The 72,089-nt window shown below is 35.3% G+C and overlaps 3 protein-coding genes and 1 non-coding gene across 4 annotated transcripts; 2 read left to right on the top strand and 2 right to left on the bottom strand.

The window, feature by feature from the left end:
- Nucleotides 1–4,037: 4,037 nt before the first annotated feature.
- On the top strand, nucleotides 4,038–6,511 carry LOC107951937 (mediator of RNA polymerase II transcription subunit 23-like). The gene is made up of 5 exons (XM_041079417.1): nucleotides 4,038–4,184; nucleotides 4,336–4,419; nucleotides 5,060–5,154; nucleotides 5,762–5,999; nucleotides 6,083–6,511. Exons 1-4 carry the CDS (start codon nucleotides 4,074–4,076, stop codon nucleotides 5,784–5,786), a joined length of 315 nt encoding a protein of 104 aa, XP_040935351.1. The 5' UTR covers nucleotides 4,038–4,073; the 3' UTR covers nucleotides 5,787–5,999; nucleotides 6,083–6,511.
- Nucleotides 6,512–7,336: 825 nt separating this feature from the next.
- Nucleotides 7,337–13,288, top strand: LOC107951935 (RWD domain-containing protein 1). Its single transcript, XM_016887121.2, has 11 exons — nucleotides 7,337–7,508; nucleotides 8,231–8,296; nucleotides 8,395–8,462; nucleotides 8,712–8,745; nucleotides 8,941–9,010; nucleotides 9,502–9,559; nucleotides 9,999–10,127; nucleotides 11,033–11,124; nucleotides 12,003–12,087; nucleotides 12,666–12,744; nucleotides 12,892–13,288. Exons 1-11 carry the CDS (start codon nucleotides 7,502–7,504, stop codon nucleotides 12,969–12,971), a joined length of 768 nt encoding a protein of 255 aa, XP_016742610.1. The 5' UTR covers nucleotides 7,337–7,501; the 3' UTR covers nucleotides 12,972–13,288.
- A 26,949-nt stretch (nucleotides 13,289–40,237) lies between these two features.
- On the bottom strand, nucleotides 40,238–41,919 carry LOC107951934 (uncharacterized). Its single transcript, XM_016887120.2, has 3 exons — nucleotides 41,781–41,919; nucleotides 41,063–41,385; nucleotides 40,238–40,646 (listed from the first exon to the last, which is right to left on the bottom strand). Exons 2-3 carry the CDS (start codon nucleotides 41,374–41,376, stop codon nucleotides 40,460–40,462), a joined length of 501 nt encoding a protein of 166 aa, XP_016742609.2. The 5' UTR covers nucleotides 41,377–41,385; nucleotides 41,781–41,919; the 3' UTR covers nucleotides 40,238–40,459.
- Nucleotides 41,920–47,307: 5,388 nt separating this feature from the next.
- On the bottom strand, nucleotides 47,308–47,414 carry LOC121217352 (small nucleolar RNA R71). Its single transcript, XR_005913442.1, has one exon. It is a non-coding gene; the product is annotated as a small nucleolar RNA R71 (small nucleolar RNA).
- Nucleotides 47,415–72,089: the final 24,675 nt, after the last annotated feature.

Genomic DNA, 72,089 nt, shown 5'->3' with positions numbered 1-72,089 from the left:
CGACACGAGTGAACTGTATGCACTCAGTGTGTCACTTGTATAAAAACCTATGGTTTTAGGTAACGGAGTTCGACAGACAAGACCAAGGTATTGCTGGGGGAGTGTACCGTATACACATGAGAAATAGGCCTTGCGACTGTGGTAGATTTGTCACATTTTGTTTTCCATGTGCTTATATGATTGTAGTAATCTACACTTTGATCTCATGAGCTTTGTGGAGGAAGTGTACAAACTAGAAAACTTGTACAACTTGTAGAGACACATATTCCCACCAGTCTAAAATGAACATATGTGGTCACCTGTATTGAATGCTCTATTTAAGTTGTTACCCAATAGAAGATTGTGACGTAAAACTAAAAGTTGACTAATGCTGACTCGAATACGCGACAACATGGATATTCAGGATAGGTCAAACCAACCAAGGTTATGCAGGTGGTGTAGGAATTCGGGCCATATAATGTCGTCATGTCCACATCGAAAGGATGATACAAAGTAGAAAACAAATATCAATTTCATTATAATATGTAAACAAGTGATTTTATTAAATGATAATAAATATCAGTTTTTCATTTTGTGAAAAGATAACAAATTACAACTTTAATTTTGTAAAATGATAACAAATATCAACTAGCATTTTGTTAAATGATAACAATATTCCTTTAAAAACATAATAATAAAAATAATCGATTTAATATAAATGTTTGATACAAGGATAAAATTAATCAGTGTAGATGCCAGTCAGAATCTGTGCCACATCAGGGTGGTTGACAGTTACGCGCTGGATTCCTTATTGGTTTAGTTTTTGGGCGGGGTTATGGTCTCAGTAGCTCCTCTTCTTCGCCTTCGGTCGATTTTGATCTTTACATTCTTAGTTGCCATCATTAATTCTCAGGTTTAGAAGTAGGTGGTTGGGAAGATGACCCAGCTTGGTAGAACAAAGATCTTGGAGGTGTTTGCGTCACAAATGGTGAATGAGCATAACTATATTGAGTTTCATACACCGATAGAATAACCATTGGACTCTCCATCGGTGCCTGAAACATAGACGGCTTATAAGTCGTCGTTAGAAAAGTAGATGGCATGGGCATGTAATACATCGGGGATGGATGTCTAAGAGTCTAACCTAACATAGGACTAGATGCAAAAAAAATGTGGTGTAACATATGGTACTTATGTGTGGGTGTTGATGATGGACCCGCCTAGCCAGCCCTTGGATTTAAAGGAGGTCATCGTGGCCTACTCGTATAGGGATGTTGACGCCTTGCCTCTTCCCCGTACAAATATGGCTTGTCATGGATCCTAATCCATGGCATATACTGTGGATCGCATGCTAGCTGTAGAACGATAATAAGTTTGTAAGTAGGTAAAAAATTATGCCGATTATTCCACATATTGATATGTTGGGAGTGGAATATCGGCCAATCTCATCCAGCCACCGCAAGTCGATAGGATGCAGATTATTAAGGTCTTGAGGTGACACGGAAATCAATTATCGAAATCTAAACTGCTGTAACACTCTATCGGTCTCTTGCATCTTAATGGTAGCATACATTACCAATGGGACCTTTACGTGCCATACGTTGGGATTCACAAATAATTCCTCGAGGATGACTTCTCGAATTGGCGAATTCTCATATAGTGTCCATTCAAACTATATTAACGTGATAAAAATTAGTTATATTTATACTACTAAATACGAAATCGCCTACGTTAAGATTTTATAGTTAAAATTTTAAATAAATACATACCTCCACTTTCGATCGTTAGTCTAATAGAAGCCGCATATCTTGAAGCTCAGTAGGTAATCTCACGTGACTTGACGTATGGTTCTACTTATTTAAATAACTTCTTAGCATAATAATTTTAATTTAAATAAATTTTATCATAGCAATATCTACTGAATTTTACCTTGTTACGAATGGGAATATATACAGGTAGTTTGCTCGAGGACGTAAAAATGGAAACCAGTACAACACCCATAATTGTAGTAGTAAAAGGTAACCATCAATTTTGATTTTTCTTACTTGCGTTGCCTTACACATCTCTCGGTACAATGTGGCAAACACGGTGGACCCTCAATTAAGTTCGCCCGCTCTTCTAAAATCGACGAGTTTCAGCAGTCACCTTAGATGGACGAGATTTCGTGACTTATCCGGCTTCAAGATGCACTCGATGATCTAAAGGATGTACGTCTGAGCGTATCACTCTTTCGACTTCAATCGAATCCTCATCCAACCCCGCAAAATTTTTTTGTATCCAAGCGATTTTGATTTGACCTCCATAAATCGTCTCTAGAGCCAAACCCAAAAGATCACCACATACGGCTATCCAATCAGAAGACTGAACAAACCTAGCGACTATCGATCCATCCATCAGTAACCCTAACTGTAAATGTACGTCATCCAGAGTAATAGTACACTCGTCGCATGGAAGATAAAATGTGCGCATCTCTGGTCTCCACTTCTCTACCAACGTGCTTACGAGTTTCGGGTCCAACTTACACCCCTAGCCTACAAGGACCATGTGCCAAAAACCGGCTTCCCTCAAGTATGGTTCTATCAACGGGGATGGAGGAACAGATAGATTACGAATATGGCATTGTAAAATTCGATCTTTCGCCTATTTACATAAAAATATACAAAATATTAAGTTAAATTATAACAATGAAATAAAAAAATTGAACAAAATTGAAATTTATTAAAATTTATTTTTACCATTTGTAATTGATTGGCGAAAATGTGCTTGTCATCAAGACGGATTAAAAAAATATAGAACACGAATTAATTTTTAAAAAAAAATATTTTTAGAAAATATTAATAAAAAATCTAATAAAAATAGAATTTAGATAGAAATAGAATTTTAGTAAAAAATTTAAGAGAGAATTTGAGAGATTTTTGAGAGAATATTGTGAGCAATTAGTAGGGGGTTTTATAGTTTTTTTTTCCGTGGAGGGTGCAACGGCTACTTAAAATAGATGTTGAAAATGTAGTCGTTGGGGGGGGAAGGTGTTGTGCGGGACGCATTTTTCGTTAACGCTTCCAGCTAGAAGCATTTTACTGGTGACATGCAGAAAGAGCTTCCAGCTGGAAGTGTTTTACTGGTGACACGCAAAAAGCGCTTCCAACTGGATGCATTTTTTGGGTTTCTCCTGAAAATGCTTCCAATTGGAAGGTTTTATCTAAATCGGCTCATTTCCGTTAAAGTTAAAAAATTCGGTTTATTTCCTTAATTTTAAAAATAACATTTATTGGTATTTTAGTCTAAAATAAAAGTATAAATATGATATATAATTAACCATTGCTAAATATTTAATAATTGGTTAAGGAAAATAATAGAGTGTAAAAATTAGTTAAGCAGCTAAGGTAGAATACTCTTTCTTTACTTGGGTAAAACATTAGCAGCATGTTTGGTTGGGTGTATTGGATTAGCCAATACACCCCTAATCCGTGGGCCCCACTAATCCCCACTTAATCCCGTGTTTGGTTTGATGTATTGCCTATTACAGGCCTATTACAACACGGATGTATTCCTCATTTTCTCTGCTTCAACAACGATTAGCCAATCCGTTTCAAAAGTAAGGATTAGCTAATCGTTTCTGTTTTACCCTCCCCAGCCAAATCTACTGCTCCACCCCACCCTCTCCCTCCCAACATCAACAGCAGTTTTCTTCGAACCAAATCTCCACCGTCTCGCGTTTGGGAAGCGAGAAAGTGCGAGAAAAATGAGCAGACCGGGGAAGAAAGTCGTCGATGTCGCGTTCAAAGCATCAAAGAACATTGATTGGGAAGGGATGGCTAAGCTTTTGGTCTCCGATGAGGCTCGCAAAGAGTTCGCTACTCTTCGTCGCACTTTTGATGAAGTTAACTCTACTTTACAAACCAAATTCAGCCAGGTCTTTTTCTTCTCTCTAATCCCTAGCTCCTTTTTTATTCTCTCTATAAATCAATTGGGATGTTTTGGGTTGTCTCCTACACGATGGCGCAGCCAGCTTGTGAAACTGTCATGAATTGGTTATCTTCTGGTGGAGTACAGAGTTGTTACCTGAAGCAAATGTACAGCCCAATGAGAGATTCATGGTGATGCGGGAAGTTAGTCCATTGCCTATTTCACTGTTATCTGGCTTTTCAATGAATCTTTATTTGAAGTTGGTCTTTCAAATGGAAGAATCTTTATTTGCTGGGCAGGTATTATCCTGAATAGAGTAATGTAATCTAATTTATAAATTGATCACTATTTTCTTGTAGGCTTAATTAATTTTTATTTGGTCTTTGACAATTGGATCACTACTGATTTTCAAACTATTTCTAATGCTTGGTATTGATTCGTTTGACGCAGGTTGTTCCTAGTATTGCTATGGTTGAAACATACACCAGATTGTTGCTCATTGCACCTCATTCGTTATTTTGTTCGCACTTCAGTGTAACTTGCTTCCCTTCTAATGTTATTATTTCTTATCTTTTAGAAGATTTCTTAGTAAAGGATTAGTGTCATGCAGTTTTCGAGATTTGTGGTATAAATTTTGTCCATTGGAAAGTTATTCCATCTCATTTTTAATGGAAGTCTTAAGAAGTAATTGCCACTTTCAATATACTTGTAACCTCATTCTTGCTACTGGCTGAAAGTAAGTCAATCATCCTACTAATTTGGAAAAACAAATTTTGACTTATAATGACTTTATCTGTCAATATAATATTTGTTTTTCAGATTTCCTGACATCTGTTCAAGATCATGCTACTTTTCATCCAAACCAACTAACTGACTAAATGTAACAATTCACCCTTTATTAAATCATTTAATTTAGAAAATTGCACTTTGGAAATTTCTTTCCAAACCCATTGTAACCATCCATTGGCAACTTATATAAGAGCCAATGATGATTTATGATCAATAGATGACTCCATGTAGTGGGAGAAGGCTTAGTTGTTGTCTGACTGCTGATTTTTTCAATTTAGACCAAAGCTAAAGTCTGATTTCCTTATTCTCTCTTTATGGATTTACAAAAATATATTGTCACTTGCTAATAGAATAATAGGATTTCTTTAAAATGCCTTCTTTGCAGCATTTGGCACAGAGGAATGCTTCTTTATTGAGCAAGCCTGCGGTGACACTTCTGGTGCTTGAAATTGTCAACTATCGTCTGCTTCCACCGTACAGGTGATCTTCTGCATGGTTCATTCAGCCAAGATACTCCTCTCCCTTCTGCTGGTCATAGCATGTGATAGTATTTAGAATGGAATTTGCAGTTTCAGATTGAGCTTTCTGATTCCTGAGGATTTCTGTGCCCTTTGCTTTATATTGCTATTGCTTTATATTTCTCTGATCATTTTCCAGCTCCAGATCTCCTTGATCTTTCCTAGATCAGTTCCATGCCCCATACTTCACTGAAAGTTCAATGGAAATCAATTGCCAATGAGGACATTGTTTAAATTGGCTGCTATTTTGTTTGCAAATACAATTCTTATTTATGTGCAATTCACTTGTTGAATGCTATTAGCATTTAACAATTTCAGATTAATGCCGTAGATGTTTCATTTCAATAATGCTATTATGTGATCAGATTCTTCTGGACACCAAAACTTGAGATACTCCTATACTTATGTTCAAAGTAGAATGAAGAAAATATAGACATCTAGCTACTCAATTCTCACTTGTCTGCAATTTCTAGCAGTCGAAGTAATCATATTTATCATGCTTGTTATAAGGTTTGGATGGAGTTTTGAGGGATTCACCGTTACAAATGTTATATACTCTTCCATTGCAGGTGTAGAGATCCCCAAGTTTGTTGACACCGTCACTCCTCAATACAAACCAAAATTTGATGAATTGGTGAGAATCAACAGGATAATTGACTCTCTTTTACCCTGTCTCCAAGTTTTTTCCTCGAATGATGTGCTATTTATTTGTGGTTATAGCTTGTAGAATTGAAATAGGCAGAGGAGAAATCCTTGAAAGAGTCTGAGCGATTGGAGAAAGAAATTGCCGAGGTTCAAGAACTTAAGGTAATAAATAAAACAATGCCGGAATGTGTGTTGTTGTATTCCAAATCACAATTGCTGAATTTTTTATCTTTTTTTATGAACAGCAAAAGATCAGCACCATGACCGCAGACGAGTACTTTGAGAAACATCCAGAGCTTAAAAAGAAATTCGATGATGAGATCCGGAATGACTACTGGGGCTATTGACATCTTTGTGAATTTAATGGCCAAGCTTTTGGTCTCGACTAGAATTTCTGAACCGTTTCTGTTGTTTTAACCCCTTTTTCTCTTGTGCGGTGATCTGGGTTGGAAAGATTAGGCTGTAATGATAAGAAAATAATTGTGTGAGAAAAATTTATCCAATCATTTGAGAAACAAGGTGGATCTTGTAAGACATGCATTCTATTTAGCAGGCATCCGCAGTCATACTTTTATGGCAAAATTTTTACTGTCTGCCCTCTTCATTCCATTCTGTTTTATGTTTATTATTTGAATATTATCTAGATACAATTGAATTTGGACACCTATTTATCTTGATCCATTCTATATGTATTTTTTAATAAGTGGTTATTTATATTATTAGTATTTTGAAATTTTAAATTTTATAGATTAATATAAAAAAAGGTTTTTACATCAAGAATGAATTTATTGATTCAAGTGCATCTAGACAATCATTTATCCAAATTCATCGGGACGTGCTTTTTAGTTCTTTTTAATATTAATTATTTTAAATTGTATAAATTCATATAAGAAAATTTATTATCAAGAATTTTATGAAATTATATATTATTATTAAATTATATGTAATAATAATTATTTTAAATTATACAAATTCATGTAAGATAATTTATTAGTTATAATTATTTTAAATTTTATTAAATCATATATTTTAATTAAAATATATTTAATATTAATTATTTTAAATTATCTTTTATGGTATCATATATTATGATTTGAGTAAATTCATATAAGAATATTAATTATTAAGAATTTTATTAAATTATATATTTTAATTATAATATATTTAATAATAATTATGTTTAAATATGATTAAAATATTTATTATTGATAATAATAATCTTATTAAAATTTAAATAACAATAACAATAATCATTTACCAAAACAAATTTATGCTAAGGGTATTCTAGTCATTTTAGTTTTTTCCACTATGCTATTACACCTCTATTCCATTCAACCAAACACAAGATTACTATTACGCCTCTATTCCATTACATTCAACCAAACAGTTGATTTGCTATTACACCTCTAATCCAATACACTTCTAATCCAATACACCTCTAATCCAATACAGCGAACCAAACGCACCCTAAAATTGGAGTAAAATAGAGAGTAAAGTATAACGTGAAACGGTGCGTTTCCAGGTGAATATTTCTATTAGGTTTTTATGGAGCTGAAGTGTCCATGGAAACTGTGAGCTTCGATCTTCATCTCTGAGAGGAAAAGCATAATCAAATCCAAAAATACACAAAAACATAAAAGGAGTATTTTCTCAAATTCATAACCATGACTGGTAATTCTTTTTTCTTTTTAATTCATTATTATTTAAACTTTACTTTTTCTAATCTAATTCTTGCATTGAATTGCTTATCAAATTTGTTTAGGCCGCCTTCCAACTATCTACAATGGAGCAAACTTTTTCCTTTTCCTTTTCTATACATCTTAATAATCATTTGGGTTTTTTTAGGGTTTTCTTCTAGCAATTTGCTTTTGTTTCTTTAAAGAGTAATATAAAGCAATAAGCTTTTTTTAGATAATCAAAGATACCCAGAAGCTGCAAATGCAATGAAAATTTTTGGGGTTGAAATGCAATGTTCTTTTCTTTTTTTAAATCCTTCCGGAGCTTTTGAGATCTGGTTTTTGTAAATTAACATGAAATTTATCTCATAATAACCGAGTTTTTAAAATCAAAGCAAGTATTAGTGAAGCAAAAGTTGTAAAAGTACTGACTTTGAGAGAAACTCAGGCACAGATTGGTGGCTCAACCCCATAAATCGTCCATCAACCTTAAGTTGTAAGAGAACTAACAAATATAGGTACCCTATTCATAAAAGATACAACTTTACTTTCTTCCCTAGCATCTATCTAAGGGAATGAAATATGATCAACCTGACATTTACTAATATTGGTTACACTTTATTTAATCAATTGATGGAGGGATTTGATGCTGTTTTGAGATTGGTTCATGGTGTGCTTCCTTCAACATGAATTGACTTATCTGAGTTATGTTTACAGATCACTTGCAGGAGCAGGAGATGGAAATTGAAGCCCTGGAAGCAATACTTATGGATGAATTCAAAGGTTCAACGTCTTGCCCTTCTTTCTTGGGCTTGTCTTTTTTCTATCTGCAAGAATTTCCTGTCCCTCCTGACCTGTTATGATTGTTGTTCTCATATCAGAAATTCATTCTGGTGAAAGTGGGCTAAACACTTCGAATAGGTGCTTCCAAATAACATTATCTCCTCAGGTGTGTTTTATCCCATAAATAACGTTATCTGCATTTCTGTAATATTCTAGTTTCTCATGGTGATCTTACAATGCCATGGCCTAGTAGCGGTAGAGTTGTTTGCTGAGTAATAATGCCCATCTAAATGATTTAGTATGTTTGGCTTTTGTTTAAAGCTACTGTTTAAACAGCATTAGCTATTCTTAGTGACTCTTATGCCTTGGAAACTAATTTTCCTTTCATCTAATTACCTCGTTTTGTATTTAACAGGATGATGATACAGATCAATCAACCACCCTACCAGGTTATTCTTTTAATTCATCTAACATATTGTAGCATACTATATTTATGTTCAGCCACACTTTCAGGCAGACACAGATAAATTTATAACATCAAATTTGACTCAATTTGTTTTATTTGGGAATTCTTTTTGCTGCCCTTTGTTCAGGATTTTCCTTTTCCTTGTGAATGTAAGCTGTTATCCTAACTTCTTTTGCAGTTCTGCTGGCTTTGATTTTCTCGCATACTGAAGAATATCCAGATGAGCCTCCACTTCTGAATGTAAAAAGGTCAGTATCTCCTTTCCGTGCAACAAGCCAATATGCATGGCACTGTCTAATAAAGATATTTGTGACAGTCCCCTGCTTTCTCAAATGATCTGAGAAGCAAAATTTTCCCCCGTTTGAATCTAATTTAACCATCTTGATTGGAAGAAAGGAATAGCTTTTAGTCTAATGGGCTCTGCCTTAAAAACATGAAGTTATTATGAATTTTGGCCACTAGATTGAGAATTTTCCATCCTCCCCCTGTTTCATTTTCCCAACCTAGCATTAGCAAATCTTAATCCTTGTTGTGATCCCATTGTTGTTTTTAACATTTATCTTTCAAGCATTTTAGATACTGTCGTTTTGTTTAAATTTCTTGCTGATTTCTCTATCAATTCAGAGGAGCTTATCTCTTGTGTTTGGGGTCTTGTTTAGAAGATTTTTGCCCGTCATGATGTCATTCTTCCTTATGAGCTGTTGTAAATAACCTGCTTTTTGTCATTTCCTTTTTCCAGTATACGAGGAATACAAGTTAGTGACCTGAAAGTTTTGAAAGAAAAACTTGAACAAGAGGTAACCTTTCAGGGAGTTATGTTTTGTAGTATTACTGGAATTTATAATTTACTATTTAAGCATATATAAAGCAATCAGGAATTGTTCTTCCAAAAGTTCAGTTTTTGTTCTTAATAGAGTTAACATCATATCTTTCCCCAGCTCATCACTCTCTGGAAAATGTAAATCTCCTGATTGGAAGTGTTAAATTGCACAGAGAATCTCAAATCTTCCACACTTACCTTTAGCTAATTGAACTTTGCCTCACATCCATCTTCAGCGAGCAGTGGCATCTGTTTATCTGTTTAATAAATTAATCTGCCTTTGTAGTGGAAGGTTGCAGTAAAAAGTGTTATTTTTAGTTGGCATGCTAAATAGCATCTTTTCCTTATATCTAAAGTTGTTATACAGCTAATTTTCCCAGCTCATGCAGATTCTCACTTGATTTTGTGCTTTTCAGGCGTCTGAAAATCTTGGAATGGCTATGATTTACACTTTGGTTACATCAGCCAAGGAATGGCTATCTGAAAGATATGGTCAAGATGTTGATGCTGACAATGTTGAAGAAGAAGAATCAACAAAAGATGAGGTGTGGCCATTGACTATGTAGTTTTAATTTCCTCTATTCTTGTGGTCAGTTGTTTTCTAGATTCAAGAGTAAATATAACTTCTGTTTTTGAGTGATCTTTTAGCAAATTCTGTTGGTACTCATATACAGTTTCCACCTGCCATGCAATGTTTGCATTTAATGTGCATGGATACATTAGTCTTTAGAAGAACTACTTGCATGCCTTAATATAAAACAACTTAAGCCTACAGAGAGTGAATTTATTTTTGGCCTAAGGTGCTGCAATGCCGCTATAGTTGCTACGCTGTTGTCTGATGATGCCTACTTGGGAGGAAAGATAGATTTCAAATTTATGCTTCAAATGTATAAATGTGATACGTTGCCCAAGAAAAACTTGTCATTAATGGATATCATATCTGAGCATTAACTTGAAGCATGAAAGAAATGGAGTTATTGTTATTTTAAATGCTTTGTATTAGAAAAAGAAAAGGTGTGAAGCTCCTGGTTTGCTATGTCCATAATATCAGTGTCAAATTAATCTCAATCAACATCAGCTAGAATGTTGGCCAAATTGGACTGTGAATTTAGGATCAGTTTCTGCTGTCAGGATTGTGAATTTAGGAAAGAAAGTGCTAAGATTCCAAAGATATACTATGCTGGTTTGCGATACAGCCAGACTTTTGGACAGGTCATATTTACAGAACAAAAGCATTGATGATTTCCTAGTAGACAGTTTTGGGGACTTAGTTTGTTCCATTTTAGAAATATTCATTTTGTTAATGCTAATTGACATTTGGTAAGTCTTCTGAACAGAGGAAATTTGTGCTAATAATGATTACAAATCAGAATGCTGAGCACTATGTTTACTTAATACCAGGTATTAGTCTTTACATAATAAAAATTATCTTACCTTTTCCACCCTGCAGGTGATTATTCCACATGGAGAACCTGTTACAGTTGATACATTTTTAGCTTGGAGAGAAAGATTTGAAGCAGAGTTGGCACTAGAGCGAGCCAAGTAAGTTTGTTGGGTGAATGCGTTTTGTACATATCATATATGGATATGCACACAGAGATTACTTCTGAGGTTTTTGTTAGTTATCAATTCTGCAAGTTTGGTAGTGTTAATCATGCTTAAGCACCTTATGTTTGTTATCATTATTGTATAAAGTTCATCTTTGCTATTGAAGTGATTGGCCCAGTATAGGATGTAGAGTCACGTTATATGGGTTCATTATACCTTGTCTTGGAAGTCTGGAATTAAATGGCAGCTATCTATGCTTGCTAGTACATGCAGTTGATGTTCCTGTTAAGGGTTCCATGCAATCAGGAAAAAAAACTGAATTGCAGTTTCTCCTCCTACGCTTTGAAACACAATTCACATCATGGAGATATTCCTTGAAAAAGGAACAACAAAAACAAAATCCTGGACAGTTTTACCTTCCAAGCGAACTTTGCTTTACTGGTATTTAAGCACAATGAGCACCTACATGAGAGAGATGACTTGGTCTATGAAAATATTCCTAGAACTTAAATTGCTTAAACATTGGTATGAATGGCAGACAAGAGTACATGGTCAACATGCTTATATAGAAAATTTGCCTAGTTTTCCCTTATATGGGTTATGTCTCGTAGCCACTTTCACTTGAAGTGTTGGATATGCATGCATGAAAAAAAAGTCAAAACAACAAAGCTTGGGATGGCAGAAACAGTCCCATTCTAGCTTTCCCTTGTCTAGTTCAGTGCATGGAAAGCTTTTGTAGTTTGTTCTGGTTGATCTACTCTTCATAATGATGTTTTATGTGTGGAATAAGAAAATCTATGCATCCATGCTATGAAAATTAGAAGGCATACATTAACCTGTGACAAATAAACTCTCCGTGCATCAATTTTCAGGCTAATGCCCGAATCTGCTCTTACGGCACCTAAAGAAAAGAAGCTGTCAGGCAGGCAGTGGTTTGAAAGTGGAAGAGCTACTGCGGTAACTTACTTATACTTCCTGATTTTTCCTCTCCATGACATTGTGGATTTACTATATCTATATCATTGCCAATTTCTTACCATGGGTTTAGTTGGATTTTAGAAAAAAGACCCTCATTGTTTCCTTTAAATTGGCTAATAATCTCAAATGATTAGGTTGCTTTTGGGATGGCCTATTTCCAATTGTGTTATCTATTGCTTAATGATTCTTTTCTAACATGTATTTCAACGATTTTGAGAATAGAATATATAATTGTGAAACCATTATTATTTCTAGGAATAAGTTATTTCTTCCCCTTTTGTTGAATATGATACTTAAATGATCCCAAAAAATCTGAAACTCAGTAAATTTGTGTTAGTGTTGAAAAAAAAGAACAGAAAATGCATATGTAAGATATTCTATTTAACGTTATTCAGCCAAGAGGTTCAATTGGATTAATTGACTCCTTCCCATGTTGAAAGCAATCACGATTCAGTGAAGAATGAATGCTTTTTGTGATACGATACATGATATGGTTAGAATATGCCTATTTAATCATGAAAGTGCGATCTTTAACATAGTCACTCTATCTTCTGCAGAAAGGTGCAGCTCGTGTTAATGAAGAATCAGATGAGGAAGACGAGGAAGATATTGATTTTGATGATGATGATTTCGAAGGTGAGTGCTCTTTGTCACACAAGCCCATAACTGGTGTTTGATCGTGCCAAGAATATTTGTTAAATGCTTTCGTAATTACAATATGGTTAAAGGTAAAACTGAAGCAAAATGGATGAAAGAAATGATTTAATCACTGTCTTATTGCAGATGATGAAGAAGATATGCTTGAGCACTATCTTGCTGAGAAGTCCGATTCGTCCACGCACTCTTCAAAGAGAGCTGCCTAAAAGAACGTCTTGTGGTCTGAGAATTAAACATCTATTATCATCGATGCACTCTGAACGTCTTGCGGTTTGAGAATTAAAGATCTTTTATCAACTCCTATTGATAAGTGGGAACTGTAGTTTCATTAGAAACTTCCTCTCATTTTAATTTTGAAGTATAGTAGCCAGGGATGCGTTGATTGAAGGAAAGCAGTTTATGTTGTACCATTATATTTCTGTTTAAAGCAGCACTTACAATGTAAAAAGTCACCAATTTTGCATATTACTGCTTGAGCTAAAATCAAATTATGATAGCTCGAGCTTGAGCGTTGAATCCTGAATTTTGAGTCAAGTCTGAGCTTCTTATAACTTGAGCTCAGCTTTAGTCCTAAATACTTAATTGAGTCATCAGAGAACATTTACAGAGTATGGCAGTTCCATGCATGCAGAGAAGGGTGCTCAATATAGAAAAGAGGCATCAAAGAACTTAAATGATCATCATTAGAAAAGTTGAGAAGAATTCTGAAAATAGTAAGAGTTTGTCATATTAATTTCTAATGAGCTTACCATAAGTGCTACTCGATTATGAGTCTCTTTGTAAGTGATTTCATACTATATTCTTTTTAAAAGCTCAATAATTTACGTTATAATAAATTTAGTAACTTGTAAATCTTATAATATTGTACGAAATTCAGCAATTTTGTAAAAGTTTTAGCAATACGTAAAAAATTCGAATTTGTGGTGAATTTAGTAATTTATAAAGATGGTAAGAAATTCAGTAATTTTAAAAGGATTTTGTTGCAAGGAATTCAATAATTTATTGAAAACATTACAATGTTATAACGATTTGCAATAATTTTTGATAGCCTATGCTTTGGCCTAATAACAAGAAACTCACCTTTGCAAATTTGTCCCATAAAGCTCGATGGGAACAACGTGGTCATATTTGTATATGTTGTTTTTCAAAGCTAAAGGATTACAGGGGTATATTATTGGTGATTTAAGAAAGCCCGTATCTACAATCAATGGGATTCAGAAAATTCTCTCGTGATGGCTTGGCTCATCAATTCTATGAAACCACACATTTTCAAGACATACTCTTTAACAAAAATATGCAAAGCAACTGTTCTTACAAACTCACGAGTTGACAATGATGCTCAAATCTACAAAAACTGAAACACTAACCAGTTTCGCAATATTTTTCTCAATTGAGTGGTTTTTGGCAGTAATTAGATTATTATCAAGATTTGTACTAGAAATGTTGTCAAATTCTAGAAATTAGTTGAAAATGGGCGAATATATGATTTTTTGGCCTGGTTGACCAATTAATATGATCAAATTGGGGTTCAGGTTCTTAGAAACGCTCTACTCATACATGCAATAGAAATAAAGTGAAAGAAATGCTATGCTTTACATAGCATCAGTTGAAAAGGCAAGTTTGAGTTCCAGTGGATCAAAATAGCGGTCAACCACCAATTACCCAAATAAAGATTTTTTGCATTTTGACTATTGTGGGAAGCCATGACATACGAAGGGAACTTGTTGGAAGCTATACAGCCGACCCACTAGATAAAGGGGGAAAACAAGTGAATTCCACACGAGCTCAAGCAAATTTGTTTGAGAACAAGACTCATCCAAGGTAACACCCACTACCGAGTCTTTCTCTTCTATTATTGCTCGAATTGTGTTGAAGTCAGCTCCCATGTAGCAGCAAAGGTGGCCATGCAAGGAACGTGCTTCAACAGCAAAATTGGTGCAGCAAGCTGAAGCTATCCATTTAGTTTCCTTAATTGAATGTTTTGTATTTAGTTAGGATCAAACTTAGTTGGTAGCTGCATTTTGATGTAACTAAGTGATGAATGACAAGTTTAGGTAGCTGTTTATGTATTCAAACAAGTTTACCAAGTTACTAGGCAAATTAGTGGTGTTAGGTAAGTTATTAGGTGATAACTTGTTTGTTTTGCTGTTGTAATCTCTTATATGTATTGGCATTATGCCTTCTAAAATTATGTATGAAAAATATCAGCTCTTTTCATTCAAAATTACTCTCTCAATTTCTTTGTTTTCCATTTGCATGTGTTTCTGTTCTTGCTTCTGAGTTTGTTTCTCCAGCAAGGCTCGAGGCTTGCCATACAAGCAAGATTGAAAAGCAGTCTGCTGCTGCCTCTTGCACCAACAATTGGTATCAGAGCTCTTGTCTTAGTGGACCTGTTGCTTCAAACCAAGGAACCTGATGGCTTCTTCAGGATTTTCACCAACAGCCCCACCAGTCTTCAATGGAGAAGGCTTTCACATATGGCTGGTCAAGATGAAGACTTACCTACAGGCCTTCGATCTGTGGAAAGTTGTCAACACAGATACTGAGCCAGCACCACTGAGGGCTAATCCCACAGTAGCTCAGATTAGGCAACATGCTGATGAGAGGACCAAAAGGCACAAAGCCATGTCCTGCATCCAGAACTGTGTGTCAGATGTCATCTTCACCAGAATCATGGCCTGTGAGACTCCAAAACAGGCCTGGGATAAGCTTAAGGAGGAGTTTCAAGGCACTGAGAGAACAAGGCAACAGCAGCTGTTGAATTTGAGAAGGGATTTCGAGAACCTGAAAATGAAGGAAGAAGAAACAGTGAAACAGTATGCAGACAGAATCATGGCAGTGGTTAACAGTATAAGGCTCCTAGGTGAGCACTTTGATGAGGCAAGGATAGTGGAAAAAGTCCTCTCCACTTTGCCTGAGAGATATGAGGCCAAGATATCCTCTTTAGAGGACTCAAGAGATCTTGCTACCATCTCTTTGACTGAGCTAATCAACACCTTCTATGCTCAGGAACAAAGAAGAGCTAGCAGGACTGAAGACAACCAGGAAAGTGCATTCAATGTCAAGGCCAGAGAAGCCTCGAGCACCAATGCTCAAAGAGGCAAAAAGCCTTGGAAAAGCAGGCCTAAGCCTGATGCTGCAAGGAGCAATGACCAGCCCTGCAGATATTGCAAGAAGCTAGGCCATCCAGAAGACAGATGCTGGTTTAGGCCAGATGCAGTATGCCAACACTGCAAGAAGAAGGGCCATGTTGAAAGGGTCTGTAAAAACAGGAGTCAGCCAAGGCAGAATCAATTTCAGCAGTCAAAGGTTGAAGCTCGAGTAGCTGAGGACAGTAGTGACCAAGAAGAACAGGTCTTTGCTGTTTCCTGTTTAGTTGCTGAGAAGAAATGCTCAAAAGGCTGGTTGCTGGACAGTGGTTGCACTAACCACATGTCACCAGATGCCTTATTGTTTAAAACCTTGGACAGAAGTTATAAAACCAAGGTCAATGTTGGAAATGGTCAGTTTATAAGGGCTAAAGGAAGAGGAGAAGTGCTGATATGTACTCCCACAGGAAACAAGATCATTCCAAATGTGCTGTTGGTGCCAGAGATTGACAGAAACCTTCTCAGCATAGCTCAACTGCTCGAGAAAGGTTATTCTGTTGTGTTCAAGGATAAACAATGCCACATTACTGATCCAAGTGGATCAAGCCTTATGACAGTCACAATGACTGATAAATGCTTTGAGGTTCACTGGGCAAATGACTCAAACTCAGCATACACAACTTCTGTTGATGACTTCAAGCTTTGGCATCAAAGGCTTGGACATGCCAACTTCAGATCAATGGCTCGATTGGCCAAAGAGGGCTTGGCAGAGAACTTCACCAGCTCAGTGGAGTATGATGATGTGTGTGAAGTTTGCCAGATGGGGAAACAGGCAAGACTGCCATTTCCTACAAATTCAGCTTGGAGAGCTACTGAAAGACTGCAGCTGGTGTACTCTGATGTATGTGGCCCGATGAGGACTGAATCACTCAGCAAAAACAGGTATTTCATCCTCTTTATTGATGATCTTACAAGGTTTTGCTGGATTTTCTTCTTAAAACACAAGTCTGAGGTAGCTCAAGTGTTTGTGAAGTTTAAAAATGCTGTAGAAACAGAAACAGGTTGCAAGCTGAAATCGATAAGGACAGACAATGGCACTGAGTACACTTCAGCTCAGTTTCAAACCGTTTGCAATGATGCTGGTATCAAACATCAACTTACAAATGTCTACACACCTCAGCAGAATGGGGTAGCTGAAAGAAAGAACAGAAGTCTGATGGATATGGCCAGATGTCTCCTGTTTGAAAAGAAACTGCCCAAGACCATATGGGCTGAGGCAGTAAACACTGCTGTTTACCTTTAGAACAGGCTTCCTACCAAAGCTCTTGCATCCGAGACACCTTTCGAGGCTTGGTTCAGTTTCAAGCCTTCCTTGGCACATCTGAAGGTGTTTGGTTGCCTGTGTTATGCACAAATACCAGCAGCAAAGAGAGACAAGCTCTCTAAAAGGGCTCAACCAGGTGTTCTAGTAGGCTACAGCTCAGTCAAAAAGGGCTACAGGGTTCTGGATCCCTTGACAAACAAAGTCCAGGTGAGCAGAGATGTCATCTTTGATGAAAAAGCCTGCTGGAATTGGGAGAAAAATGAGCCAGAAGCAATTTCAGAAGACCTAGTGCCTAATCAAGCTGAACTTGAGCAGCTAGGACCTGAAATGGATGTTGATGATGTGCCTGTGAGAGGCACAAGGCCCCTAGAAGATATTTATGAAAGGGCACAGGTTGCAATAGCAGAACCTAGCAGTTTTGAAGAGGCTGAGGCAGATGAAGGTTGGAAACAAGCTATGGTTGATGAAATCAACATGATTGTAAAGAATCAGACATGGGAGTTGGTTGAAAAGCCTGCCAACAGAAAGACTATCGGTGTAAAATGGGTCTATCGAGTGAAGCACAATGCGGATGGAAGTTTAAACAAGCTAAAGGCCAGGCTAGTTGTAAAGGGCTTCAGTCAAAGGTATGGTCTGGACTACATGGAAACATTTGCTCCAGTAGCCAGACTCGACACAATCAGATTGCTGATTGCAGTTGCTGCTCAGAACCAGTGGACAATCCACCAAATGGATGTCAAGTCTGCATTCCTCAATAGATTCCTAGAAGAGGAGATATACATCGAGCAACCCCCAGGTTTTATAATGCCTGGTAAGGAACATTTGGTGTATAGGCTAAGAAAGGCCTTGTATGGCCTAAAACAGGCCCCTCGAGCCTGGTATGCTCGAATTGACTCATACTTGGTCAGTTTGGGATTTGAAAGGAGTGCTAGTGAGCCAACACTCTATGTTAAGAGGAATGAAGCTGAAACACAGCTTATTGTGTCACTATATGTTGATGATCTTCTAGTGACTGGAGGAGACAAGTTTATGATGGCTGATTTCAAAGCAAGAATGAAGGAAATGTTTGAGATGACAGACCTGGGATTGATGACATATTTCCTAGGAATGGAAGTCAATCAAGTAGAAGGAGGAATCTTCTTGAAACAAAAGACATTTGCCTTGAAAGTGCTGGCTAAATTCTCAATGGAGAATTGTAAACCAGTGAGCACACCAATGGCTATTGGCATAAAGCTATCGAGCCTGGAGGAACATGAATCTGTCTGTGAAACAGATTACAGAAGCCTTGTTGGGTGTTTATTGTATTTGACAGCAACAAGACCTGACATTCTATTCGCTGTGAGCATGTTGTCACGATTCATGCATTGCTGTAATCAGCAGCATTATAAAGCAGGAAAAAGGGTTCTGAGGTACATCAAAGGTACCTTAAACCATGGAATACAGTTTAGAAGGGCTGAAGAGTTGAAACTGATTGGCTACATTGATAGCGATTGGGCTGGTTCAAAGGATGATATGAAGAGCACTTCTGGCTATGCTTTTACACTTGGCTCAGCTATGATTTGTTGGAGCTCAAGAAAACAAACAATGGTGGCTCAATCGACAGCAGAAGCAGAGTATGTAGCAGCTGCCAATGCTATTAATCAAGCTATATGGCTGAGAAAAATTTTGAGCGACTTGAATCTACAGCAGAATGAAGCAACTGTGATACATTGTGACAACAAGTCAGCAGTTGCTATTGCTAAAAATCCTGTCTTCCATGGTAGGACAAAACATTTCAACATCAAACTCCATGTGATAAGAGAAATGGAACAAGCTCGAGAGATCGAGCTAATCCATTGCAGTTCTGAAAATCAGATTGCTGATATCTTCACAAAGCCTCTTGGTGTATCAAGATTTCTAAGCCTAAAGAGGGAGCTAGGAGTCTGCTGCATAGAAGCTGAGGAGGAGTGTTGAAGTCAGCTCCCATGTAGCAGCAAAGGTGGCCATGCAAGGAACGTGCTTCAACAGCAAAATTGGTGCAGCAAGCTGAAGCTATCCATTTAGTTTCCTTAATTGAATGTTTTGTATTTAGTTAGGATCAAACTTAGTTGGTAGCTGCATTTTGATGTAACTAAGTGATGAATGACAAGTTTAGGTAGCTGTTTATGTATTCAAACAAGTTTACCAAGTTACTAGGCAAATTAGTGGTGTTAGGTAAGTTATTAGGTGATAACTTGTTTGTTTTGCTGTTGTAATCTCTTATATGTATTGGCATTATGCCTTCTAAAATTATGTATGAAAAATATCAGCTCTTTTCATTCAAAATTACTCTCTCAATTTCTTTGTTTTCCATTTGCATGTGTTTCTGTTCTTGCTTCTGAGTTTGTTTCTCCAGCAAGGCTCGAGGCTTGCCATACAAGCAAGATTGAAAAGCAGTCTGCTGCTGCCTCTTGCACCAACAAATTGAATCCTCCAATGAAACATCCAACTTTTTGAATTAAGTAATGCCTTTAATGCACATTGACACTGACTCCTGAATTACTGATTTTGGAGTGAATAGCTGCCACGATAAGAAACAAGTTATGAACAGATCAAAAGAATACAAACTGAAACAGAATGAAATATAAGAAAGATAAAGAAGAAATTCGGCCAGCCAAGAACAAAAGAAAACCCAGAGTTTAGAAGTGTTTTGGGATGTTCCTGATTATGAAGAAGCTGCCAAATTGAGATCTAAACAAGAGAAAGAAAGATATAGGCACATGACAGGATCCTCTAAAGGTCTACTTAATTAATCCCTATGTTAAACAAAGGATAGAGTGACAGTAGGTTATGGTTCTTTTTCCTCTTATGTATGGAATAGGTTTTGTTAATTGTGCAGCGAATATTAATCGATCATACGTACTCCACGTTTCTATGTTCCCTGTTAACCTTTTATTTGTTAGTGCCTTCACAGAAGTCTTAAATTGTAAAACTGAAATTTTTTTCCCAATCATTATGTTTTTCAAAACCTTGAAATAAGGAGGAAGATTGACAGCAATAGATTGTATGATGACTTATATATGTTGGAGGGGAGTAGTGGTTCTATTCCATATCACGCATGTTTGGGAGGAAATAAGGATATCAACCATGAAATTATACAATGGCATCTACAGTTAGGGCATCCATCTTTTTCTGTACATGAAAGATTATTTTGTGAGGCTCATCAGTATGCTAGACATATTAAAAAATCTAATCCTTTATGCAATAATAGAAGTAGTGGTCTATTTTTGAGTATTCATTCTGATGTTTAAGATCCTATTCGAACTACCTAATTATCCGATAATCGATGATTTGTTACTTTCATTGGTTGTTGCACTAGGATGACTTGGGTTTATTTGATGAATCAAAAAAGTGATTTGCTTTTGTGCTTTTACCCTTTCATAACATGGTTTCCACACAGTTTAATGTTAAGATAAAGATTTCGAGAATTAATAATGGCATAAAATAAGTAGCTTTAGATGTTTATCTTAGTTTAATTTAGAATTTTATCTTTATTTTGGAGATTTTTAATTATTTTTTAAGAGTTTATAAATATTTGACTTACTTCACCATTATAAAGAATAGATATTTTATTAGTTTAATAAATTTTACTATGTTACTTCTTTTTAAATTTTGAGCAATTTACTTTATTTATTTCATTTTCAAGGTTGAGAGATTTATCTTGTTATTTTATCATTATTCATGTTTTTAAGTACAAGCTAACTCTGAGTGTGGGAAGGGATTATTTTGTGACACTCCACATCTTATCCAAACAATAAATTTAAATGCCAAATGTTCCAATATGTTGTCAGAGTAACTCAAATAATTAACCATCAAAACATGCAAGTTTTAAAATTTATTTTTTATATAAATATTGAAGATAAATAAATTTAATTTTTGGACTTCAAAATCATGGTAATGTGGTAGTGTATATTGAGTCTACGATCATCACCTTGTAGCATCAATTTTAATTTTTGTAAATAACTCACTCATCAAATTAATAGAAATGAAAACCTTAAAAAAATGATAAAACAAAAAAAAAATTATTACAGCAGAAATTGTTTTTAGAAAAAGGTATTTATTGAAAATTTTTAATTGATGATATGTGCAGGGATGTTATTTATAGGAAGGGGGTGTTGATATGAGATATTGTATTTAATAATGTTAGGTTTCAAAAGTTTAAGTGGGGGAGGAATTGGTATTTCTAGAAATTTTTACAAAAATTTTCTAAATAATAAGGAAATGAAAAAAAGCGTAGACAATTCGATTTATAAAGGTTCGGCCCCAATTATCTACCTCTATTATTTTGGTATATCTCAACTAAGGATTTTCCAATTCACTATATTTGAATTATTACCTTTAAATGAAAAGTATAACTTTTACAATCATTTATCTTTTTTACAAGAATAAGATAGAACTTTCACCCAACTTTTTGGCTAAATTGAAACTTTATACCTTTTACAACGCTCAACTGGCTACCCTTCTAATCCCCTTTAGTATACTATTTACAAGAAAGAGAAGATTAACAAACCAACAATGAACCTCTATTTGGTGCGTATTTGCAAAATAAAACTCTAGAAATAAAAATATGAGAGTAAAAAATATATATTACAATAAGCTCTCAATGAAAAAAAAAAATAAAAAAAAATGAAAGATTTTCTCTTGAACTTTTTGCTTGAATGTTGTTCTTTTAAGTCTTGAAATGTTCTTGATGAGTCTTTATACTAAGAAACAAGTTTTGTAGACATTTATGGCCATTAGGGGATGTATTCAAACCGTTTGAAGAAATTTCGAGTCAGATATTTATATCAACATAAGTGGGCAAGTACTAATACTTCTCGTGAAGTATTGATACTTCTCCTTAAGTATCAATACCAATATGTAGGTTTTCACATTTTGGCTTAATGTCCCAGTTGTATCAATACAACTAGGCCACAATTAGACCAAAGTACTAATACTTCTTCTTGAACTTGTATGAAATGAGTTTAAATGTCTCAAAACAATTTTGCATTGAATCAAAAACATTTAGATAAGTTAAAAACACATTTAGAACATATTTTTGAATATTTTACAAGTATTTGAGATACTTTGTAAATGTTTGAATAAAATTTCAATCATATTTTCATTAAACGAATTTAAAAAAAATAATAAATACAAATTTATGTTAAATATTATTATATCAAAATCTATATTCGGAGGAATACATTACAACTCAACAATATAAAAGGTTTAATGGGGAAGTATCAAGAAAATTTGTTGCTATGACGACAAAATTGGTATATGAAACAATAGAAATTATATCTATTAAGAAAAACTTGTATGAGTTATATCTATTAAGCCATTTTCTGTTGGCTTTTCATTATGAGTACTTATCCATTCATTGTTAATAAATATTATATTAATAAATATATTTTTATTATATAATCATATAATTATTATTTAATTTTATAAATAAAAGAGTTATTAATTTAAAATAAAAAAAATTTAGAAACAATATATTTATTAATTAAAAATAAAAAACTTGAAACAACATTAAACAAAAATTACAAATGTGTTTAGAAAAGAAATTAAACTTGTGACTTAATGATAAAACCATTATTATATTTATTACTATAGTAATTCAATAATTCTACTAAATTAACATATTGCTTTTTTCTAAAAAGAAAAAACCTATTTCAATTATCAATAATTATGTTTATAAACATAATATCAATTTATTAAATATAATTTTAATATTAGATACAATAAACTCATATATGACAATTAGTAATGTAAATTTATTTTAGTGGTTATAAACCATTATTTCTAACCGTTATAAACTATTTTTTACAGTTACAAAAATATTAAATATATTTTTTTACCGTTATATGGAAATATTATCATTTTGCCTTTTCTAAATTATATTTTTCCCTTCCAAAATCCTATACAGTTACAAAAATATTAAATACTTTTCTGACCGTTATATGGAAATATTATCATTTTGCCCCTGCTAGCTTATGTTTTTCCCCTTCCAAAATCCTATAAATAGGAGGCATTTTTCCTTCATTTGACACACAACTGAAAAACAAAGCTTCTTCTACTCTCTCTCAACTCTCTTTCATTCTTTTTAAAACTTTAGAATTTTTCTTAAATTGCATTAGAGTAAATTCTGTTTAGGAATTTGGGTTTTAAGTGGGGCCTTTTGTGACCCTTCCAAAATTTCCTGGGAATTGATCTTAGTGTGATTTTTTCGATTAATTCTATTTTCAGATTATTTCAGAAGAACACTAATAATTGAGTTCTACCTTCCTTATTTAGGTGTAAGAATATCGAAGAACTATGTTAATCTTGGGGGACGACGTCCACTATACAATTACATCAATCAGTGCAAGTTCGTTTCTAAGGTAGTGATTCTTCCACGACATAGTAATACTTTATTTATTTAATCTTGGTTTATTTTTCAGTCAGTGTTAACGAGTTTGTTTTGTAGTAGTATATTTGCCAACAATTTAGAAACAAATTACTACTACTGTTAAACATGTCTGCCCCAATTAACAAATATATTCTTGATCTCTCCAAGCTTGAGCTTCTTGATGGACATAACTACCACCGTTGGTCCCAAAGGATGGTCATATTCTTCGAACAACTTGAAGTTGACTACATCCTCTTCAATCCACTTGTCACCGAAGAACTCGAAGATTCTGTCATTGTTCTTAGATACTCGGATGTCAATGCCACAAAGGTCAAATTTGAAAAGGACAACAAAATGGTCAGAGGTCACATGTTAAGTCACATAACTAACAACCTTTTTGACTTATTTGTAAAAAAACCAAGTCAGCTAAGTCCATCTAGGGTACATTGGAAAAGAAATATGGAGCCAATGATGCTGGGGTCAAGAAATATGTCGTTGAAGAGTAACTCAAATTTTAAATGACCAATGGTAAGCTAATTATGGATCAAGTACACATCTACGAGAAATTAGTCTCTAACATCCTAACTGAAGGGAAAAAGATGTGTGAAATTTTCCAAGCAAATGTTCTGATTGAAAATTTGCCAAAATCCTGGTTTGACTAGCATAATATTCTTAATCTTAAGAAGCGAGACATTTCTCTGGAAGAATTGATTAGCCATATGAAGATTGAGGAAGCCAGTCGTCTAAAAAATAAGGCCTTAATTACCTCAAGTCAATTTCCTTTAAAAGCTAACATTATAGAATCTAGTTTTGGTTTTTATCCCAAATTGAACAGATTTAAAAATGCTGGGAGTTCAAAGAAGATAGTAAAACACCAGAACAAACAGGCTGTCAACTTCAAGAAACTAGGAAAGAATAAAAAACCCAACAATCTTGTGAAATGCTACATGTGTGGCAGAGCTAGACACAAAACATATCAATGTTATCAACGTTCTGGCCGCTAGAATGAAAACAAGCAAATCTAGTTGAAAATCCAGATGATGTGATAGCTGCTGTGATTTTCAAAGTAAACCTAGTCGAGAATAATGCCAAGTGGATTGTAGACACAGGCACCTTCAAACATTTCTATGCTAACAAAAAAATGTTCATCGAGTTTGAAAGTGTAGCTAAAGGTGAACAAGTTTATATAGGTAACTCTAGCAACTCAGAAGTACTCTGTAAAGGAAAGATGTAACACTCTTAACCCATACCCGTCATCAAAATAGGGTTTTGGAGCATTACCAGAACATTCAGAATATTTTTCCATAAACCTATGTAAATTACTATTCATTTACCAAGATCAACCATAATGTCCTTTAATTGAGCCTTTAGGGCCCAATACGAGCATTAGAATCGAGTCAAGACTTAACCGGGACCTCTAAGAATTTTTCGCGAAATTACAAAATTTTTCCAAGGTACAGGGTTCACACGCCCGTGTGGTCCAAGGGACACGCCCATGTGACCTTGAGACATGCCCGTATTGGAGGCCGTGTTCAAATCTGTATAACTCTCTGACTTGCACAACGACCATGCCACACGCCCGTGTACTAGGCTGTGTGGTTAATTAATTTAATTCGAAATTAGTTGCAGGTTTCACACGGCCAAGACACACGCCCGTGTTCTAGGCCACACAGCTGAGACACACGCTCGTGTTCTAGGCCACACGACTGAGACACACACCCGTGTCTCTACTCGTGTGCCCAATTTCGAGTATTCTGTTTCTCAAAATTAAAGTGCAAGGGACACACGGCCTTACCACATGCCAATGTTACCAGGCCGTGTGTCATACACGGTCTAGACACACGCCCGTGTGGACAAAATGAAGCCAGTTCTAGCTTCATTGCTCACCCAAATTTTCATCCAAGACCTGCACTTGAAACACACATCCAAAACCAACCAATTAAAGCATTCAAATTGGGCAATCTCATCATTCAACAAAGTATATCACTACATGCATATGTGTTTATAAACTTACCTTGGAATAACTTAGGCATTAGCATCATTTGATCACATATACATAACATATCACACATGAATATAACATCATAACCTACTTAATCATGCCAAAATAAACCATTACTAGCCATTCCAACGGCTAGGTTACAAAACATCATTTTCAAGCCACTATTGTCCAAGTTGTCTTATACATGCCATTATACCAAAATGATTTCTACTAAATATACCCAAAATGCTAGTTGATAGTGTGATGATGCTCCATTGATCTTCCAACCTTCACGAGCTTCCGAGCACTATAAAAAAATAGAAAATAAACGGAGTAAGCATTACATGCTTAGTAAGTTCATATAACGGAAACTAAACTTACCAATCTTGTTTATTAAAATCTAGGCATACAATGTTATGTTTCCATCTATTTGGCTAAATTGTCTAATCACATACATTCAATCAAACATGTTAGTCACCAAAATCTTCATATCAATCAAGTAACATAAATGAGCTCATCAATCAATATTCTTTCAAGTCATTATCATATCGTCTCAAGATTTTCATGCCATGTCAAGAGTTATATGTCCATTAAACCATTGAATCCCGATAGACGCACAAGTAGTACACTTGAAGTGTACAATTAGATAATCTGTCAATTTCTTATTCAAGGGTACCCATTAGGGAACTTAACCAATAAACATCGAGCCACACATCGTATAACATGATTACCAGTCCAGGTTAAATCCCTTATATAACGTAAGCTCAGAGGAGCTCGATTAGGATTACCAGCCCAGGCTAAACCCTAATCATAACGTATACTCAAGAGATATTATATTGGGATTACCCGTTCGGGCTAAATCCTTTTTAAAACAAGGTCATTGAGATTACTCGTCCAAGCTAAATCTCGTCCGCAACAAATGCAGGACCTTATTTGTTCGGGAAAGCGCATACCATCATCGGAATTCAACATTCAATCGGGACTTAACCCCTTTATCACTATTTCAAGCATGTATTAAGATTTTCATTATAACATTCAAGTAATGTACATCAATATAAATCATATGCCATACAACACAACTTTCAATTAAACATATTTACATGCCAGATTAAGTTACATGAACTTACCTCGACACTTGTTCGCGTAAAAGTCTACTAATCTGAAATTTTCTCTTTTCCTCGATCTAACCTTGACTTAGTGTTTCCCAAATCTATATAAATGAATTTAACCATCAATTTCACACATTTCATATTTAAATGGACTCAATTTACGTCCTAGGAAAATTACCATTTTGCCCCTAACTTTTTCATAAATTTCAATTTTGTCCCTAGGCTCGGAAAATGAAACTTATGCAAATTACTCCCTATTCCAAGCCTAACCAAAGACCCATTACAAATTTTCCAGCACATGTATTCATAAAATTTTAGAATTTTCCATCAAATTTTACAACTTTTCATTTTAGGTCCTAAATCATGTTTTCATCAAAAATCACTTTGTAAAAGTTGTTTATCTATCAATAATCTTTCACTTTCTACAATAAATTTCTATTTTCCAACATATACATCCATGACCCATTTTCATACCTTGGTAACTTTTCAAATTAATCCCTCAAATAGAGAGATTAAGCTATCCCAGTTTCAAAAATACCAAAATTACGAAAAATGGGACAAGAGAACTTACCCAATTAGGCCTTGAAAGTTTCTTTTCTCTCTCCTAGGGTTGACATAAAATAAGATGATTTCTTTTATCATCTTTTTAATTAATTAAGTATTTTAGTATTTTCAATTTAGTCCTTGCCCTTTTTCTATAATTCTATGGATGAGTCGCCTAGAAAAAATCTACATACTTTTTTTAATGGTCTAATTATCATATAAGGGCCTCTAGTTTTAAATTCCATAGCTATTTGATCATTATAACTACTAGAATTCAACTTTCATATTTTATGCGATTTAGTCATTCTCGTAATTAAGCACTTAATCGATAAAATTTTTGTGTCAAAATTTTCACACGACATATCTACTATATTACGGAACATATAATAAAATAAAAAGAAATCATATTTTTGGGTTGGATTTGTGGTCCCGAAACTACTGTTCCGATTTCATTGAAAAATGGGTTGTTACAAAAGATTTTTCTTAAACTTACTTCTAGAAAAATGTTAGCATTAAATAATGTCCTTAATGTACTTGCCCTGTGTAGGAATTTAATTAGTGGTGGATTATTGAATAAGGCAGTCATTAAACTAGGTTTTGAATCCAATAAACTCGTACTTTCTCATAATGGATATTATGTTGGAAAACGTTATTTGAGTGGAGGGTTATTTTTTTATTGAGACTAATTTTTGGATATGTGGCATTCTAGATTAGGACATGTGAATGTTCATTCTCTGAAAAAACTCATAAAAATGAATCTACTTCCTAATCTAGATGATAGTAGCTTTAATAAATGTGAAATTTGTGTTGAGCATACTAGACATTCCTTAAAGGCTACTTCTAATAGGAAGACTGAATTTTAGAGTTAGTTCATATTGATCTAGCAGACTTTAAAAACACAAAAAGTAAAAATGGAAGACGCTACTATATCACCTTTGTAGATGATTACTTTAAATACACAAAGGTTTATCTATTAAGATCAAAAGATGAAGTTGATAAAACTTTTCTTCTTTATAAATCAGAGGTTGAGAATATGACACTAATTTTCTTAAAGGGGTTTGTGAGAAAGATGGAATTATATATGAGTTTTCTGCTCTTTATTTCCCATAACAAAATGACATAACTAAGAGGAAAAATAGAACTCTAAAAAATACATTACTTCTAAGTTCTGGTTTACCTGACAGTATGTGGGGGAGGCCATAATTTTTGTAAACCATATTCTTAATAGAATGCCTCATAAAAAGTTAGATTGTACCTCATATGAATTGTGGAAAGGTTATGCCCTTAATTTGCAATACTTGAAAGTGTGGGGTGCTTAGCAAAAGTAAGTTTGTCTGCTTTTAGATAGAACACTATTAGAGCTAAAATTATTGATGTTGTTTTTGTTGGTTATGTTCTAAACAATGCTGCATATAGATTTATGTCTTTGCATGATTCTTCCATACGTGAATCTAGATATACTATTTTCTTTGAAAATATTTTTCCTTTAAAGAAATTTGGCATAAATCTTGATACAAAATTAGATGAGCATGTTTCTTCTTCTAATACACATAATAGAAATATTCTTAATGATGATGTGGAACCTAGGAAAAGTAAAAGACAAAGGACTACCACTAGTTTCAGACCTGATTTCCTTACTTTCTTTGTAACTGAGGTTAATGTTTTAAACTTAATAAGTGATTCTATTGCTTATGCATTTTTGATAGGTGAGGATCCAAAAACCTATGATGAGGCCATAAATTGAATAGATGTTAGTTTTTGGAGAGATGCTATTAATGTTAGTTTTTGGAGAGATGCTATTAATAATGAGCTTGAACCTATTTTGTCTAATCACACTTAGGAATTAGTAGACTTTCCTAGAAGTTTTAGACCAATTAGTAATAAATGAGTCTTTAAAAAGTAGTTTAGAACAGATGGATTAATACAAAATTATAAGGCAAGTCTAGTGGTTAAAGGGTTTACTCATATATTTGGAATAGATTATTTTGATACGTACTCTCCTTTGACTAAGATCTCAACCATTCGTGTTTTGTTTGCCTTAGCTTCCATTCACAATTTATTGGTACATTAGATAGATGTGAAGATAGACAAGGGATTTACTTTAAACCAATCTCACTATATAGAGAAAGTGCTCAAAAAATTAAATAGATTTGATATAATCCCTGTGAGAACTCCTTATGATACTAGCATACAACTGTTAAAAAATAAATGAAATAGTATTTTTCAATTAGAATATGCTAAAATTATTGGAAGTCTTATGTTCTTGATGAACTACACCCGACCTAACATTGCTTATGCAGTCAGTAGACTAAGTAGATATACTTATAATCCTAGCCATGAGTATTGGAATGTTAGAAAGCGATTGCTTAAGTGTAACAGCTCACTTTCAGTGAAATCAAAGTAGTGGTTTCGGGACTACAAATTTGAGTTGGAAAGAAAATTTACTTTTATATTTTTTTATGGTTTACATTATGTTAGAAATGCCATATGAAAATTCTAATAAGAAAATTTTATCAATTAGGTACTTAATTATGGAAAGGACCAAATTGCATAAAATGCAAAAGTTGGATTCTAATAGCTAGAAGGATCAAATAGCTATGGAATTCAAAATTTGAGGTCATTTTAAGGTAATAGACCATTAAATAAAAGTTAATAGATATTTTTGATGATTCATCCATGGAAAAATTAAAAAAGGTTAAGGACTAAATTGGAAACTAAAATAATTAAAAGATGATAAATTAATAAATAAGAAATATCATCATATTATTATCATATTCATCCCCAAAATACATGGAAACCCTAGGGGAGAGAGAAGAAACTAATCAAGCTTAATTGGGTAAGTATTTTTGTCCCGTTTTTAGTAATTTTTATATTTTTGAGATCGGGATAACCTAATCTATCTATTTAGGGGATTAATTTGAAAAGTTATCAAAGTATAGAATTTTTTTCATGGATTAATATGTTGAAAATTTGAAATTTATGGTAGAAAATGAAAGGTTGTTGATAGATAAACAACTTTTACAAAGTGAATTTTGATAAAATTGTGTTTTAGGGACTAAATTGTAAAGTTGTGAAAATTGAAGAAAAATTCTAGATTTTATAGAATACATGTGCTGTAAATTTTATATTGAAATTTTGGTTAGGCTTGGAATAAGGAGTAAATTGCATGAATTTCATTTTCCGAGCCTAGGGACGAAATTGGAATTTATGAAAAGTTTAGGGGCGAAATGGTAATTTTGTCTAGGATGTAAATTGAGTTCAATAGAATATGTAATGTGTGAAATTGATGATTAAATTCATTTATATAGATCCAGATAACTCAAATTCAAAGCTAGATCGAGGAAAAGAGAAAGTTTCAGATTAGTAGATTTTCTTATACGAATTATTATCGAGGTAAGTTCTGTAACTTATTTATGTATATTAACATGTTTGAATTAAATGTTATATTTAATTTGAATGAAGTAAATGTTTATATAACTATGTAAATGTTATAAATATATGAATGATCACATGATAGAAAAGGTTATTAAAAATGTTGAATTTTGTTAGAATAATGAAAATTGATAGATACATGTAATTTCTCGTACATGAAATATGATTCTGTATATATTGCAGACGGGATTTAGCTCGGACGAGTAATCCTTATATAGCCTCTCGAGCATACTGATATATATAGTTCCTGTGAGCATCTTGATTGGTAGTGATTTTGCATTTGTTGCACATTACCGCAGCTCTTTGTGAGTGTCCCGGAATACGCTCGGTTGTGATCCTACATATAGTGCAGACACAAACGTAGATCTTCATGAGCGTCCTGTTAAGCTCGCTTGAACTTTCTGTTACATTATTCGAAGCTCCCTGATATTATCTCTTCGGAGATATCGATAAGCTCTATGAGCTTCCTGAGTAAAAACTTTTATGAGTTTCCTGACTAGCTCAGATAAGTGTCCTGTTACATGATTACATGACTCGTTTGCACATTCTGACATGTAGCTCAAGAGTATGCTCCATGTATAAGAATTGACGATTTATAGATATTTACACCTTGAGTGTACTATTTAAGTATCCATGGATATTTCAATAATTCAACAGATAACACTATTGACATGAGAAAATTATGAGATAAATATAAACATGCCCTGAAGGTTTTTGAGTTATTTGATGGAGAATTATGTGATGAGCTCAATTATGTTTAATTAACATTTACATATATTATATGACTAACTTGCTTGATTGAGTATATGTGTTTAGGTAAATTTTTCAAAATGATGAAAGCATGTAATTTGTATGCTTAGTGTTGTTAAATGTGGTTGGTAAGTTTCAATTCCTGTTAGACAAACTTACTAAGCATATAATGCTTACTAGGTTTTATTTTCTCTGTTTTATAGTGCTTGGAAGCTCGTTAAGGTTGGAGATCAGTTGGAGCATCATCACACTATCTACTAGCTTGTTTTGGTATAAATAGTAACCTCATTTTGGTATAATGGCATGTATAGGTAACTTGACCATTGTTGGCATATATGTGTGGTTTGTAAACTAGCCATTGGAATGGCTAGTAATGTTATGTTTTGGCATATTTATAAGTATATAATGTGACAAAAACCTATGTGTTAATTATACTAAATATGGTTGTTCAAGTTATGTTTAATATATATGTTAAACAAGGGTAAGTTTAACAGCCCCTTTTTAGTCAAATCGGAACAGTGATTTTGAGATCACAAATCTGAAGTCAAAATAATTATTTTATTATTACTTTAATGCTTACAGTATGATAGTATGTTTGTGGGAAATTTTCGTTAAGAAATTTTATCATTTGAATGCTTAATTTGATAAAAGGACTAAATCGCATAAAGTGCAAAAGTGATGTTCTAATAGCTAGAAGTATTAAATGACTATGAAATTAAATAGTGGAGGTCCTTATGTATTAATTAGCCCATTGCTAATGATAATGGACATTTATGGACTTAAAATGGGTGTTTTAAATGATTATATAATAAGGTTTATTTTGTAATTTGGTAATTAAGGTAAATTAAATAAAAACAACAAAATTTTATCATCTTTTAGTCATCTCTTTCACCAAAAATTTAAGGGAGAAGAAGCCATTGTTAGGGCTTTACATTCAGCCAAGCTTTCTAGCTCAATAGGTGAGTGAATTTTGTCCCGTTTTTAATGATTTTTATGTTTTTTAGATCGTTGTAGCTTAGTCTAGCTAGCCCAGGGACTATTTTGCAAAACTATTAAAGGTTTCAGGTTTTTCTATTGATGAATGCTAATGTATTTTGATGTTTAATGGTAGAAAATGCATGGTTGTTGTTTAATAAACAACATTTGTAAAATGATTTTTAGTAAAATGTCCAATTAGGGATAAATTTGTGAAATGTTGAAATTTGGTGGTTAAATTTTGAAATAAATGAAAAACAATGGCTGTTAGGGACTTAATTGAAATTCACTAGCATGAGTTGTGGTTGAATTGCATGAATTTGTGATTTATGAAATAAGGACTAAATTGTAAAATTGTTGAAATGTTAGGAGCAAACGTGTAAAATTGCCTTAATGTATAAATTGGACTAAATTGAATAAAGAGATTATTAAATAAGTTAATATTGATTACATTTAGATTAAGAAAGGTGAAATACAGACTTAGATTGAGGAAAGAATAAAGTTTTGGATTAATCGACTCGTTTCGTTATTTTTGCATCTGAGGTAAGTTCGTATGCAAATAAGTATTGTTATATTTGTGTTTTAAATGCTTTAATATTGCATAAATTGTGAATACGACATTTCAGACTTATTCGACGAAGATTCGACATTGGAAATCCAGTTGAAACTTAGAAATAGATTAGGATACGAATGACATGTCATTAGGGGTTATTATTGTTATGGCTGAGTTATCCAGCATATGTTGCAGATTCTCATAAGCTTGTGTGAGTAGCACCGTGTAGCTTCGTCATGACCGTCAGCTTGTGTGAGCAAACCCGTTGATAGCTCTAGTATGATCATTATATGTGATACGAGATTGAGATAGCTTCCGAGTATCCGATAGTATTCCGAATGGTTCAACGAGTATGTCAAAGATATGCATAAGTATGAGTTCGATACATGATGGTACAGGTATGTACATGAACCGAGCAATACATTGAAATAAGGAAAAATTATGAAAGTTACATCTAACTTGTGATTACAAATGGGGTAGGTGGGTGATTCATTATAAGCTATGTTATGTTATGTTTTAATTACTTAATTTGAGCATATATGTTGAGTTAATTTAAATGTTATACGAACTTACTAAGCTTTATAGCTTACTTTGTTTAATTTTCCGTGTTTTATAGTGAAACCAAAGCTAGCTTAGATTCGGGGATCGTCAGAGATTTCATCACACTGTCCTACTATCACCTTGGTATTTTTGAACTTAAGTATATTGAGTATATGACATGTATAGGAGTTTGGTCATTTTGATATATGGGTTGGTAATGACTTTGGTCATTTGAAATGTCCTGTAAATGCTAAATGTTTTTGGTTTTGTATATAGCCGTGATAGTTAGCTTAATTTGGTTGGTATAGTTGATCATGTATATATGTATATATGTGCATATTCCTTGTGTGATGTGTTGGATGATGGTTATATGATGCTTGTTGATAGTAGGTAATATGGATAGTAAATGGTTGAGATTTGAGTTTGTTATGTTTGTGAAATTAGGTAAAATAATGCATGTTTAAAAAATGACCATATTGATGATTTGATTAAGTGAAATTTGGCATGAAATTGGATGGCACAATGTGAGATTGTATATCTTGGATTAGTTGGTGTTGGAAATAGTATGAAATATGCTTGATTGAGGTTAATAAAATGCCTATTTTTATGCCATGAATTGTGCCATTTGGTTTAATGTAGGTATCTGTAAATTGGGTCGCAAAATAGATTGGTAAATAGCCTATTTTTGTCCACACGGGTAGAGACACGGGCGTGTGTCTCAATCATGTGTGACACACGGTTAGGTTACATGGCCGTGTGTCTCTTGGTGTTGAAATTGAAATCAAGTCAATATGCCCCACACGGTTCAACACACGGGCTTATGACTTGTCCATGTGGCATAAGTCAGTATTGTAACATCCCGAATTAAGGCCTAGTCAGAACAGTGGTTTCGAGACCAAAATCTGAAGTAGAAATAATTATTTTATGATTCTCATGAGGTCTATGATATGATTGCATGCTTGTGTGAAAGTTTCATGAAGAAATTCTATTGATAAAGTGTCCAATTTGATATTTAGGACTAAATTGAAAAGATTGCAAAATGTGAGTTCTAAAAGCTTTAGGCATGAAATTTCCATGGATTATTAATTAGAGGTCCTTAAATAGTAATTTGCCTAATTTCTATTTTTATAGACAAAAATGGACATGAATAGGAAAAATTTGAAAGAAAGGCCTTAAGGGCATTTTTGTCATTTGGTTAATAAAAGAATAAAAAGGGAAAAATAAGTCAAAATTGTGTCCATCTTCTCCCACCTTGGCCAAAAATCTCAAGGGTTCCATAGCTAGGGTTTCTTCAACTTTCAAGCTCAATAGTAAGTGCATCTTAGCCTCATTTTTAAGGCTTTTTTTTATATTTTTGAAACCCTCGTAACCCGATTACCTATTTCTAGCCATACTTTGAAGTAGGGTTCATGTTTGAAATTTGACCCATGTGTGGCATGCATGTATTTTGATATTTAATGGAGGAATATGAAAGTTGATGTGTGTTTAACATCTTTTACTAAGTGATTTTTGATGGAAATGCATGAAAAGGACCTATTTGTAAAAGATGCAAAATGAGTGGCAAGATGTATGTTTTAATGAGAAATGTGGGCTGCTATACGCATGTTGTAAGTTCGGCTAGGCTTAGGTAACAAAGAAAATGAACACATTTCATCTTACGAGCCTAGGGGTTAATTTGTAATTATGTGAAAGTTTAGGGGAAAAATTATAGTTTTTCCAAAGTGTGATTTATGGACTATTTTGAACAATGTGATAATTAAATAAGCGAAATTTTCTATCATAGATCAAGAAAAACAGAGTCCGGACCTAAATCGAGAAAATAATAAGGTTGTGGACTAAATTAAATAGTAACCATTTTTTGGGTACCGAGGTAAGTTTGTGTGTAAATAATGCAACGTTACATTATTATGTATTTAATGCTTTAATATTGCATGAATTGTATAATTATCTTTATTGATTTAATTAACGATGACTCAACGACAATTCGATGAGTTCAATACCTCAAAATCCCGGTTGAACCTTAGGAATAGTTAGGATACAAATGTCATGACATTAGGGTTATGTACGATCCCATGTAAGACCATGTCTGGGACATGACTTTGGCATCGATATGTAATATCGTGTAAGACCATAGCTAGCTATCGGCATCGATGTGTGATCCCATGTAAGACCATGTCCGGGACATAGCATTGGCATCGACCTACGATCCCATGTAAGACAATGTTTGGGACATGGCATTGGCATCGATATGTGATCCCATGTAAGACCATATTTAGGATATGGCATTCGCATCCTACCATGTGTATGAGAGTTCCCGAGTATCCTTTCGTATTCCAAGTGGTTCAACGGGTAATTCAACGACTATGTCAATGAGATGACAATGTATGATCATGTTGAAAGGGTACAAGTACGTACACCAAGCTCATAAATATTGAGATTAAGAATCGATGAAACCTTGGAAGAAGCGAATGAATGAACTTTGATCATGAGTTTTATTGTACATTATATAAATGGCATGACTTAAAATGTATCTATGATACTTGATGACATTGTGATAAATATATTATTGTTATGCAAATAATATTGCATGGTTAATGTTGTTGTTAATTATTTACATGTAAGCTTACTAAGCTTTATGCTTACTCCTTTTCCTTTTTCATTTCCTTATAGTGTTGCCAAGTTAGCTCGGGGATCGAAGGAAGTCGGAGCTCGATTCACACTATCAAACTAATCTTTTGGGTATAGTGAATTTAAGTATTTTGAGTATGGCATGTATAGGGACTTGTTCTTTTTGTTATATGTCATATTTGTGTAGCCAAATGTGTTGGCTTATAATGATTTGATGATTCATTTTGTATTTGGCCATGAGATATGACCTATATTAATTATGGGGATGTAATCCTATTCATACATGCATGCATGTGCTATGGTCACTCATGTTATGGTTAAATTCATTTGGCATGGATGAAATGTGGATATGATCATGAATGCTTGATGATAAAATTGTGAGTAAATGGCATAATAACAACTAAGACATGAATGTGTAAAATGGAAGTAAATTGGTGTTTTATATTGTATGTGAACTTGGTAAGCTTGGCTTAAATAAAATATAAAGTCTTACGTAAGTATAAATTGTTAAGAAGTTGACATGCATGAGTCATGTTTACGAACGTGTAAGTGCTCATTTATGCCATGTAGAATGTCATTGAGATATATAAGCATGCATATGTTGTTGAGGGTGACAAAATGCTTGGAAATAGTCACAAAGTTGTCTACACGGGTAAATACACGGGTGTGTGTCTAGACCATGTGTGACATACGGTTTGCCCCATGGGCATGTGATCCGGCTGTGTATCCTCTACACCCTCTTAAATGCAAAACAGAATGCTCAGTAGTAAACACACGGGCAGAGACACAGCCGTGTGTCTCAGCCGTGTTAAGGACACGGCCGTAGGACATAGGTTTGTTCCCAGGCCATGTGAAGTCTGCACTTAATTTTTGGAATTTAATTCGCCACACGGCCTAAGCACACGGGTGTGTGACTTGGCCATGTGACCCTAATAGCATTAATGATGTCATAAACAAAGAGTTACATGGGCTAAGGACATGGGCGTGTCCCAAGCCACACGGGCATGTGACCACACGGCCTACCCACACGGGCGAGTGACCCTATTTAATGAAAATTTTTCTAAGTTTTCCTAAAGTTTTCTAAAGTTCTCGGTTTAGTCCCGAACCACTCTGGATGTATGTTTTGGGCCTTGTAGGCCCATATAAGGGACAATATGCATATGTATGAATGAATTTAATTTGAACGAAATTTTGTGACTTGGTTTTATATGTTTGTTTATGTTTAAGTCCGATAATGCCTCAAACCCTGTCCCGGCGTAAGATACGGGTAAGGGGTGTTACAAGTATACCCTATAGGTTTGGCATGGCCTAGCACACGGCATGGCACACGGACGTGTGTGGCCATTCTTAGGGCACACGGGCTAGCCACACAGGCATGTGTGTTGGCAGTGTGACCTAAGTCAGAGAGTTAGACGGGGTCAGACACGGGCCTAGACACGGCCATGTGCTTCCATTTCGAATGTCCACACGGCTGGACCACATGGGCGTGTATCCCCTGTATTTTGGAAAATTTTCTAAGTTTCGTAAAAATTTCCTGAGTTGTCGATTTAGTCCTGAATACACGTTTTAGGCCTTGTAGGCTTATACTAGGGACGATATGTATGTTGTTGAATGATGATTATTTAGAACTTGATAATGTATGTGAAATTGTATAATATGTTTGGTAATGCTCCGTAACCCTATTCCGGCTTTGAATACAGGTGAGGGGTGTTACAGTAATATTATAATTATGATTGTATATGATAAAATATCATATTAGATGTTAAAATTGGCTTGGATTTAATGTTTGAATTGGCTGGTATATACTTGTAAGTTTTGGTGTAGGTTATTGGCAAATTTGAGTGAGAAATAAAGCTAAGAAAACGGCTTTATTTTGTCCACACGGGTGTGTTTCTTGACTGTGTCTGACACAAAGCCTGAAACATGGGCATGTGGTTAGGCCATGTGTCTTCTGCTTCTTAAAATTGAGAAAAAAATACTCAGAATTGAGCACACGGGCGTGTGTCTTGGCCGTGTGAACCCTGCACCTAATTTTTGAAAATTAAATTGATCACACGGCCTACTCACATGGGCGTGTGGCTGGCCGTGTGGTATAAGTCAGAGAGTTATACGGGATCTAACATGGCCTGCAGCACGGACGTGTCTTAGGGTCACACGGGCGTGTCCCTGGACCACACTGGCGTGTGTGCCCTACATCTAGGAAAATTTTATAAATTTTGCAAAAAATTCTATGAGTTCCCGATTTAGTCCCGACTCGATTCTAATACTCATATTGGGCCTCGAGGGTCCATTTAAGGGACGACATGAATAATCTCAGGAAATAAATAGTAAATGACATGAATTATTTTTAAATATTCTGTAAACTTCGGTAATACTACGTAACCCTGTTTCGGCAGCGGATACGGGTTAGAGGCATTACATTAAGTACCTTAAAGGTACAATAACTTGGGAGTTAAATTTTATCGAATACCTTGCAATCCTTGAGGGCCATTGTGATGCAAATTGGGTAACTGATAATGATGAGGTAAGCTCTACAACTGGGTATGTCTTTACTTTGGGTGGAGCAACCATTTTGTGAAAGTCTGCTAAACAAACTTGTATTGCTTGCTTCACAATGGAGTTAGAGTTTATAGCTCTCTGACTTAGCCGGGCAAAATGCTGAGTGGCTTAGGAACCTACTTACAGAGATTCCTTTATGGGGAAATCCTGTACCTCCTTTATCTCTATTATGTGACTCATAAGCTATAATTTGCGTTGCTAAGAGTCAAGCTTACAATGGTAATAAAAGACATATTCGAATAAGATATGAATCCATGAAACACTTAATAAAGAATGGAGTACTTGTGTCGGAGTACATAAGGTCTGAAAGGAACCTAACTGATCCGCTAACCAAATAATTAAGTAGAAAAATGGTTCTTTATAAGTCAAGAGGGATGAGTCTTAAGCCCAGTGGTTGAGGAATTCATGGTGGATACCCAACTTAGTTCTCTAAGTTCAATGTTGTCAAATGAAATCATGTAAAGAATCATAGTGTATATTTTACCTATCCTTATGGTGAATGATGTACATGTATAAGGTTGAGTTCTTACTCTTAATGAATTCATAACCCAGAGTTTGGGTGGTCCTATTGAGACGGACTTGATGAATTCATTAACATGTGAGGTTAAGTTTATTTACTCTTAATGAGTTTATATCCTAGAGTTTGGGTGGTCCTAGTGAGACAGACTTGATGAATTCACCAAATTTAAATTTGAGAGGATGAGCTTAATAAATGCTTTTAATGATTTTATAGTCCTGAGTTGGATGGTCTATATTGAGATAGGCTAGTTAAAATCACCTATATAAGTGTAAAGAACACTTTCTATGAAAGACATTGACCAGCCTTTCTAGAGCACCTACCAACATCCTAATGTGTATTGGCTAAAACTTGTTGATCTATTACAATAACATCAATTGGATCTGAGATTAGTTGTGTGTTATGAGTTAATCCTTATCTTAACAAGTTCAAGATTCGTTCCATAAGATACTAGTGTTTAAGCGGCTAATTGTTGCTCTTCTCATATCTTTTCTTATGTTTACAAAATTTCCAATTACTTTCCATTGATAGAGAGATGTTAGTAATGCAAATTTATTTTAGCAGTTACAAACCATTATTTCCAATAGTTACAAACGTTTTTTTTTTACAATTACTAAAATATTAAATACTTTTATGACTGTGGCATGAAATATTATCATTTTACCCTTGCTAAATTACATAAAATCCTATAAATGGAGGTTTTTTTGCTTCATTTGACATACATTGGGAAAACAAAGCTTCTTCTGCTCTCTCTCTCCTCTCTTCCATTATTTCTAAAACTTTAGAATTTTTCTTAAATTGCATTAGAGGAAATTTTGTTTAGGAGTTTGGATTTTAAATAGAACCGTCTGTGACTCCTCCATACTTTCCTGGTAATTGATCCTAATGTGGTTTTTTCGATTAATTCTATTTTCAGATTATTTTAGAAGAGCAATACCAAATTGAGTTCTACCTTCCTTATTTGGGTGTACAAATATCGAAGAATTGTGTTAACCTTGGGGGACGACGTCCACTATACAATTACACCAATCAAGACGAATTCATTTCTAAGGCAATAATTATTCTACAATACAATAAAAATTTATTTATTTAATATTGGTTTATTTTCTAATCAGTGCTAACAAATTTGTTTTACAATAGTATATTTGCCAACATATTTGCCAACAAGTACAACAAAAATATAAAATCTTATTTAACAAAGTTAAAACTAGTTTAAAGAGTCTTATTGTGCTAATAAATAATAATGTCCAGCTGACAAAAAAGATCATCAGCTTGATTCAAATTCTCAGAAAAATAAAGTTGAATATTAAACATGGTAACCTGTAATTGTGAAGCCTCTTCCAATGATCTCTCCACCAAAGAACCAGGCATAGCACTCAACTCCAATCAGAGCAGCCATGCTTGCATTTTCAATGTTCCAAGCTTCCTTTGTTTTCAGAAGCTCTTTAAGGGAATCAAGCTCTTTCCAGAACGCCTCGTATCTTCTTGGAATACTGCAGTTACATCAACAATTTGTACCAACGTCATGGACTCATGGACATCTATACACAAGTATGATTGTACCAAACTATCATCTTCCACACATATACATAACTTAAAAAACACACTCGAATTTGGGTAGCTAGTGCATTTGTCAATAAGTAATTATAGAAAACTAATCGGGTGCTAAGAATCAGATTATATCATGTTATATAACTTAAAGAAACAGCCAATATGAGTAGCAGTTTTTAACACTAATGGATCATTGGTTTCATGAACTTGCATCATTCAAGGAATACCCAAGTTGTCAAAAAGTTCCATTGATTGTCCCTGTACATCTTAAACGACCAAAAGATGAAGGGATAAAGTACTAAACATGCATGAAATATTCAGCAGTAGAGTGAAAGTGAAAGGCTTTGGAAGAAACTACCTGGCAAGTCGAGTATAAAATAATTGTTTTGCCAACAATTGGCATGTTTCTACGCTGGATGGTTCCTTGATGTATGTTTTGTTCCGTTTCATCAGCTCCCTGTAATAAGAACCTCCATTCTTGGTCACCAACTGTGAAACTTGAATAGCCCGTTCCATCATCTCCCTGCAATAAGGACCTCCATTCTTGGTCACCAACTGTGAAACTTGAATAGCCCGTTCCTTCATCTCCTTGTAATAAGGACCTCCATTCTTGGTCACCAACCGTGACACTTGAATAGTCTTTGTTTGAAACTGTTGAAACCTTGACGCCATGGAAATTACCTTAAAAAAAAATCGTAATTGTATCATCGAATATTATTATATTACAGTAATTCATCAATATACCTGAAAAGTACCTGTAACTCTAAGAGTAAAAATAAAACAAGAGATGAACAAAACATATAAAACAAAAACACCAGTCAATCGAAACGAAACCTAAAAAAAAATGATGATGAAAGAGTGACCATTAAAAATTCAATAAACTAATCCCTATAATGACTTTTTAGCACTTTCTTCAAAGAAGGCTTTCCTTTTTTTACTTTTTATCTTTTCTTATGTCTTCCCTACACTTTGCTTTTTTTTTTTTTCTAAGATGCCAAACAACATGTAATGCATGAACCACCAAGTAAGCATTTGTGGAGAATTTCGAATGATAAACACGACGTAAGCAAAATTACCTTCTCTGTAAAAAGAATTTCTTCTTCTTCTTTGTCCCCTCGCCCCCTAGTTTATATATATAAAAAGTGTCGAGTGGCTGAAATTTGATGGAGTGACTTCACTGATATGAAGCCACGAAAATAGGGGAGGTTTAGTTGTTTAATTTGGACTCGTTTTTGAAGCATTCAAACGGTAATTAAGTCTTTTTGCACCTAATATAATATTTACTAAACTACAAAAATAATCGCATTTGTTTGTAAACTTCTAAAAACCTGTGAGTGAAGGAAAATAGCTTGTTAAGCAAACCAGTGAATTTTATCTGTACACAAACCAGAATTTTTTCAAATAAAAAAAACATATAAAAAACTAAATATTGCAAACAATTTCTTGGGAAAACTATGTTCAAATATAAATTAATGGCAATAAGGAGGTCATTTGAACTAATTCAGGTGCCATTAAAAATAACTATAGTTACAAATAACTATTCAATTAAAAATAAATTTTTTATTATTTTATAATAAATTTAATAATAAAGTATACCAACACTCACTCAATTTTAATCTCAATATTAAAACAATCACTTAACTTCCAGTTACTAAAATTTAAAAAAAATAATAAATTAATCACCACTAATTATTTTTCGTTACAGAAACTTCGATTTTTTATCCTTCTCTCCCCCTCCCCTCTTGTCTTCCTCCCCTGTCGCCGCTCTCTCATCCCTCTCTCACTTCCCCACCATCCCTCCCCTTATTCTGATTCTCTCTCTCTCCTCCATTGTCCCTATGCTATCCTTCTCCATCACTATCTCTTTCCCTATCCCTCGCTAATGAAAACTACATAATCCGATACCCCCTTCCTAAAACATCCACTCCTCTCAAACATCAAATCTAATAATAAAACGAAAATATAAAATTTCATCAAAGATTTCTTCTTCTTCTTTCCTTCTTTTCCCGATCTTGTTCTTCGTTTGGAGAAAGTTTTAAACTAAAAATAATATTTTTTATTGATTAAATTACTAAGTTGAAATTAAAAACAATTTATTAGCATATAAAAAATTATTACGTGATAATAAGTAATGTTAATTAATGTAATAGTATATCATGTGAAATCTAATTGACCTGGCCATATCTTTGAAAAATTCTATTAAAAATATATACTATTAATTAAAAAAACAGTTAAATCTGTAAAATCATTTAATATAACTAAATAAATTAAAAATAATAAAAAGATAATTTTTTATAATTAAATATGATTTCATTTTAAATATGATAATAATTAAATTGTGTTAAAATAAATTTTTTTTATAATTCATAGAAATTGAATCATGAGATTAACATTATAAAAAAATTAATATATTAGTAATTTAAATGTACCTATAATGTACAAGTTTATTGTTTTCCTCAATTTATATGAGAAAATAAATATATCTTATATTAAATTCTATATTTTATAATTAAATTTAAAATTAATTAATTTTATTAACAAATACTAATCAAATCAATTCAATCAAATACAAATCTTGGCTTCACAAATAACTTACAAAGTTCTATTTGAGATATTAAAATTAAATAAAATTTGCTAAATTAAAAATTAGTATTTTGTATGTTTCTCTTCTTTTTTTCTTTTTTTTTAATCAATAAAATTAGCGGATATGATCTTAAAATAAAAATAAATAATTATTTTATAAATAATTTGTGTTGGAAAATAAACGTTAAACCTATATTTTTAGTGTTAAGAATTAAAGGTAAAGTCTATTAATATAATTAACTATAAATTGTTATGGAAATAATTGAACGTTAGGTTTTACGTTTATTTTCTATAACAATTTATCAATATAAAATCATTATAGTCATTTTATTTTATTAATAATATTATAACTTAATTAGACTTTAGATCCATATTAAAATACACTTATTAATTTATATCAATCATCACTTAATTAGTGTTACGATTATATATTTGGTATATGATATTTACAACTTATACTTGGCACTTAAACCATTTTTCTAGATTTATCTATTGCAATGCCCCAAAAGTTATATTTTTGTTCCTGTGAATTTATGACTCACAAGTGTGCATCTGCTTTAGTGGTTAAGTATTCTAGGTGTGTATGAGAGGTCCCAAGTGTAAATCTTAGCTTGGGCAAATTTTGGTATTTTTCTGAATAAAGCCTTAACCTTACTCAGTAGGCTTAAGTTTAATTAATTGTAAAATTATATTAGAATGGGTTTGCTAGTCTAGTGGTTAAGTGGAGTGTTATTGTGCTAAAGGTCCTATGTTCTAAACTTTGTGTGAGCGTATTGTTAAACTTTTTGCTTGGCTTTGGGAGAGTGTTTCGATTGCATGGGGATTCTAGGTAGTGGGTTTAGTGGAGAGATTTGAGGGATATGAAGAAGTTATGGGATTTATCTCCATCATTTTTTCTTTTTTCAAAATTTCGGTCTTTTTCCCCAAAATTTCTAAAGTGATTCTCTGCTATTCTGCCGAATTTCTCTCTTGGATTTCCCTCTTTTCCCTTTTCTTTTCCTTTTGTTCCCTACTTCTTCTTTTCGTCTAGCAATAGGTTGTTGCACGTGTGCAAGATTGGTAAGTGTAATGGGCCAAAATTATCCGGCTCAAATCACTAGAAATAATAAACCCAAAAAAATGAAACTAACCCAATTACATTAAACAGGCCCAATACCTATGGCCCAAAACCTAAATCTAAACGGCCAACCTAGGAAACCCTAGGTCACCCACGCCACAACCCCCATGCTGCAGCCCTTACGCACATTCGCCCCAGCTCGCGCGTCGCGCGCCCCACGTCCGTGCTCCACGTCTTCACGACCTGCAGCTTGGGCAAAAGAATAGCCAGAAACTACTTGTATTTTGGCTATAAAGCCTTCAAATTTTGATTGTAAAGAGAGGATTTTTTCCCTTTTTTTCAGAGAAATAGAATACGGGTTAAAGTACAAAGTACACAAAATCAATAGAGAGCAACCAAAAGAGTATTTCGAAGGTGATTACTTATTGTAATTTTATTTTGTTTTCCTCTTTTTCATTTTTTTCTCCCTTTTCATTGGAATTCACGACACATGCGAAAGATCGGAGAGAGGAGAAGAGGCTTACAGCTCATCGTGCTCGCACCGTTGGAGGGCCTTGCTTCACTATTACAAGCAGGCAGTTGAAGCTTGGTATTAGCCTTTTTTCGGCTGGAAGCAAGGGGAAATTAAGGAGAAGAGAGAGTTTAGGGTTTTTTTTAAATAAAGGTGAAAATGTTTTTGAAACAAAAACTGGTTTAAATCATAAAAGTGAAACGGTGTCGTTTAGTGGGGGCTAGACCCGCGCGTTGACCCAACCCGCAAGGGAAGGTCCGCGCATTTTTGTTTTAAAAGGGGTTATTGCGCGTTTGATCCCTCCCCTTTTGCGCTGACTTGCAATTAAAACCTGTTTATATTTTCCTTGTTTTTTAAATTGTCTTAGGAATTTGTGCGTTTACTAATAAACCGTAATTTATACATATTTTTACCCCATGCTTAACGTATTTATGGATGGTTTCTCCTTAGAATTGGTGAATTTGATGCTCCTAATCCTTTAATTTCATGTTTTATACTTAGGTGAGCATAGGAGAATAAAAAGAGTGAGAAATGGGCTGAAAACGGAGAAAATAGACCCACATAGGAAAACAACATGGCTTAGACTTCCTCACATGGGCGTGTCACATGGTCGTGTCCCTTTGGCAAGGTCAAAGTACGATTTACATGGGTAGATCACACGCCCGTGCCCATTTAACAGCCTTGACCACAGCCTTAAGCAATCGCATATGGGCGTGTCACATGGGCATGTCCCTGCCGAGCCTATGTTTAGTCCAATTCGGAAAAGGCCAATTTTGAGGACTCTTAGGCATTCCAAAGCCTATTTAAACTCATGAAGAGGCACTTGGATAGGGGACGCACAGGAGGAAGTAAGGAATTGCTCAAGGAAAGCCAATCGATCCATTTCAGAAGCCGGATTCACCATCAAGACTGAAGATCTCCATTCAAATTCCCCTAGGAGTTTTGGGTTTTCGTATGTTTTGTTATTTTTATTCTTTTGAGATGTGTTCTTTCATTATTATGAACTAAAACCCCTAAATACCTAAGGGGAATGAAACCTAAGACGGATCTTGTTATTATTTTCTGAATTGTATGATAAATATTTGACTTGTTCTTAATTATTTGTTCTTAATTCTTGTTTTGTTATTCCAAGATATTGATTCAAGTTAAGCTCTTATTCAGAGGAGGAATAGACCCTGTCTAAGAGTAAATTTGTCATAATTAAGCGAAGTTGATTGCGCGCCTAGAGATAGGGCGGCAAGATTTTGCTGGATTAGGGTGAAACCTAATAAGGGGATCCATAGATCGAGTTAATGCAACCCTAGGGCGTTAATTAGAAAGAGATTTCAATTATTCAATCTAGGGTTAGACGTTGTTAGTCTCGAGAGAGATAATAATATAACTTAAGGATCTTTACGGAACAAGTTGAATGAATAAATCGTTCGATTTAGAGTCAAATAACAAGTGAAGTCTAGGTGGATTTTTCCTTAGGTATTGTCTTAATCAATCGAGTTTTCCAAAAAAGTATTTTCCCTAAATTTCTTTTCTGTGATTTCTTAGTTTAATTAATTAGTTAGATAAACAAAACCCTTTTATTTTTTAGGCTAGATAATAAAAAGAAAGTTGATACTAGTAATTTTAGTTCCTTTAGGTTCGATAATCTGGTCTTGCTAAAGCTATACTACTGTTCGATAGGTACACTTGCCTTCATCGTGATAATAGTTAGTTTCAAGAACGATTCATTATAAATATTTAAAACCTATCACGAATATCACGTATCAAGTTTTTGGCGCCGTTGCCGAGGAACTAAGATATTAGGAAAACTCGGTTTTTATTACTTTAGCCATTTACTTTTACTGTAATTTAAATTTTATTCTAATTTTTCTTACTAATTCTTCTTTTTCCTTTTTTCTGGCAGGTTCTTATAGTTTATGACTAGAAGAAACCCGTCAGGACCATTACTTTTTGACAGTGAAATTGATTGCACAGTTCGCAGAAACCAAAGAGAAATAAGGCAAAGCTTAAGATACACAGAGGGCAATACTTCAACCACAACTAAGGAGATAGTTGAAAACCAAGAAAATTCGCTGCCTTTTGCGATTGTTACTGATCCAGTAAATCAGAATCCTACTCCATACACTATGTATGATTATGCTAAACCTAATTTAACAAGAACTGGGTCAAGTATAGTTAGACCTGCTATTGCACAATTCAAATGATACAACAGTTTGTTCAGTTTGATGGTTTGCAGGATGAAGATCCCAGTGCTCACTTGGCAAATTTCCTAGAATTTTGCGATACCTTTAAAATTAATGGTGTTTCTGATGACGCCATCCGGCTTCGATTGTTTCCCTTTTCGTTAAGGAATAAGGCTAAACAATGGTTGAACTCGTTACCACGAGGGTCAATCACTACTTGGGAACAAATGACCGAAAAGTTTTTATTAAAATATTTTTCGTCGGCTAAAACAACTAAATTACGTAATGATATCTCTTCTTTTGTGCAGATGGATTTAGAAACACTCTACGATGCATGAGAGAGGTATAATGACCTTTTGCGAAGATGCCCTCACCATGGTTTACCACTCTGGCTACAGGTTCAAACTTTTCATAATGGCCTGAATCCTTCGACTCGACAAATGGTTGACGTAACTGCTGGCGGAACCATCAATAATAAAACACCTGAAGATGCCTATGAATTTATAGAGAAGATGTCACTGAATAACTATTAGTGGTAAGTCATGAGGACAAAGCCAACAAAAATAGCCGGTGTTTATAACATCGATTCGGTTACCATGCTCTCTAAGTAGTAGAACTCTTGAATCAGAAAATTGATGGTTTTCTTAGTTCTTCACAGGTTCACCTAGTAATGCAGTGCGAAGCAAATGGAGGTGGATCGAGCAATTCAGAATACCCACCTTATGGCCACAACATGGAGAATGAGCAGTTAAATTACATTGGTAATAATCCTCGATCTCAAAACAATCCTTATAGCAATACTTACAATGCAGGTTGGAGGAATCACCCAAATTTTTCATGGGGAGGCCAAGGAAATCAGAAACTACCACCCTCTCCAGGCTTTCAGCAACCACCATACCAACAGGAGAAAAAGCTGAACCTTAAGGAGATGCTAACCAAATTTATCTCGGTGTCAGAGACTCGTTTTCAAAATATCGAGATGGCACTCAAAAATCAATAAGCATCGATCTAAGGGCTCGAAACTCAAATTGGACAGTTGGCTAAGATGATTTCAGAAAGAGCACCAGGAAATCTACCTAGTAACACCGAACCCAATCCAAAAGCACATGTGAAAGCAGTTACACTGAGGAGTGGGAAAGTGTTAGCTGAATCAGAAAAGAAGCCACAACAAAAAACTGACAGAAGCAAAGGAGAGGAGGTAAAACCCGAAAGCAATGACAATCCAATGTCGAAGGAATATAAACCACCAATTCCATACCCAGAAAAGTTGAAGAAAGACCGCATGGATGCACAATTTGGTAAATTCCTTGAACTTTTTAAACAACTACATATTAACTTACCTTTTGTTGAAGCAATATCGCAGATGCCTACATATGCAAAATTTTTAAAGGAGCTCCTAACAAACAAAAGGAAGTTTGAAGACTTATCTACAATGGAACTTAATGAGGAATGCTCGGCTATACTCCAAAACAAACTGCCAACCAAACGAAAAGATCTAAGAAGTTTTACTATGCCCTGCTTAATTGGTAGTTTTAACGTTGATAAGGCACTAGCTGATTTAGGAGCTAACATTAATTTGATGCCATATAAAATGTTTAAACAACTTGGTCTTGGGGAACCTAAACCCACTAGGATGAGTATTCAACTAGCTGATAGATCTGTTAAATATCCTAGGGGTATTATAGAAAACATACTTATAAAAGTAGATAAATTTGTATTCCCTGTTGAGTTCGTTGTGCTTGATATGGATGAAGATGTTGAAGTGCCTTTAATCTTAGGGCGTCCATTTTTAGCCACTGCTAGGGCTGTTATTGATGTGGGTGATGGTAAAATGGTACTTAGAATAGGTGACGAAGAAATCGTTTTTAAAATTTATGATGCCATGAGTTTTTCTAGGGAACATGATGACTCATGTTATTTTATTAACTCTATTGATCATGCTGCTTAAGACTCTTTTCAGGAAATCATACATAAGGACAGGTTGGAACTGTGCCATGCCCAATGAGAGGAGATAGATGATGATGATTCCGAGATAGGTAAAATAAAAGCTAAATTGAACTTCAATGAATCTTCCCAAAGACAAGTAGAATATGAGGACATTAAAGGGAACGATGATTTTAAGCAAAAACCCTCTATTGAAGAACCTCCGAAACTGGAACTCAAACAATTACCAAATCACTTGGAATAAGCATTCTTTGGAAATAATTCTACATTACCAGTTATTATTGCGTCTAACTTGCAACCCAAAGAGAAAGAAGAATTAATCCAAGTATTAAAAGAATATAAAAAGGCCATAGCTTGGAAAATTTCTGACATTAAAGCGATCAACCCTTCTTTTTGCACCCACAAAATTTTAATGGAAGATGAATATAAGCCATGTGTGCAAGTTCAAAGATGACTGAACCCCAACATGAAGGAAGTTGTTAAAGTCGAGGTAATTAAACTTCTAGATGCTGGAATTATTTATCCTATTTTTGACAGTTCTCGGGTAAGTCCAGTGCAGGTTGTTCCTAAGAAAGGAGGCATGGCTGTGGCAGCCAATGAGAAGAATGAACTAATTCCAACTAGGATAGTCACAGGTTGGAGAGTTTGCATTGACTATAGGAAGCTAAATGATGCCATGAGAAAAGATCACTTCCCTTTTCTATTCATTGACCAAATGTTGGAAAGACTATTAGGGCACATGTACTACTGCTTCTTAGACGGACTATCTAGCTATTTTCAAATCCCAATAGCTCCTGAAGATCAGGAAAAAATGACATTCACATGTCTATACGGTGCATTTGCTTATCGAAGAATGCCCTTTGGATTATGTAATGCTCATGCTACGTTCCAACGCTGCATGATAGCCATCTTTGACGAACTCGTAGAAGCTATCATGGAGGTATTTATGGATGATTTCTCGGTATTCGGTAACTCTTTCCATCTTTTCCTTAAAAATTTAAAATGAGTTCTAATAAGATGTGAGGAACGAACCTTGTACTTAACTGGGAAAAATGTCACTTTATGGTTCAAGAAGGTATTGTCTTAGGACATAAAATTTCTAGTAAAGGATTGAGGTTGATAAATCTAAAGTCGAAATCATTGAAAAATTACCTCCTCCTAGTTCGGTTAAGGCTATTAGAAGTTTTTTAGGATATGCTGGGTTTTATAGAAGATTTATTAAAGATTTTTCTAAAATAGCTAAGCTTTTGACCAAATTACTAGAAAAAGATATGCTCTTTAATTTTGATCAGGAATGTTTAGAAGCATTTAATACTCTAAAGGATAAATTGATTAATGCTCCAATTATAATAGCACCTAATTGGAATTTACCTTTTGAAATAATATGTGATGCGAGTGACTTTGCAGTAGGTGCAATTTTGGGATAGCGAAGGGACAAGCACTTTCAACCTATTTATTATGCTAGCAAAACTTTGACAGCCGCATAGGAGAACTACACCACCACAGAGAAAGAATTGTTAGTTGTGGTTTTTGCATTCGATAAATTTAGGCCATACCTAATATTGTCTAAAGTTGTCGTTTATACTGACCATTCTGCCCTTCGCTACCTGTTAACTAAGACTGATGCAAAACCATGACTCATTCGATGGATTTTGTTATTACAGGAATTCGACTTGGAAATTCAAGATAAGAAAGGAGCAGAAAATCTTGTAGCTGATCATTTATCCAGGCTTGAAAATTCAAGTATTAAAGAGCTAGATAAAGTGGAAATAAATGATTCGTTCCTTGAAGAACAATTTTTTTGCTATTTCTGACTCGGAAGTACCTTGGTTTGCAGACATCGCGAATTTTTTAGCCGCTAACGTTATCCCAAAAAGGTTGACACATCAGCAAAAGAAACGATTCTTTACTGATGTGAAAAACTAATTTTGGGAAGATCGTTTTCTTTTCTATATATGTGCAGATCAAGTCATTTGGCGATGCGTTACAAGAACAGAAGCATTAAAAATCTTAGAACATTGGCACTTAGGACTAGCTGGAGGACATTACGGTGGAAATAAGATCGCACATAAAATACTTGAATCAGGTTTTTATTGGCCCACCTTATTCAAAGATGCCAACAGGTATGTTATTTCTTGTGACAAATGCAAAAGGACAGGTAATATCTCTAACCGTGATGAAATGCCTCAGACATATATGCTTTCATGTAAAATATTTGATGTTTGGGGTATCGACTTCATGGGTTCATTTCCTAGTTCATTTGGGAATAAATACATCTTAGTACCTGTCGATTATATGTCTAAATGGGTTGAAGCCCAAGCTCTGCCTACAAATGATGCTAGAGTAGTGGTACGTTTCCTTAAAAAACTTTTCTCTTGATTTGGAACACCTAGATTAATCATCAGCGATAGGGGGACTCATTTATGTAACGCCCAATTTGAAAAGACCCTTAAGAAATATGGAGTTTACCACCGAACAACTACCCCTTACCGCCCTCAAACTAGTGGCCAAGTCGAAGTGGTAAATCGAGAACTTAAACGTATCCTAGAAAAGATGGTAGGATTAAACAGGAAAAATTGGACAGTGAAAGTAGATGACGCATTATGGGCTTATAGAACTACTTTTAAAACCCCCATAGGAACATCACCATACAAACTCGTTTATGGAAAAAGTTGTCATCTACCATTTGAGTTAGAACACAAAGCATTCTGGGCTATAAAATTTCTAAACTTTGATCCCAAACTTGCAGGTGAAAATAGGTTGATACAGTTAAACGAGTTAGATGAATGACGAACCTATGGATATGAAAATTCAAGACTATACAAGGAAGCAATGAAACGACACCATGATGCTTGGTTAAAACAAAATAAATAATTTGAAGTTGGAGATCTTGTACTATTATATAACTCGAGACTCAAATTGTTCCCTGGGAAGCTTAAATCACGATGGTCAGGTCTGTTCGTAGTCAAAACAGTTTTTCCATATGGCACCATAGAAATAAGCCACCCATCGCATGGTACTTTCAAAGTAAATGGACATCGCCTCAAACCTTACAACGGTGAGAAATTTAAAGATGACAGGGAGGAGCTACGGCTCCACGAATCTCCTTAAGTATACTCACACGGTAAAGTCTAGCTTAGACTTTAAATAAGCGCTTCTCGGGAGGCAACCCGAGCACTAACAATATTACTTTCTTTAAATTTTAGTTTTTAAAATCTAACATACTAACCAAATAATTGAACACAAGCTTTTCAGAACCACACGGCCAGGCACACGGGCGTGCCATAGGTCGTGCACATAACAGGGATGCAACACGGCAGTGCGATACGACCGTGTGAAAACAGGGCAAAAATTTCTTCCCCAACACGGGATGCGATAAGTAGCCACGGTCGTGCGACATGACCGTGGGTGAAACTGGTAAAATAACACGGGTGTACAAAACGCCCGTGTTTTGAAACCGTGGGTAAACCTGTCAATTTAACACGGGCGTGGGAGAAGCGAACGGAGATCGACCCGGTCGTGCAACATGGCCATGTGCACCAATGCGCCTAGTTTTGAAAACTACGAAACGCACGGGCTGAGATTAGAGCACACGGGCGTGCCCCATGGTCGTGTGCCCCAATTTCTCTATAAACACTTATTATTTATTTTATTTTATTTTTATCTCTATATTTTGAAATTATTTTTTTATTTCCTTTTAATACTATTTTATCCTGAGTTTTTACAATTTTTATTCTTCGGCTATTTCACTACGAGTAATTATGCTTTAGTATACCTCTTAAAAAGTTCCTGATTTTATCACAGTTAGAAAGAGCTCCAAAGCTCATCCTCGTATAGGAACTAAAAACTCCACCGGGAAAGGTTCTCCACGACTACCATGTCCTGCTCGACCACGACCATAACTACCACCAGATATAATATTCTTTTGATGCAGGACTATGGACTAATGAACCGCTACCACCACCGGAGTATCCTCCTCCACTCTCACGTCGATTATCCTCCAAAACTCCAGTTCAAGGAATTCATTCATCACTCAGGAAGTTTCACTTCTCTCCCTATCTTATGATTATTAATCTATCTTTTTCATTATATCTATCTTTGTACATTGAGGGCAATGTACATGTTAAGTGTGGCGGGTCTTTTATCCCTAAATTGTGTCTTATTCTCATGTAAATCATTTATATCACTATTAGAATGAATTTTAATTAATTTATGATTTTTATTGATATGTCTTGAATTAAAACATAGGCATTTATGCATTGAGTGTTTAAACTTTAAGACATTAGGGAATCAACATGATAAGTTGATTTTTGAAGAATTAAAAACTTTTAGGTTGTTTTTCCCAAGTTTAGGTATTATCTTGAGTTGAAATTTACATGTTTAAACATCAAAAAGCCATAGTTTTGTGAGATTTTGAGCCTTTAGAGCATCTATCATTTCTTTCATTCTCACTTTTATTGTTGCTTTGAGTGCGTCAGTATTGAATTGTTATTCTAGAACTTGCTTGATTATGCATGTCAAGACCACACCATTTGAGTTGATATGTCAAAATGATAAAGGCACTTAGGTTTAACCCACTCACTCCACAAAAGCCTACCTTTATAATTAACCCTCAGTGAACCCCTTTGAGCCTAACAAGCCATTAATTGATTTACCCTCAATATTAACCCATAAACCATTATTGTTGAAATCCCCTAATTTGATCCCTATTTTTTCAAGATTTGATTTAAACTAATTGCTTCGCTATGTTTTGCTCTTCTATGTAGCTGACTTGTTCCTAGATAAAAAAAATTCATACTTACATATTAGTAGTAATTCGGTATTGTTGAGCCGCAGTATCTAAATTCCATCTTCTGAGAAGAAGCTCACTTGTACTCAATTGATGTTTAATTACTTTTTCTAGTTAGGCAAATTTTCAATTCAATCTCGATTCTAACCTTTTCTTTCAGCTTGTGACCACATCCCCTAACCAAAGCCACGTTACAACATTTTAAAGACCTTTTGATTGATGTTCATCTCAATATATAGCAGTGGAGATTTGATTTTCATGCAAGCATATGGTAATAACTTTTTATTATTGACTATTGAGTGCTTCATGTGTTATCCTTAAACACCTCGAGTGATTTGAGTGAATCTTTAGTGAGGATGTGAAAATCTATGATATTTTGAGTCGAAGGTAATTACTTAGATGATGGGAGACACTTATGCTTTCATGATAAAATACTCAACTTGGAATGTTTGAAACTTTGATGTTCATTCAGTCAAATTCTCAATGTATGATTACTTATGGATTATTTTGAGATATTATTAAAAGGAATTATAAGTTAAGAAGAATTTATTTTGATTGTAAGTTGAGGGTTTTGCTTGAGGACAAACAAATGCTTAAGTGTGGGGGTATTTGATAAACCGTAATTTATACATATTTTTACCCCATGCTTAACACATTTATGGATGGTTTCTCCTTAGAATTGGTGAATTCGATGCTCCTAATACTTTAATTTCATGTTTTATACTTAGGTGAGCATAGGAGAATAAAAAGAGCGAGAAACGGGCCGAAAACAGAGAAAATAGACCCACATGGGAAAACAACACAGCTTGGACTTCCTCACACGGGCGTGTCACATGGCCGTGTCCCTTTGGCAAGGTCAAAGCACGATTTACACGGGTAGACCACACCCCCGTGCCTATTTACAAGCATTGACCACGGCCTTAAGCAATCGCACACGGGCGTGTCACACGGGCGTATCCCTGCCGATCCCAAGTTTAGCCCAATTCAAAAAAGGCCAATTTTGAGGGCTTTTAGGAATTCCAAAGCCTATTTAAACACCTGAGGAGACACCTAGACGGGGGATGCACAGGAGGAAGCAAGGAATTTCTCAAGGAAGGCCGATCGATCCATCTCAAAAGCCAGATTCACCATCAAGACTGAAGATCTCCCTTCAAATTCCCCTAGGAGTTTTGGGTTTTCTTATGTTTTGTTATTTTTATTCTTTTGAGATGTGTTCCTTCATTAGTATGAAATAAAACCCCTAAATACCTAAGGGGAATGAAACCTAAGACGGATCTTGTTATTATTATCTGAATTGTATGATAAATATTTGACTTGTTCTTAATTATGTGCTCTTAATTCTTGTTTTGATATTCCAGGATACCGATTCAAGTTAAGCTCTTATTCAGAGGAGGAATAGACCCTGTCTAAGAGTAAATTTGTCATAATTAAGTGGAGTTGATTGCGCGCCTAGAGATAGGGTGACAAGATTTTGCCGGATTAGGGTGAAACCTAATAAGGGGATCCATAGGTCGAGTTAATGCAACCCTAGGGCGTTAATTAGAAAGAGATTTCAATTATTCAATCTAGGGTTAGATGTTGTTTGTCTTGAGAGAGATAATAATATAACTTAGAGATCTTTACGGAACAAGTTGAATGACTAAATCGTCCGATTGAGAGTCAAATAACAAGTGAAGTCTAGGTGGATTTTTCCTTAGGTATTGTCTTAATCAATCGAGTTTTCAAAAAAGTATTTTCCCTAAATTTCTTTTTTTGTGATTTCTTAGTTTAATTAATTAGTCAGATAAACAAAACCCTTTTATTTTTTAGGCTAGATAAAAAAAAGAAAGTTGATACTAGTACTTTTAGTTTCTTTGGGTTCGATAATCCGATCTTGCTAAAGCTATACTACTGTTCGATAGGTACACTTGCCTTCATCGTGATAATAGTTAGTTTCAAGAACGATTCATTATAAATATTTAAAACCTGTCACGAATATCACGTATCATCTACTCATTTTAGTCCGCACTGAAACGATTCGTTTTGGGGCATGGTTTATTTGCTTTTTTTGTCCGTGCAAATCCACGCGCATTGCGCTTTGGTCCTTGGCTTTAATTTCAATGTTATATTTTATTTATTAACTATCCCTTTAAGTTTGATTTTATTTCAATTGAGTTTTTCTTTCATTTCAATATGTTTTTATATTTTCTTTATTTTCCTTTGTTTTTATTTTGTTGATTTTTATTTCACTTATTTTAAATTCTCTTTTATAAATTTTTATGTTTTAAAGACTTATGTGATATTTAAATATTCTTATACATTTTTTTGTATTTACAAATAATTTAGTCTTTTTATAAATATATATTATTGGTGATATATTATTTTATGTAAATATTCTTCCTTTTAAAATCTATTCATATATAATTTATTTTCTAAAAACCCTATTTTATTGTTTTTTATTATTTCAAACACTTTTATAAACTTATATTCTTATATACCAATTATTTATATTAAGTTGTTTTTTTTATGTAAATTGATATATGTATTATTTTGTATATTATTTACTTTTAAACATTTATTTTAAAATTCATTTGTATTACTATTTAATATACTGTTTACTTTTATTTTTCTACTTTTTTTTAAAACTATTATACCTATGATTTGTTTTAAAACCTTTGTATTATTTGTCTAGTAATTCTTTCAAATTTTCCTCTCTTCCTTATTATTCATTTTATTTTATTTTAAAACTTGAAATTTCATTTGTGTAATTTGCTTGGAATTTCTTTTAAATTGGCCTAACTCATTAGCCTTCGGTTATTAACATTTGTATTTATATAGCATATAATATGTTGCCATTGCATGTACCCTAACTCATTCCTTTGTGTTTTCTCATTATTTATTCATGTAATATTATTGCCCCGAATTTTTATTTCATGCTCAATACTAAGTTATTGCATCATGATTTTAAATTCCAACTTTTCGCCCAACATCAAATGTTTTTTACCCTAAAGTAGACCAAACGAATATATTTTGAGCTCGTTTCATAATTGCTTATTTGGAAACTCTTCAAAACAAGGCAATGTTTTGTGTTTAGAAATTCAAGAAATTGTACCCTAATGTACTGGGTTTCGGTTTTCCGTTTGGCCAAATAACAGAATATCCTTTTAAGATTTCGTTGCATGTTTTGGAAATCATGAGGTGATCTCAGTTTTTGGAAGATTAAAATATCGTGTCCTAACGTGCTGGATGTGGTATTTTATTCCTTTGGAATGAGTGAATCTTAAAATCCAATTCAAGTTGTTCACACATTTTCAAAGGGATCGTATTTTAAATGTTTTTTTTTTAAATTTCAACATTAGGACATTAATTAGTCAATTGGTACCAATTTTGGGCGTTACGAGGGTGCTAACCCTTCCTCGTACGTAATCGAATCCCGAACCCTTTTTCTTGATTTTCGTAGACCCAAAATCATTATTTTAATAAATTAAAATGTTTTATTAAAATGATTAAGGTGATCCGATCACACCTCGAAAAAGATCGGTGGCGACTCTATACCTCGTTTTAAAATCGATTCCTGTTTTTACAAACTTAAAAATGGTTTCGACAGCTTGGCGACTCCACTGGGGACTAATAAGAGAGTCAAGTCGTAAAATTGATTATTTTTTTTTCCTTTTGTCGAAAATTAAAATTTGATTTTTATCATACGATCCTTTCATTGCATTTCATTGGTGTTATGGTTCTCATCATTTTGTTCATGTTTTTGTATTTTGAGTCTTTTTATTTCCTCGCATTGCATTACATGACCATTGTGGTCACACCTTTTAAGTGGGAGTAAGAAACTATGCCTTCGTGAGGTTTTCACCTCCGCATGGACTAGTGGATTGCTTCCGGGATACATCCGTACCTATGTCTTCGTGAGGTTTTCACCTCCGCATGGTCATAGAGAAATGTATCCCCCTGAACTAAACTCGCTCCACATGAGCCTATAATGGGTGAGGGTTGAGGAATCTGTGGGTTTAGGTATCTTTTCTTAGAACCAAGTCACATATAGTGAACTCTACGAGCCCGCCCTAGATAGAGCTATGTTGAACCCTAGCGATTACCCAAATAGGTGTTTGATTATTTTTTATTTGCTTTGATTTTTATTTTTCGATACTAACTTGTTGTGTTTTTTGTGGTTACGTTTGCATGTCATTTCATATTAAAGAGGTTTCGATTTCTGTTTGGCTACTAAATTAGAAAGCTTGTCATGGAAAACGAATTCCTTGATAAAGTGGAGGATAATGCGGCTGTCCGTATGTGGTCAGAGAAAATGCAACTTGAGAAAAGGGGATAGCCTAGCTGAGGGGTATACATTGGAGTTATGGAAATTCACTGTATCAATGTGACCCAAAACGAGTTCTAAGAATTGAGGGATATATGGGCTCGTTGGGATGATAAGGCTAAGCAACTGTCCTATCAAAATTATGGTGACTTACCCTACCTGCTCGACATCAAGGTGGACAAGTACTTGTCTCGGGCTATGGCTCAGTTTTAGAACCCGACATATAGTTGTTTCACCTTCGGGAAGGTGGACTTGGTGTCTAATGGAGGTGTATACAACTTTGCTTTGTTGTCCAAAGGTTCAAGTCGACAAAACTTATTCTAAGGCTGCTAATGCCCCAGCTTTTGTAAAGAAATTAATGAGTGTTACCGGCATGAGTGAACAATAGGTTACAGCCCGAATTCAGCAAAAGGGTGATGGTAAGTGCATTCATTGGGTGAGTTTGAAGAACTTGATCGTAGCACATCCAGATATGAAGAAAAAGGTTGATGTCTTCGCTTTAAGTATCTATGGTTTGGTGATTTTCTCTAAAGCTTTAAGGCATATAGATGAAGCAGTTGTCGACTTATTTGAACGACTTGATAAATGGGTCACACGGGTGCCGGAAATTCTAGTCGAGGCATTCAGATCTTTCAGTGCATGTCGGAGGGCAGGTGAAGGTAGATTTATAAGATACACGCAGTTATTGTTAGCTTGGTTCCACAGCCATTTCTGGAAGGTGGATAAAGTTTCCTATCGGGTTTTCTCTGAGAGTTACTCCCTGTTAAAGGAGATAATAGCTACGCCCAGGAGAGATGACATATCAGAAGAAAATTGGATTGCGCTCCTCTGAAATCTTCAAGAAGAGGACGTTGAGTGGAGAGCTCCTTGGTTGGTTCCTAATGAGATCCTCTATCGGTGTGGGAGTTTTGATTGGGTACCTCTACCTGGAATTTGGGGAGCCATTGGATATGCCTATTTACTTTTTTTAAGACAGTACAGATTAAGACAGTTTATACCGATGACATATGGACTAGCCCAGAGTGAGTTCTCGTATAGGGAGAACAATTATAAAAAGAAAATTCGAGAGATTTCTGATACTTGGAAACAGACACGCCGGATGAAGAGATTGGCTGTAGGATCAATGAAGACTCTTGAATACAAGGGGTGGTTAAGTAAAAGGATCAACGATAATATCCCTGGGCCGAATTTAAAGGGCATTCAATTGATGGAAGAATACTTGCAAGTAATTCGCTCTGAGCTAGATATTATAAAACGGGATTTCGAAAAGAGAAATTCAGAGTTAGGGAAAAAGATAGAATAATTGGAGGAAGAAAAGTGCATTTGAGGTTAGATGCCGATGTTCAGAAACTCGAGGTTGAGAAGTTGAGGAAAGAGAAGAGGAAGGTTGAAAAAGACTTGGGCAGTTTGAAGACCGATTACAAGAAGCTGCATATGTCGATGAGAACTACTGGATTGGGAAAAATGTCAGAGCAGTGGCGATAAGAAGTTCAAAAAGAAAATGCTAGAGTTGATGCTCGAGCATATGAAAGCACTTTAAAGAAGAGTTTGGTTGAGGGCCAAGGTGAGAAGGAGACGTTAGTAGCTCGGGTGGCGGAGCTAGAGAAGGAACTGCATTAGCATCATGGTCATAAATCCGTCATTGAATTAACAGCCAGCCTGAGCAGGATCGAGGATCTAAAAGGAAAGGTAGAAGAACTCGAGACTACGCTACAAAACTATGAACGCCATGGGTGAAGCTATAGCTCAGATACGAGAGGTGGCTGATCATTTACAGACCTTAGCGGTTCAGGTTGATGTGCTAAGTGTGAAGTATGAGTTAGAGTCAGACCGAGGTCGTGACCTGGCTTGCCTTCTTAAGAAAGTTAAAACTTTGAGCACTAAGGCAAAGCTGTATTTATGATCTGTTTTATGTAAAGGATTTTGTTCTCTAATAAAGTTTCTAAATGGAATTGAATCAGAATCGATGTCTTTTTAGTTTTGCATTCATCTCATGCATTTTCATTTCATCGCATCATGTGCATTAAATTTCACAAAAGAACTCTAATTAATTGAAAATCGTATTATAGTTACCTTGGAACATCAATACTACACACAGAAAAAAACTAAAGCTATGGATCAAATGTTGGAAAAATTGGAGTAAATGCAGAAAGAGATGCAGGATCAAATGCAATTACAAATGCAAGAACAGTTGGCCAAGATTCAGCAGGATATGAAGGATCATATGCTGGAATCTCAAAAGAATATGATGAACCAATTGTCTCAGCTACTGGCTAGAAGGCCAGAAAAAAGGAGTCCCATTATCAATAATAAGGACGATAGTGAGATCCTTGCTTACCCTCCAAGTTTCACCCCAATAAATACCACAGTACCACCACAAAGGGTATCTGTCAATATTAAGCCCCAATATCAGACTGGTACTTCGGCATCAATAAATTTCCCAACGGGCTTGTGTTCTAACTCGAAGACAATCGGGCAAATCCTACAGTCACTGACCTCGATGATGTAGCGAGAGCAGAAAAGGCAAGAGCAGAATTCCCAAAACAGCTGAAAGACCGATACAAATGGTTGGATGAGAAATTCAGGGCGTTAGAAAGTGCTGATTATCATTACGGAATGGATGCTAAAGAGTTGAGCCTAGTCCCAAATTTGGTACTCCCATCGAAATTCAAAATGCCAGAGTTTGAAAAATACAACGGAATCAGCTGCCCTGAGGCTCACATCATGATGTTTTTTCAGAGGATAACTGGTCATGTTAATAATGATCAATTATTGATTCACTATTTCCGGGACAGCTTGATGGGGCTGCGGCTAAATGGTACAATCAGCTGAGTCGTACCCAAGTAAAATCATGGAAGGACTTAGCACAGGCCTTCATGAAGCAATATGGTCATGTGACAGACATAGCGTCTGATAGGATTACGTTACAGAACATGGAAAAAAAGTCGAATGAAAGTTTCAGGCAATATCTTAGAGGTGGAGGGAAGTCGCTACACAAGTCCAACCCCCACTGTTGGAAAAAGAAACAACCATCCTTTTCATTAATACTTTGAAGGCACATTTTATTAATTACATGCTGGGAAGTGCAACTAAGAGTTTCACGGACATAGTGATGTCCAGTGAAATGATAGAGAATGCGATAAGGTGCGGAAAGATAGAGGCTGGGGAAAGCACCAGGAGGTCGGCCCCGAAGAAGAGAGAAAATGAAGTCAGTAATGCGAGTATGGTTATGCAAAACGAATCACAGTAAACCAACCAAAACCAGTAGCCACGGGCCAATAGGCTTCGACAAGGTAGGAGCCCAATACAAAGCAGAACACAGAGAAGCTCTAGTTTACTCCCATTCCAATAACGTATCAGGAGCTGTACAAAAGTTTATTTGATGCACATGTTGTATCCCCTTTCTACTTAAAACCATTGTAACCCCCATACCCCAAGTGGTACGATGCAAGTGCTCAATGTGAATACCATGTGGGAATCACGGGACACTGATAGAGAACTGTACCTATTTCAAAAGGTTAGTCGAAAGGCTCATCAAAATGGGTGTGGTGAAATTCGATGATGCACTTGGTGTAGGAAATCCATTACCCAATCATACTAATAATGTTGTAAATGCGATAGTCTAGAATATAGGGAGGAGAATCAAGTTGAATGTTGCAGAAGTGAAAACCCTGTTGAGGGAGGTTTGGAGGAAAATGGTGGAAAGAGGTTTAATCATGCAAGACTTGGGGAGTGAATCCTGAGAAGCAGGGAACTATTCTTAGTTCCACGAAGAGGAGGACCATGAGATTGAAATATGTGATAAATTTAGAGCCCTGGTACAGGGTCTAATGGACAACAAGGAGCTGGAGTTTTTTGAATTTACTGAGGAAGAAGATGTATGCACCTCGGATGAGGGGTCGATGGAGAAGGTTTCTGAGGTCAACCACCCGGTGGTGATTATTTCACGAAAAGAATTAATGAAGCTGGAACAAAAATTACACCAAGAGTTGTAATTCAAAAACCCACGACTTTTCCTTATAAGGATAGCAAAAGGGTGCCTTGGAATTATAACTGTAATGTGACATCACCAGGAGAACGGAGTCCGGTCACACGCCAAATACAAAGGTCGAGCTTGTAAAAGGGAAGTCCTTGATGATTGAATAGGGGGAAGAAAGGTCAGTACCACTGGTTAATGAGCTTGTAGCAAAGAAAGAAGATAAGGAATTCTTGAAGTTCCTAAAGCATAGTGAGTATAGCGTGGTGGAACAATTACACAAGCAGTTGGTACGCATATCGGTGCTAGCTCTACTCCTAAACTCAGAGGTACACCGTAACACATTAATGAAGGTGTTGAACGAAACCTATTTCGCTGATGACATTTTAGTAAACAAACTAGACCGTCTTGCCAGCAACATAAGTTCCGATAATTTCATCTTTTTGAGTGACAATTAAATATCGCCAGGGGGCATGAGATCCACCAAGGCTTTGCACATCACCACTCGCTGCAAAGGATATACATTACCGGGGGTATTAGCTGATAATGGTTTGGTGTTGAATGTCTTGCCCTTGTCCATATTGAATAGGTTGCCAATAGATAGTTCTCATATGAAGACATGCCAGAACATAGTGAGGGCATTTGATGGCAGCGAAAGGAAGGTAATAGGAAGGATTGAGGTACCTGTTCTGATCGGACCAAATACATACGAGGTAGACTTCCTAGTGATGGACATTAAGCCTTCTTATAATTGCCTCATGAGGAGGCCATGCATTCACTCGGCAGGGGAAGTACCGTCGGCAGGGGAAGTACCGTCACCATTGCACTAAAAGTTAAAGTTGGTGACAAAGGGTAGGTTGATAATGATAAATGCAGAGGAGGACATTATCACATCCATTACTAGTGATGCACCGTATATACAAAATGATGCTGAGGCAATAGAGTCTTCCTTTCGATTATTAGAATTTGTAAATGCAACATTCATTATCGAAGGAGGTAAGGTCCCAAAGCCAAGAATATCCGAGGCAACGAAGATAAGCTTGCAATTAACAGTTGGGAAATGGGCATTGCCTGGAAGGGGACTTGGGAAATATCTACATGGACGGGTTGAAGTGCCAATTTTGGCTGACAAGCAGGATCGCTTTAGCTTAGGGTATAGGTCAGATGCAAAGCAAAAAAGAAAGGAGATGGAAAGGAGGCAAGAGAGACGAAGAGCACGTCTGAGTGGGGCAGAGGTCAAGTGGGAATCAATGACTTTTCCCCATATATCCAATACATTTGTGTTAGGAGGAATTATCTATCCTGAACTAAAGATGACAGTCGGAGGAACGGCAGAAGATTTGATGGGAGGCCTGAACATCAACGTCATATTTGAAGAGAAAGTGATGAGAGGAAACTTAGGAAGCATTCGTCCTTATGAACTTGGAAGTGTTCTGAACAACTGGACTGTGGAAGAAATTCCTGTAGTTTTTAGAGCGAAATAGAGTAATGTTTAAAACACACTTGTTGTTTTAAAGCCTAGAAGCAATAAGAATCTTTTGTAAAATAGGCCCATGTCCAAAAAATTTATTTCAATGTAAATACACCTGTATGTCTTATTCTAAGTAAATATTCTTTTATCTTGAGCAAATATTCTTTTATTGCAGCTCATTTTTAATCATGTCATACAAATAAGCTATTCTTAGATTCTTTTATTTTTTGGGTATCCTTTTGTGCCTACAATAGGTCTTTAGATGTCAATGATGTGAGTGACGCTGTTACGGACCCAAAGTTCCCTTTTGAGCGAGACATGTGTCTGGAGGGATTGCAAGATTTTGAAGATGATGAAGACTATAGCTTACCTCCGAATTTGTTAAGGATGGTAGAGTAGGAAGAGAAACAGATTTTACCCCATAAGTAGATAATCGAGAATGTGACCTTGGAAGAAGAGAAGGAGGTGAACATTGGAACTTGCATAGCTTAGGAAACAAGACAGGACCTCATTGATTTACTGCAAGAGTTCAAAGATATCTTCGCGTGGTCGTATCAAGACATGCCTAGGTTAAGCGCTGATGTTGCGGTGCATCGCGTCCCCATAAAAGAAGAGTGCAAGCCTATTCAACAGAAGATTCGAAGGATGAGACCCGATGTTGTAGTAAAAATAAGAGAAGAGGTCAGGAAGCAATTTGATGATGGGTTCTTGCAAGTGGTGAATTACTCAGAATGGGTAGCCAATGTTGTCCCCATTCCTAAGAAAGATGGAAACGTGCGGACGTGTGTAGATTATAGGGACTTAAACAAGGCCAGCCCAAAGGACAACTTCCGATTGCCTAACATTGACACTTTGGTGGATAATACGGCAGGTTACTCACTATTCTCCTTCATGGATGGTTTCTCTGGGTACAATCAGATAAAGATGTATACTGAAGACATGGAAAAGACCATATTCATAACCTTATGGGGGACTTTTTGCTATAAGGTGATGCCATTCGGGTTGAAGAATGTGGGAGCAACGTATCAAAGAGCCATGGTAACCTTGTTTCACAACATGATGCACAAGGAAATTAAGGTTTACTTCGACGATATGATTACAAAATCTCGAACAAAAGAGGAGCATGTACAAGTTTTGAGGAAATTGTTCTTAAGGCTGAGAAAGTTTCAGCTAAAGCTCAATCCAACAAAATGTACTTTCGGGCTAGGTCAAGAAAGCTGCTTGGTTTCATAGTCAGCGAAAAAGGAATTGAGGTCGACCCCAACAAAGTCAAGGCTATACAAAAAATTGCCTCCGCCGCACACTAAGAAGGAAGTTTGAGGTTTTCTGGGAAGACTAAATTACATCGCCAAGTTCATTTCACAATTGACTGAGAAATGTGACCCCATATTTCACCTTCTCAAGAAACACAATCCAGGTGTGTGGGATGATGAGTGCTAGAAAACCTTTGACAAGGTTAAAGAATATTTGTCCAATCCCCCAGTGCTAATGCCACCTAGTCCTGGTAAGCCATTGATATTGTATTTGACAGTATTTGACAATTCAATGGGATGTGTACTCAGCCAACACGATGAGACAGGAAAGAAAGAAAGGGCGATATATTACCTCAGTAAGAAGTTTACTGAGTGTGAAATGAGATACTCACCAATTGAGAAATTATGTCGTGCCTTGGTTTGAACCACTTGGAGATTGAGGCAGTACATGTTATACCATATGACTTGGTTAATCTCAAAACTGGACCCTCTAAAGTACATGATGGAGTCAACTGCTCTGAGTGGAAGGCTGGCCCGATGGCAAATTCTACTTTCTGAATTTGGCATAATTTATGTGAACCAGAAGGCTGTGAAAGGGAGTGCAATAGCAGATTTTCTAGCCAGTAGAGCTTTAGAATATTACGAGCCTTTGAATTTTGATTTCCCTAACGAAGATCTAATGTATGTGGCAATACTGAAGAAGACATTCCAGAAGATCATCCTTGGAAACTGAATTTTGACGGGGCGTCAAATGCTGTTGCCTAATGGAATTTGGGCAGTCTTGATATCCCCAAATAGAGATCATTATCCATTCACTTGCAAATTGGATTTTGATTGGACAAAAAATATGACAGAGTACGAAGCATGTATCATGGGAATCCGTGCAGTCATTGAATAGAAAATCAAAGTACTAGAGGTGTATGGGGATTCTGCACTGGTAATTTATCAGCTTAAGGTTGAATGGGAAACAAGGGAACCTAAGTTAATTAGTTACCGGAGGCTGGTCCTGGAGTTAATTGAGGGGTTTGATGATATCACTTTCTATTATCTCCCGTGAGATGAAAACCAGATGGCTGATGCCTTGGTGATGTTAGCTTCTATGATCAAAGTAAATGGACGAGAGGACATGAAGCCGATCCAGATGAGTATTTGTAAGACTCTAGCTCATTACTGTAATATGGATGTAGAAGAGGAGAGTGACGTTTATCTAATATTCTACGATATGTGAAGAACCGTGAATACCCGATCAGGCAACTGAAAATGATAAGAGAATGTTGAGGAGGCTGGCCAGTGACTATGTCTTAGACGGAGAGATCCTGTATAAAAGGAGGAAGGATCAGGTGCTGCTAAGATGTGTTGACACTGTTGAAGCTAGGAAAATCCTGGAAGAAGTCCATAAAGGTGTCTGTGGGATGCATGCCAATAGGTTCACAATGGCCAGGCAATTCATGAGATTCGGGTATTACTGGTCCATAATGGAAGGAGATTGCATCAATTACGCCAGGAAATGTCATAAATGCCAAATTTATGGAGACAAGATCCATGTGCCTCCTTCGCCTCTTCATGTTATGACTTCTCCATGGCCTTTCTCAATGTGGGACATGGACGTCATTGGACCAATTTCACCGAAGGCTTCTAACGGATATCGATTTATCTTTGTGGCAATCGATTACTTTACCAAGTGGGTAGAGGCTACTTCATACGCCAACGTCAGAAAGTCACAGTCAGCAAGTTCTTAAAAAGGGAGATCATATGTCGATATAGCATGCCAGAGAGGATCATATCTGACAAAACGTTGAATTTGAATAACAGAGTGATAGTAGAGGTCTACAGACAGTTTAAAATTAAGCACCATAACTCGTCACCATATCGCCTAAAAATTAATGGTGCAGTTGAAGCAGCTAATAAAAATATCAAGAAGATTGTGGGGAAAATGACTGAGACCTACAAGGATTGGCATGAAAAGTTACCATTTGCTCTGTATGCCTATTGAACATTTGTCAGAACTTCTACTGGGGCAACACCTTGCTCATTGGTTTATGGGATGGAGGCAATTTTGCCCATTGAAGTTGAAATTTTTTCTCTCCAGGTTTTATCAGAGTTGAAGCTTGATGAAGCAGAATGGATCTAGTCTCGGTATGATCAGCTGAACTTGATTGAAGAAAAGATACTGAAGGCTATCTGTCATGGTCAAATGTACCAGAAGCGGATGATGCGAGCTTACAACAAAAAGATTCACCCCAGAGTATTCCGTGAGGGGGACTTGGTATTGAAAAAGATCCTCCCTATGAAAAAAGATTTTAGAGGAAAATGGATGCCGAACTGGGAAGGACCTTATGTGGTAAAGAAGGCTTTTTCTAGAGGCGCACTGATATTAACTGAGATGGACGGTAAGAGCTTGCCTAACCCAATAAATTCGGATCCAGTCAAGAAGTACTTCGCTTAAAAGGAGAGGCTAAGGTGAAAACCCATAAAGGGAGCCAAAAGAAAAAAAATAGAGAGGTTGAGGTGAAAACCGCAAAGGGCGCCTTGAGACCAAAGGGGTTTTGAATTGAAAACCTGAAAAGGGCAATTCAAATTTCGACCAAAGAGGAGGCATGTGGTAGTCTTGCTATGCTGGAATTAACGAAGAGGAAGTACACTAAGTCTTGTGACATCGACAAAGTACTCTAAATTTTCTAGGCACATGATAAGCTCGAAATGGTCCTCGTAGAGTTCATATGGAGGAGCTTAGGATGCGATATCTGGGGCACGCATTTTTGTCCACTTTTTACCTATTTTTGTATTCCAGCAATGTTTGCTTTCGTTGATTAATCCATTCTTTTCGAATTTTGTTCCTAGTAAATTTCAGTTTGGTTTATCTTTATAATCTTTTTCAAGTGCTCGTATTGAAATAACGATTAATGGACTAATAATACTTTCACAAAAGAGGTTCTGTATATTACTCTGAAAGTTTCTAAATAGTATAAGAACCTGAAACAGGTTTGTTGTTTGAAACTCACCAAACCTAAGGGCTAGAAATGTTTGGAAAAAGGGTCTAAGTTGAGACTGCCTCTTAATATTTTTTGTCAAAAGTATCAGATACAAGATATTGCATCGGTGATACAACTTTGACGAATAACGAGTAGTGTCCACCCAAACATTAAAGTGGGATTATGCTCGAAAAAGGAAAATTGGTATTCTGCATACGCATCTGGTTATGTTACCTAGAGAGGAGTGTAAAAGCTCATTTGATTGAAGAAGATAGTATAGATCCTATACCCCTGAGTTGTAGTGGGATGGGTTGAGGAAGATGGTTCTCTGTCAAGGATACTAGTTGAGCAAGAGGGCAGCATAATACGACAGTGATAAAATTTTGATGAATAATGTGTGATGACACTTTAAGCATTGTAAAAAAAAGGAGGAATCATTCTCATGATATTTCTACATTCATATCATTCATAGTGCATTTGGTTAGGAGCATCTGATTCATTTTGATCATAGTATCCTAATCATTTGGCATAAACATAGGCATATGAAACCGAGTCTACAGGACATGTTCCCCATAGGACAGTGTAACGACATCGGTGAATTCACCAGTCTTATCTCTCTGAAGTTGTAGCGGAGTAGAGTGGAAATTACAGGTCTTATCTCCCTAAGCAGTAGTGGAGAAGACCAAAAACAGCGAATCTTATCTCTATGTATCGGCAATGGAGCAGGTTTTAGCCACTAGCCTTATCTCTCTGAGGTAGTAAGAGAGCAAGCTGAAGATACAAGTCTTATCTTCCTGAGGTAGCAAGGAACCAGACTGAGAATTGCAGATCTTATCTCCCTAAGCAGTAGTGGAGCAGATCGAAGACGGCGAATTTTATCTCCATGTATCGGCAATGGAGTAGATTTTAGCCACCAGTCTTATCTCTCTGAGGTAGCAAGAGAGCAAGTTGAAGATACAAATCTTATCTTCCTGAGGTAGCAAGAAAGCAGACTGAGAATTGCAGATCTTATCTCCCTAAGCAGTAGTGGAGCAGATTGAAGACGGTCAATCTTATCTCCATGTATCGGCAATTGAGCAGATTTTAGCCACTAGCCTTATCTCTCTAAGGTAGCAAGAGAACAGGTTGAAGATACAAGTTTTATCTTCCTGAGGTAGCAAGGAAGAAGATTGAGAGTTGTAGATCTTATCTCCCTAAGCAGTAGTGGAGCAGATTGAAGATGGTGAATCTTATCTCCATGTATCAGCAATGGAGCAGATTTAAGCCATTAGCCTTATTTCCTTGAATAAGAGCAGAGCAGACTGAAAGTAACGAATCTCATTGCCCTGAAGATGTAGTGGAGCAGATTAAAGCTACAAATCTTTCAGCAAGTCCAAGCAAATTTGGGCCCTTTCAAGGTCTCTGCTCTATTCTTGTTACACGACAATGAGCAAAGAGGGGCAGCTGTAATGGGCCAAAATTGCCCGGCCCAAATCACTAGAAATAATAAACCCAAAAAAATGAAACTAACCCAATTACATTAAACAGGCCCAATACCCATGGCCCAAAACCTAAATCATAAAAGTGAAACGGCATCGTTTAGTGGGGGGCTAGACCCGCGCGTTGACCCGACCCGCAGGGGAGGGTCTGCGTGTTTTTGTTTTAAAAAGGGTTATTGCACGTTTGATCCCTTTTGCACTGACTTGCAATTAAAACTTGTTTATATTTTCCTTATTTTTTAAATTGTCCCAGGAATTTGCGTGTCTACTCATTTCAGTCTGCGCTGAAACGATTCGTTTTGGGGCATGGTTTATTTGCTTTTTTCGCCCATGCGAATCCGCGCGCATTGCGTTTTGGTCCTTGGCTTTAATTTCACTGTTATATTTTATTTATTAACTATCCCTCTAAGTTTGATTTTATTTCAATTGAGTTTTTCTTTCATTTCAATATGTTTTTATATTTTCTTAATTTTCCTTTGTTTTTATTTTGTTGATTTTTATTTCACTTATTTTAAATTCTCTTTTATATATTTTTATGTTTTAAAGACTTAAGTGATATTTAAATATTCTTATACATTTTTTTGTATTTACACATAATTTAGTTTTTTTATAGATATATATTATTGGTGATATATTATTTTATGTAAATATTCTTCCTTATAAAATATATTCATATATAATTTATTTCCTAAAAACCCTATTTTATTGTTTTTTATTATTTCAAACACTTTTATAAACTTATATTCTAATATACCAATTATTTATATTAAGTTTTTTTTTATGTAAATTGATATATGTATTATTTTGTATATTATATACTTTTAAACATTTATTTTAAAATTCATTTGTATTACTGTTTAATATACTGTTTACTTTTATTTTTCTACTTTTTTTAAAATTCTTATACCTATGATTTGTTTTAAAACCTTTGTATTATTTGTCTAGTAATGCTTTCAAATTTTCCTCTCTTCCTTATTATTCATTTTATTTTATTTTAAAACTTGTTATTTCATTTGTGTAATTTGCTTGGAATTTCTTTTAAATTGGCCTAATTCATTAGCCTTCGGTTATTAACATTTGTATTTATATACCATATAATATGTTGCCATTGCATGTACCCTAACTCATTCCTTTGTGTTTTCTCATTATTTATTCATGTAATATTATTGCCTCGTATTTTTATTTCATGCTCAATACTAAGCTTGTATGCTCGTTATTGCATCATGATTTTAAATTCCAACTTTTCGCCCAACATCAAATGTTTTTTACCCTAAAGTAAACCAAACGAATATATTTTGAGCCGGTTTCCTAATTGCTTATTTGGAAACTCTTCAAAACAAGGAAATGTTTCGTTTTTGGAAATTCAAGAAATCGTGTCCTAACATGCAGGGTTTCGATTTTCCGTTTGGCCAAATAATGGAATACCCTTTTAAGATTTCGTTGCGTGTTTTGGAAATCATGAGGTAATCTCAGTTTTTGGAAGATTAAAAATCATGTCCTAACATGCTGGATATGGTATTTTATTCCTTTGGAATGAGTGAATCTTAAAATCCAACTCGAGTTGTTCACACATTTTTAAAGGGATCGTATTTTAAATGTTTTTTCAAATTTTCAACATTAGGACATTAATTAGTCAATTGGTACCAATTTTGGGCATTACGAGGGTGCTAACCCTTCCTCGTACATAACCGACCCCCGAACTATTTTTCTCGATTTTCGTAGACTCAAAATTATTATTTTAATAAATTAAAATGTTTTATTAAAATGATCAAGGTGATCCGATCACAACTCGAAAAAGATCGGTGGCGACTCTATTCCTCGTTTTAAAGTCGATCCCCATTTTTTCAAACTTAAAAATGGTTTCGATAGTAAGCCTTCGGTATGTGGTTTATTTTTGGTTTATGTATAGTGATTAAATGAGATTTGTTTTGCATTTGGAGAAGGTTAAAAGGCTGGACTTTTTCAGTCGCTGTTGAAGTTGTGTGGAGGCGCTATTACTCGAGCGAAGGTAAGGTTTCTAAAGAGTTATCGTTTGACTATCTTGTTATAGTTTCGTTCAAGTTTCATTAGCAACACTGAAATTGGGATCGAATTATGGATTTTTAGGTTCTGGAGTGCTTAGAGTGCGGTTTAGCTTCAAACGAAACCAGGTGTGTACCCAAAAACATAGAAATCGAGAATCGACGAAAGCCAAAAAATGAATCTGTCGACGCCACACGAGCATGTGGTTGCCTATGTGGTAGCCCGTGTGGTAGTATACAGGCGTGTGATCTACGAGCCTGGCCGTGCGCATAAGACACGGGCGCATGACATGGTTGTGTGATGGCTGGTGAGGCCTTGTGCGAGACACGGGCTCAACCAATTGGGCCGTGTGGGCCACACAGGCATGTGGGCCCACATGAGTAAACCATACGGGCGTGTGGATTCTAAGCCAGGCCGTGTGATCCATACGGCCAAGGCCAATTTGGGCCATGTGGACCAACATGGGCAGACCACATGGGCGTCAGCCCATTTTTCTGGAAAACTCTGTAAGGTTGCACGGGTCACCCAAGTCGACTGTGACTTGTCATAGGGTCGGTAAGCATTACTTAGACCCCTAATTTCATGATCTGATTATGTGATCTATGAATGAAGCATGTGACACTTAGCATGTAAATCTGATCTGTTTGAGTAATCTGATAGACTACATTTTAGCATGCCATATATGCATGTTACATTGCATCAAGGTTGGGTTGATGTTATATTGGAGGAAGTTTTCTGAAAGGCTTTTAAGCCTGATATCTTGCAGCTCAGCTTCAATTATCTAATTATGTGCCGCATTTCGGTACAGCCTATTGTGTAGGGATGGGTGGGTTGATTTTATCCCAACAT

The sequence above is a fragment of the Gossypium hirsutum genome, chromosome A02 (genome assembly GCF_007990345.1).
Source record: "Gossypium hirsutum isolate 1008001.06 chromosome A02, Gossypium_hirsutum_v2.1, whole genome shotgun sequence".
Lineage (NCBI taxonomy): Eukaryota > Viridiplantae > Streptophyta > Magnoliopsida > Malvales > Malvaceae > Gossypium > Gossypium hirsutum.
Note: the sequence above shows the minus strand (reverse complement) of the source record. Positions and strands in the feature narration are given on the sequence as shown.

Bases quoted from the DNA above. Each gene is read 5' to 3' on its own strand.
- LOC107951937 (XM_041079417.1), top strand. From the start codon at position 4,074: ATGGTGATGCGGGAAGTTAGTCCATTGCCTATTTCACTGTTATCTGGC. The intron at 4,185-4,335 runs GTATTATCCTGA...CGTTTGACGCAG, and splicing joins AATCTTTATTTGCTGGGCAG to GTTGTTCCTAGTATTGCTAT. The intron at 4,420-5,059 runs GTAACTTGCTTC...CCTTCTTTGCAG, and splicing joins TATTTTGTTCGCACTTCAGT to CATTTGGCACAGAGGAATGC.
- LOC107951935 (XM_016887121.2), top strand. The intron at 8,297-8,394 runs GTTCAACGTCTT...TTCTCATATCAG, and splicing joins ACTTATGGATGAATTCAAAG to AAATTCATTCTGGTGAAAGT. The intron at 12,745-12,891 runs GTGAGTGCTCTT...GTCTTATTGCAG, and splicing joins TGATGATGATGATTTCGAAG to ATGATGAAGAAGATATGCTT.
- LOC107951934 (XM_016887120.2), bottom strand. From the start codon at position 41,376: ATGGCGTCAAGGTTTCAACAGTTTCAAACAAAGACTATTCAAGTGTCA. The intron at 40,647-41,062 runs GTAGTTTCTTCC...ATGTAACTGCAG, and splicing joins TTTTATACTCGACTTGCCAG to TATTCCAAGAAGATACGAGG.